This window comes from Brachycentrus maculatus, unplaced genomic scaffold (assembly GCF_059751285.1).
Source record: "Brachycentrus maculatus isolate JH-2025_06_01 unplaced genomic scaffold, ASM5975128v1 h1tg000259l, whole genome shotgun sequence".
In the NCBI taxonomy this organism is placed as follows: Eukaryota; Metazoa; Arthropoda; class Insecta; order Trichoptera; family Brachycentridae; genus Brachycentrus; species Brachycentrus maculatus.
Window position 1 is genome coordinate 1,104,737 of NW_028281010.1, and position 53,901 is coordinate 1,158,637.

General features: G+C 36.1%; 2 protein-coding genes and 1 long non-coding RNA gene across 4 annotated transcripts; 1 reads left to right on the forward strand and 2 right to left on the reverse strand.

The window, feature by feature from the left end:
• Nucleotides 1-5,342: 5,342 nt before the first annotated feature.
• Nucleotides 5,343-8,347, reverse strand: LOC148305892 (uncharacterized). Of its 2 annotated transcripts, none has more exons than XR_015838090.1 (3): nucleotides 8,320-8,347; nucleotides 7,387-7,802; nucleotides 5,343-6,371 (listed from the first exon to the last, which is right to left on the reverse strand). It is a non-coding gene; the product is annotated as an uncharacterized LOC148305892 (long non-coding RNA). The 2 variants fall into 2 exon arrangements; XR_015838091.1 differs by lacking the exon at nucleotides 8,320-8,347 and adding an exon at nucleotides 7,905-8,205.
• Nucleotides 8,348-10,712: 2,365 nt separating this feature from the next.
• LOC148305893 (uncharacterized) lies at nucleotides 10,713-30,752 on the forward strand. Its single transcript, XM_088265972.1, has 3 exons — nucleotides 10,713-10,735; nucleotides 27,273-27,681; nucleotides 27,921-30,752. The coding sequence occupies exons 2-3, from the start codon at nucleotides 27,312-27,314 to the stop codon at nucleotides 29,447-29,449; spliced, it is 1,899 nt and encodes a 632-aa protein (XP_088122098.1). The 5' UTR covers nucleotides 10,713-10,735; nucleotides 27,273-27,311; the 3' UTR covers nucleotides 29,450-30,752.
• A 5,692-nt stretch (nucleotides 30,753-36,444) lies between these two features.
• Nucleotides 36,445-50,764, reverse strand: LOC148305894 (cytochrome P450 9e2-like). The gene is made up of 10 exons (XM_088265988.1): nucleotides 50,637-50,764; nucleotides 49,042-49,286; nucleotides 46,626-46,789; nucleotides 45,031-45,174; nucleotides 43,904-44,109; nucleotides 42,342-42,573; nucleotides 41,025-41,246; nucleotides 40,047-40,147; nucleotides 38,768-38,936; nucleotides 36,445-37,341 (listed from the first exon to the last, which is right to left on the reverse strand). Exons 2-10 carry the CDS (start codon nucleotides 49,284-49,286, stop codon nucleotides 37,178-37,180), a joined length of 1,647 nt encoding a protein of 548 aa, XP_088122114.1. The 5' UTR covers nucleotides 50,637-50,764; the 3' UTR covers nucleotides 36,445-37,177.
• Between the last annotated feature and the right edge of the window lie 3,137 nt (nucleotides 50,765-53,901).

Sequence of the window (53,901 nt, forward strand, 5' to 3'; positions counted from 1 at the left end):
TTGGTTAATAAATTAATATGAAAAATCACAAGACTATCGATAGCATTCTGAAATCTGTAGAGAACTAAGGGAGCTATGAAGGTTTAAATTTAAGATATTTTTATAAAACGAAAAACGTGCGTTCGCATACGTCATCAAATTTCCGTCATCGAACGTTTTAGGACGTCATGCATAAGCCGTAGCCAGAGAGAGTCACTTGGACGTTAAGTGATTTAAAAAAAAATCGGACCAATTCGTCTACCAGGCCTCATGTTAATATTTTTTTATTATTTTAGATACAAAGATACATTTTTTTTATATTTTATTAATTTAATTTAATATTTTTATTTATTTATTTTTGGGATAGGTATACATAATTTTTTAAAACATTTTATTGATTTTATTTATATTTTTTTAGGTACATAGATACATTTTTACATTTTATTAATTATATGTATTATAGCCAGTGATGGGATTCAAAATTTACAAGAACGGGTTCGCCCTTTAGGTTCTACCCCTCCCGCCCCTATAAAAAATAGTTTTTACATTTATTCATTTATTTATTTTTTATTCTGCACATAAACAGAACATTCACATAACAGCTGAGAATGCTCCAATAATAACAGTAGGTACAGATTTTAAAGTCAATTAAAAGTTACCGATACATGATCTCAATCGGAATATTGTGCGACAACAAAGGGTTAAGGACCGGTTCGGCGAACTCTAAAATTGTTAGGCACCGGTTATATCGATCCGTTGAGAACCGGCTGAATCCCACTGCTGATTACAGCTCTTTAGGCATAGCATGTGTTGAGCAGAAATACTTACATGTACTACAATAAAGAGGTTTTTTAATTACTAAATTTTATACAATACAAGATACAATAACAATTTACAATAGAAAGGTTGTATAGTAAAGATAATCATAAATATTAAGCCTGGAGTCATAATATTAAGTCCCTACCAACGAGAAGCAACCATTGACGGACGGTAATATTTATTCAATATTACCCTGGAATGGTACCTGAAGCGGAGGGCTGATCACCTATCCCTCATGTGTAAACGATCAAGATAACACTGCGTTTATATGACGCAGTGCCCTATGCACCATTGGAGTGCGGATAAGGGTTTATTATTGTTATTATCACGCACGTGTTTCTACAGTGAAACGTACGTATATAGGTACCTTTTTTGAAAAACTACGCGCGCATGCGCAAAAGTTATTAGTTTCAAGCGCGAAATACAGAACGCTACAAATTATTTTCACTCGATTTCTTTATTATTTTTGTATGAATGGATTCCAATATAACTATCAATAGAGATTATTCAAATCAGTTTAAGTGTTTTTTTTTCGTCACGATAGTTTGTATTGAAGTGTAAAGTAATCGGCGAATTGGACAAATATGTAATTTTGAAGGACAAATTCGGTGGGACGCAAATAATGCATGGCGGGTGGGAACTCGATCATCGATTACTCATATATTACTAATCAAATAATAAGATATCATTGTTATTATTCACGAAAATAACAAAAAGGTTTACTTCAAACAATATGGTATTATCATATTTATTGTAACTGCAGACAGTTGGTAGAATTCGGTATTTAATTAATATATCATGTTGAATTATAATATCGTAGTCATACAGGAGAAAGTGACCAAGTGTTACTAACTAACTAACTAACTAACCATCACGCCGCTTCTCCGCAGGGGTAGGCAGAGAGAATCACACCACTCTGTCTTTGCAAACATTCTTCGCCTCTTCTACATTCATGCGTCTCCTCATACATACCTGACGATTATTACGACTCCTGACCCGGCCGCTTCCAAGTATTTGACATACCTGATTGTGCCAAGTTTTCCTCGGTCGTCCTCTGCTTCTTTTTCCAACTACATTCGCCTCATAAATTTGTTTAACCGTTCTTTCTTCACTCATACGCTCCACATGTCCAAACCATCTCAACACACCTTTCTTAATTTTATCGATAATGCTTATCTCAGCCTTACATTCTTTCCTTATTTCATCATTCGAACATCTATCAAACATCGTTTTGCCACACATTCGTCTGAGGGATCGCATTTCGACTGCATTCAGTCTGCTTTCATCCTTCTTTTGCCAACTCCATGCTTCGCTTCCATACATAAGGGTTGGAACCAGAACTCCATTGTGCACTGCCAGTTTAGCTTCCGCTGATAGATTTTTATTTGCTAAAACTGATTTTAGTGCACCATTCACTCTGTTCCCAGCATTCACTCTCCTTTCTATGTCTTTATCAATCTTTCCATCCCTACAAAAGCGTGATCATTGACTATTTGATATCTTACTAGCTTAATATTGCCCTGAAAACATCCCAAAGGATTTTAAACTTGGAAGTATAATATATTGACTTGGTAAAAATGACTAACTGCATTGATGTTTATTTTATTGCCAAGCAAAAGTGACTTAAATGACCCTCCTGAACATTTTACTTTTTGTTAGTTGGTCACTTTCTCCTACACGATTACGATATATCAATTTGAATAGTATATCCAAAATTCAACTCGGTTATTGGATTGAATTCTACTTTTATTTACACATATCGCTCACTCGTTTCAAGAACGTCATAAATCAAAAAGTGACAATTTTCAGTTGTGCATGTTTTCGGAATGCCCAGAAAATGTACTATATCCCAGCAAAAGAGGCATATTTTTAACTTAATATTTACCCGCTACAGGGCAGAAAGTGTTGATTTGCATTTTTAATTAAAGGTATTGTTTAATTATTTTTTTAAATTAACTAAATATTTTTTAAATGGAGAAAAAACCGTCAGGTTTTACTTAAAAAGATCTGTTGCAAAGTAAAAAGTTCAATAAGTGGCTTGATATTTATTTTTAATACAAAAACGTTCTCCTGAAAAATCAAGTTTTTTGATTTATGACGTTCTTGAAAGGAGTGAGCGATATAATATGATAATATATGACGCGTTTCGTCTTATCAAGACATAAAGAGAGTGTTTGGTAATGTCTTAATAAGGGTATTATCAGTCGGGAGGAATATCTAATTTAACATACTCAACCTATAAAGGATTGTATTGATCCATTCGGCGTAGTTATCTTTCCAAACATGTAGAGTTGTCGCTAGTTAAGAATGCAAACTTCTCATCGGGTGACCACGGTGAAAAAATATAAATATATTAAAAGTTATTTTAATTCATATTTACTCTAAGTTTTGATTTGATCATTGGCACCAGGATAATAGCGCAAAAGTGCAATAGACGTCTGATTTTTAGTCTGAGAGATAAAAACGCAGACGATATAAATACAGATTCAGGGCAAAGGAACATTTAAACAAAATATTTTAATTTATTACTTTTATTATAAATATTTCGAGAGTTTCAAGTACTTGGGATGTACGCGAAAATGGCAGCCTTCAAAAGGAACTGGGAGTGCGATTAGGACTCGCTGGGTCCGCATTTAACAGTATGAAGGCTGTCTGGAGATCGGATTTATACTCGGTGAAAACCAAATGCCGCCTATACAATGCCTGCATTGCTCCTGTTCTCTTATACGGCTGTGAAACATGGCACCTTACAAGGGCCCAGAGCAGCCGTGTACTAAGCGCCGAGAATAGGTGTTTGCGGAGAATCTTAGGCGTGCGGTGGTTTGACTTTGTGAGGAATGAAGAGATACTCCATATGCTCCAACTAGGGAGCGGATATGGTTATATATATATATATATATATATATATATATATATATATATATATATATATATATATATATATATATATATATATATATATATATATATATATATATATATATATATATATATATATATATATATATATATATATATATATATATATATATATATATATATATATATATATATACATATATATACATATATATATATATATATATATATATATATATATATATATATATATATATATATATATATATATATATATATATATATATATATATATATATATATATATATATATATATATATATATATATAAATATCGTAGTCTTTTATATAGTAATTTCTTTTCGTTCACTCGCGTTGCTGAATTGGAAGTAAACAAAGAAATCTAATCTATTGAGTAGCTCACTTCGCTCATTCCTTTCAAAAACGTCATAAATCAAAAAACTTGATTTTTCAGGAGAACGTTTTTAAAGTTGAAAAATATAATACAATGTATTAAAAATAAATATCAAGCTACTTACTGAACTTTTTACTGTGCAACAGACTTTTTAGGTAAAACCTGGAGGTTTTTTCTCCATTTGAAAAATATTTGGTATATTTAAAAAAATAATTAAACAGTACCTTTTCTTCAAAATGCAAAAACAACACTTTCTGCCCTGTAGCAGGTAAATATTAAGTTAAAAATATGCCGCTTTTGCTGGGATATAGTACATTATTTGGGCATTCCGAAAACATGCACAACTGAAAATTGTCGATTTTTGATTTATGACGTTCTTGAAAGGAGAGAGCGACTTTTGTCATTGATTCCATCTAACCAATTATCACGCACATCATCAATTTTTCACTGACCCAATTTTCAACTGGAAAATGGTCAGTATAAACCCACTGCCTAAAATACCTTCTCCCACACAACTGACAGACTTTCGACCAATATCTATAATACCAGTTCTTTAAAAAATAATCTAAAGAGTATTTTTTTTACCCACCCACCCACTCGACCCATTTCAATTTTAAAACTACTTTACGAAGGGATTCTCACCAGTGTGAGCTTTTATGCTAAATGGCTTTCCTGTGAACATTTATAATCACACTCTGAACAAGATAATACTTTCTCACATCTACGAGTGGACAGGTGACGCTTCATGGTTTGTCACCACTATGAATGGACAGGTGACGCTTTAAATGGCTTTTTCGTAAACATTTATAATCACACTCTGAACAAGAGAAGGGTTTGTCACCACTATGAGTTAAAATGTGATTCTTTAAATACTGTTTCCGGGAACATTTATAATCACATTCTAGACAAGAGAATGGTTTCTCACCTGTGTGAGTTAACACGTGTTTCTTTAATTCCACTTTCCGTGAACACTTATAATCACACTCTGAACAAGAGAAGGGTTTCTCACCTGTGTGAGTAAACATGTGTTCCTTTAAAACCACTTTCCGTGAACACTTATAATTACACTCTGAACAAGAGAAGGGTTTGTCACCACTGTGATGGGACATGTGAACCATTAAATGCACTTTCTGGCAACATTTATAATCACACTCTGGACAAGAGAATGGGTTTTCACCACTATGAGTTAAAATGTGTTTCTTTAAATTCTGTTTCTGGGAACATTTATAACCACACATTGAACAAGAGAAGGGTTTGTGACCACTGTGAGTAGACATGTGAACTTTTAAATGCCATTTCTGGTAACATTTATAATCACACACTGGACAAGAGAAGGGTTTGTTACCACTATGAGTTAAAATGTGATTCTTTAAATACTGTTTCCGGGAGCATTTATAATCACACATTGAACAAGAGAAGGGTTTGTCACCACTGTGAGTAGACATGTGAAGTTTTAAATGCCATTTCAGGCAACATTTATAATCACACACTGAACAAGAGAAGGGTTTGTCACCACTATGAGTTAAAATGTGATTCCTTAAACACCGTTTCCGGGAACATTTATAATCACATTCTAGACAAGAGAATGGTTTCTCACCTGTGTGAGTTAACATGTGTTTCTTTAATTCCACTTTCCGTGAACACTTATAATCACACTCTGAACAAGAGAAAGGTTTCTCACCTGTGTGAGTAAACATGTGTTCCTTTAAAACCACTTTCCGTGAACACTTATAATTACACTCTGAACAAGAGAAGGGTTTCTCACCTGTGTGAGCAAACATGTGTTCCTTTAAAACCACTTTCAGTGAACACTTATAATCACACTCTGAACAAGAGAATGGTTTCTCACCTGTGTGAGTTAACATGTGTTGCTTTAAAACCACTTTCCGTGAACACTTATAATTACACTCTGAACAAGAGAAGGGTTTTTCACCACTATGTATTAAAATGTGTCTCTTTAAATAACTTTTCTGGGAGGATTTATAATCACACTCTGAGCAAGAGAAGGGCTTTGCACTACTATGAGTGGACATGTGACTCTTTAAATTCCATTTCTGTGTACATTTAAAATCACACTCTGAACAAGAAAAGTGCTTCTCACCGCTATGAGTGGACAGGCTAGGCTTTAAATAGCTTTTCTCTGGATAAGATAATCGTTTCTTCTCCGAATGATCTGACATCTTGCGTAACCCTAGGTTCCGTTTCGTTGAGCACGATGATGTTATTTCTCCGAGACCGTTAGAAGGAAGGAGATTTGAATTCTCTATAAATGTAGATTTTATATCACTTGTAAGTAAATCTGAAATCAAAAAGAAAATGTTATAAAGTGTAGTGTATATCTTTAACTACAGGCACCAACATGAAATCTTACACAGCTGCTCACTCTTTCCTTGTGCAGTGCATTGGAAATTGGTCACCGATGGTAAACAATGGTGGAGAAGAACAATTTAATCGTGAATGTCGCATAAAAAAAGTTGATATAATTTTTGTTCGACAAATATTTTTTGGTTGAATGACGAAACGGTTGAAAGGGTAATTAGTTTCGAATACATAGATTTTAATTCTTAATCGAAATATAACAGATGAAAGAGGTTTGAATAACATGATTTCATGTTTTTTGTTTTATTTAGTTATACAACAACATGTCAGGCCTCCAGCAATGAAATGATTTACTAAAACAGTAAAAAGCATCCGATACATTTTCAGTTAAAAAAATATGACCATGTTTCACCTTCTCATTATTCACAACCCCAATGCACCCAAATATCTGGCAGAAAATTTTATATCTCTCTCAGATCATAGTCTTTGACTTCGTTCTTCCCAAGAAAGAACACTTTCCATTCCTCGCCATGACACATCAGTCTTCAGTAATTCCTTCTCTGTTCAAGCGGCCAGACTATGGAATGAATTACCTCTCCGCGTAAACAAATGCACCTTCTCTAATAACTTTTAAGAAACGTCTGTGACATTACTATTTATTATTAGAATCCTAACTGTCCATCAAACCTCCTCCCTTAGTTTTTCCCTCTACCTCCTTAATTTAGGTTTTTTTAATGTTCAAGTACTATCTTCCATTTGATTGCAAACAGCTATATATGTTTCGATTGCAAACGTTTTGATCAATATAACTAATGTAGTCTGTTTTTGGTTGGTTGGAATATATTGCTTTTTAGCAAAAAGCCCGCCAATGTACTTATTTGTTTTCTGTACATAATGTTTAAATAAATAAATAAATGCGCTATGCTCGGCATCTCTCTCTGAACCGCGTCATACAGGTGTAGATTATTTACTTCATACAACAAAATTCTACTTACTAGATTCAGCTTCAAGTCTCCTCAAGGAATCCGCGCATTCCTGTTTGATGTCAGGAAGATCAATGTCTATCTCAGTTACGATCGTGATATCGCTAGATATTACTTTGTAATGTAGATCAGTAGCAGTCCCCGGTACAGCTGGCTCCTCGTTCAGGTATTCCCCAGTATGGAGAATATCATCGTCACTTCCTGGTTCCTCCTTGATTATAGGACGATCTGGGTAAATAATCCTGGAGTACGACAAGTCCACATAACATTGTCGTAAATTACAGTAATCCTCGAGTAGTGCCCCTTCTCCAGCAGAGAGAAGGAGAGTATCCCCTTCTGCATCTCCCGGCTCAGCCTTGGCAGGAGCTACAGTAGGCTCCATCTATTTTTCAAACAAGACGAGTTTCGGCAGAAAAGGTTTGTGTATTCTGCAAACAAAACCGTAATGAAATTAAAAAAATGTACATGATGATAAGCATATGAGCAATGTCCTGCGTGCCACACAAGCACACAACTACTTCCTACCCTACCTTACTAGTAGTATAAATAAATACAAATTAAAGAAGAATTTGTATGTGTCGACAATCCAATAAATTTGCTTCAGTGGTCACTTTATATACTGTGTTGCATTCACTATTGATTGACGGTCACATCACTAGGGTCGCCAGATCTCAGAGAAGTAATTGTAGTTACTTATCTGAATTTAAAAAGTACCAAAAGCGGGCCATTTCGCAACGATGACGCGGCGCGTGATAGCTACTGAGAACTTGCACGGTTTCAATTTTGACAGATGCAACTGTCGTCATTATATGTCGTTATTAAGGGGAAACAATTTGGTTTTACCAAGAACACTAACTGTCATGAAAAAACGCTAGTTTCCCTCGCTGAAATATGCAATTTTGACAGAAAACTTTTGATTAAATTAATAATTATTACAATAATTACCATTAAGGATAAGCACGACGCCGCCGATAGCGATACATAGACAATAGTATTATTAATAGACAAAAGCGCGTTATTGTTTTCGAAGAGCAACAACCAAGTAGGTACTTTTAACATTCCGGCTGTCGTCTAGAGTCTAGAGTTCTTGAAGGAGGTAATATTTGTGTAGAGTACATACATTCCTGATGGGACACGAGTTTAAGTCAAGGAGTAACTGGGTATTGCCGAATATTAAATCATTTTTCGGTAGTCTGTATGTGAACCTGAAAAGGTTTTCCTCGTCGTATTATCCCAATTTGTTGATGAGTGGGTTTGTGTGTGACGGAAGCCACTCGTAGAATTTTCTAGATTGCTTCTTCTTCTTCTTTTTTTAGGACTTTGTCCTTCCACCCGGAGGTGGAAGACCAGCTATCCGTCCATTGTTTGGATAGTCTTCCTGGGGGTCTGATCCCGCTTATGCTGCTGTCCGCTGCTATCCTCACCACTCGATCCAAACTCCCTCTTTCCACATGATTTCTCCAGAAACGTCTTCTTTCTCTTCCCATCTTCCCATTATTTACGTTTTAAAAAAAAAATAATTTCTGAAGAAAATAACAGATAGATAAAGATATCTATCACCTTTTTGGGGAGAAAACAAATGATTTGCTTATTTCACATTTATTTTTAGTTTTTAAGTGCCGATAAGTCCAGAATGTCATTGGCTTGTTAAAATGACCTCAACTCGATCTGGGAAAATAAATATCCACTTTAATTTAAATTGAAATTATGTATCAATAACAAATAAATAATTATGCAATGCCGCCGACGTTTTAATCTGCGCATATTTTTTAATCTCCACATAGCAATATGATATCTACCAAAAACAATACAAAACAACTGGCAAATGAAATCAAACATAGGGGAAGACGGGGTTATATGCAACAGGGGTACGTTGCAACGACCGATTTAAATCTTTAGCCGAAAGTGCATCGTAACACTCTATATCAGATGCGTATGATATAGAGTGTTACGATGCATATTTCGGTGTAATTCCGATTTCTTCAGTCAAATATAACATAAGAAATCAGACAAAGTGTGTTTTAGACGGTACGGAGTATTTTTTTCGTATAAAGGGAAATATTTTCTGTTATTTTTTTATTATATTATTTTAAAAGTCTGTGGTATTGAATAATTTACTTGAACATTGTAAAATTAAATGATGACCTGTCAATTCAGTCAATCCTAGCCATACTGAAAAGCATATTTATACTATAGGTGTCAACTTGAAATGAAATATCTAACTTTTTTGTTATATGAAAAAAGATGGTTGATCGATTTTTTTAATGCTAATGTTCAATTGGAGTAAGCTACATATATAGTTCAAAATTTTCAAAACTGATGGTGCCACTATCAGCATACCAAATCTATTTATTAACTACCCACATGTGAAAGGAATCCATGAATATTGTAATTTTATTTTTTGACATGTTGACATGACATGACATCAAAGTTGAAGGAAAATATGGAAGTCTGGGCAATTACGTATTTTCATATTCTTCTTCATCTTTGATGAGATTTCAAAAGATAATATGAAAATAACTCGTGTAATTGGAGATAATCCAGATTTTGTGAACAAGTATTTGGACACACTCAAAGTGTTGTAAATATTGTAATTATTAATAACGTTAGTGACGCAAGTACATTTCCCCGAATATGTGTGAATGATGTTTCAAGAGAGACAAGTATGGAAGAAACTAAAAATGCCACTAAGTCCTTGAAAAATGGAAAGGCTTTAGGATTCGACAATTTTGCCGCAGAATATGTCAAAAATGGTGGCGAAATACTTCTCACATGGTTGCTTAGGCTCTTGTCCATCTAACCGTTGTCTGGAGGAGAGTTATACTCCGGTGGATTGGAGAAGGGCAGCTATAATGCCTCTCTACAAGGGTAAAGGTTCTAGGGTGGAATGTGGGAACTATAGAGCAATCAGTCTATTGAGTGCTGTTGGCAAGATGTATGGTCGAATCCTTATTGAAAGAGTGAGAACCATAACAAAGGACAAAGTGTGGGATGTCCAGAGTGGATTTATGAATGGTAGAGGATGTACGGATCAAATTTTTGCCTTGCGCAACATTACGGAAAAGTTTTTGGCCAAAAACCAAAAGCTTTTCTGTGCTTTTGTGGATTTGCGGAAAGCGTATGACCGAGTTGAGAGAACGAAGCTATGGAAGATGTTATCTGAGTATTGGGTAAGTTACTTTGTTTTCCAGTCTTGTTAACCTTAATCCCATGTCTCAAAATGAGAAATAACTCGAGTTGGGCCAAAAAGTTAAGGTAAGTACTTAGCCGTTGCTTTTCGAAACTCAATGTCCCGATATTGTCTATGAATGATATTATTGTCTACGTACCGCTGTCGGTGGCGCCGTGCTAACCCTTAAAGGTAGTTATTCTAATGCTGGTCACTCACGACGAGGAAAATAGTAGATTTTGTTACATTTTCTCTGGTTTTGTAACGTTCAAGTACGAAATTTGGAAAGACGAAAGATTTCACTGCCAACCTGGCGATATGACGCGAAATCGAATACCTACAGCGCCATCATTAGTATATAAATCTTTGTATATAAGCTTCGTTCGAGTCTGGCCGGGCGGCCGTTATGAATTCATTGCACAAACTAATTTATATAATTCATTGTAAACAATAAATGACAAGCCGGGTGATCTCGTGTTGAAAATAACTATTATATATTGGAAATGTGAGTACTTCATTATTGGTAAGGCGTTTCCTCTCATTCCGCCGTTTGCTAAACAGCTGTCAAACAAATTACGCAAGAAATTTGTCTCGACTGCTGCTCAAATAAGCGCTAATTAGAAGAAATATGTATTCTATAACCTCCGGAATGACCCCATCAACAGCATTGCAGGTAATCAACTGTTTTTGTTGTTGTTTTTCATGCCTGAAAAACTGTGCAATCTTCTTTGTGTGAAATGTCATTTTGACAGTCCGTTGACAGCGAGTCTGTTTTTATTATTGTTTTTATGTTATATTTTAGGTAAAGTACGGACAACCGGCATAGTTACAAGCACATTTATTGTCATATAATGTTATTTATTGCACTATATGCATATAAAATAAGATTCAACAAACACAAAAGATGTCATTCAAAAAATAGCTACAGCACGTGGCGTATAGATTTTGAAATGGTTTTCCAGTTTTACTTATACAGTTACAAATGTCAATTTACTAGTGGGTGCAATGCTTGCCCATGTTTTGTTCACAAAGAAATAGGTATGGATGATAATTAATAAATAATATTGGATATATGATGTAAGAAGACCAGCCCGACGAAGCTTGCAATCGCAAAACCGGACTGGACTCTTTTGCTGACAAATTTCCAGCCCCCATCTGTGCTCCACGAGTAGTTTTATGATGAGGTTGGAACTCTTCATATCAACCCCTCCGAGAAGCCTGCCACTGTATACCTTATAAGACCATCTTAGTGTATACCGGTGTCTGATATCCTCATCATCGGAGATCGCTCAGTGGGTCGTAATGCTAGCAATTATTTTTCAAACATAAAAACTAATTCTGTAACTTTGTTACCTTTTCAGACTCTTGCAACTATTGGCAAATGACTTGTCGCGGCAGAAGGGTTCCATTTCCCCCATTGTGTTGGCGCTTTGGACAGTTTCATTTCCTAGCGCTGGATCAGAATATATAAACTACAGAGGACGATTCGGCATTGTTTTATTTGGATGTGTAGCCAGTAATTACTGTTTTAGTGTTTGCAGATATGTATAGGCAGATAGATGATATAACCATGAAACGTGTGTTATTGCACAATTTTCTTGGGAGTTATTCATCGTGACTAATATATATGTATACTCTCCCCCCTGAAAATAAACATATTATGCTCTTAAATATGTTTTTATTTTGTTCATTAATGACCGAGATCCTTGAAAAGTATCATCCTATCCCGCTCTCTGTGATCTTACAACATTGACCTTAATTTTTTACAGAAATGCAATCTAAAGTAACTAACTGACCATCACGCCGCTTCCGCAGGGATAGGCAGAGAGAATAGAACACCACACCACGCTACTCTTGTCTTTGTACACATTCTTCTTTACGCATCCCCTCACACATCCTCCTCCCAACCCTTCTCCGCACCCCAAAGGTGCATAGGGCACTGCATTATATAGAAGCAGTGTTATCTTGATCGTTAAATACACGTAGGAAAGGTGATCAGCCTTTCGCTTCAGGTACCAGTCCAGGGTCATATTAAATATATATTTGACTGAAAAATCAATAATATTTATTGCGACCCTCTTGGGAATCAAACCCGGGACCTCCAGCATGGTAGCCTAGAGCGCTAACCGCTACACTATGGAGGCGGACCTCATACATACCCGCCGATTATTCGGATTCCTGAATTGACCACTTTCAATTATTTTAAATACTTGATCATGCCAAGTTTTGCCCGGTCATCCTCTGCTCATGTTCCCAACAAGATTCGCCTCATAAATTTCTTTTACAATCCTTTCTTCGCTCGTTCGTTTAGATCTTTTATAACTAACTAACTAACCATCACGCCGCTTCAGGCAGAGAGAATAGAACGCCACACCACTCTGTCTTTGCAAACATTCTTCGCCTCTTCCACGTTTATGCATCTCCTCATACATACCCGCCGATTACTACGACTCCTAACCTGACCACTTTCAAGTATTTGGCATACCTGATCGTGCCATGTTTTTCTTGGTCTTTCTCGGCATAAATTTGTTTTACCGTTCTTTCCTCACTCATTCGTTCCACATGTCCAAACCATCTCAACGCACCTTTCTTAATTTTATTGATAATGGTTATCTCCGCTTTGCATTCCTTCCTTATTTCACTATTCGAACATCTATCATACATCGTTTTGTCGCACATTCTTCTGAGAGATTGCATTTCGACTGCACTCAGTCTACTTTCATCCTTCTTTTGCCAACTCCATGTTTTACTTCCATACATTAGAGTTGGAACCAGGACTCCGTTGTGCACTGCCAGTTTAGCTTCCGCTGATAGGCTTTTATTTGCCATAACTGATATTATTAGAGGGTATTTCTTTTTCATCGAGAATTTTAATGACTTCCTTTAATCTGACTCTATCGAATGCTTTAGTAAGACCTACAAAGCAGAGGTAAGCTGTCTTATTGAACTCTATTGCTTTTTTAACTAATTTGTCTAACAACAAATGTGTTGAACTTATTTACGTCCGAGTTCACTCGGTTTCTCAGCGTCACATATTTAGCATATTCTTCTGGTGACGGTGGGCTTCTGTATTTCAGATGGCTTTTCTTCGGCGAGTTCCTTGACTTCATCAGTAAACCATTTTATCAATAATGATTATCTCAGCCTTGCATTCTTTCCTTCTTTCACCATTCGAACATCTATCATACATCTTTTTGCCTCACATACAAATAAAACTAACTAACTAACTAACCATCACGCCGCTTCCCCGCAGGGGTAGGCAGAGAGAATCGAACGCCACACCACTCTGTCTTTGCAAACATTCTTTGCCTCTTCTACATTCATGCATCTCCTCATACATACCCGACGATTATTACGACTCTTGACCCGGCCGCTTTCAAGTATTTGACATACCTGATTGTGCCAAGTTTTCCTCGGTCGTCCTCTGCTTCTTTTTCCAACTACATTCGCTCCATAAATTTGTTTAACCGTTCTTTCTTCACTCATACGCTCCACATGTCCAAACCATCTCAACACACCTTTCTTAATTAATAATGTAATAAATAATAAATAATATATATAAATAATAAATAATGTATGTAAAAATAAAAATAATAGATCAACCTGGCTGATCGGTGATAATATGCGTGAATAGCCTATAAATAAAAAAAAGACATTCATAATAACAGCAATGGGGGCGCGAGATAGAGACAGGCATGAATATAGAAAGAGGTAGAAAGACATTCGCCGGAGCTAGCGGTTGAGTTCGGCTTCGTCCACAGAACCAAAGATCAATTAACGAACATCTATTTACTTATATTTCTTCTTTTTTTATGGCTATTCACCCTTCTAGCCAATGCGAGTTATTTTTTATTTATATATTATTATTTTACACTTTTTACAATTTAAAAAAGATAAATGTTTGAGTTTTTATTATTTACAAAAAAAAAACTTTAATTTCATACTATTTCTGTGAGCCTGAGCGGCTCATTATTAGAAAGTGGTATGAAATTGTGGTAAAGTGGTTCGAACCGAAAAACTTTGATTAAAAAATCCGAGACACTAGCCACGGGACCACAACCCGATACGATTTGAATTATTTGTTTTTTTTTATTATCTTATTATGTTTTTTGTGAAGTTTATCTGTATGTATTTATATATTGAGCCTTCCTACATGTACTATTGTAACCCACAAATGTATAATTTATATTTTTTATTTTTTAAATGTATTTCATGATATCTTTAATGATTCTTCTCCACGCGTGCTTTCAATCGTCTTCTGTCCCCTGCATCAATCACCCTTCTCCAGAATCAGAATGTCAATTTGTCACTGACTCACAAAGCCGGCAATTCGCCGCGCCGCACATAGGGGCAAGATGACTCGAAAACAACAAAAGCGCGGTCGTGCGGAACAGCTTTTGAAGATAGTTCTGAACGATGCAATCGCCGCAGAATTGAAAATCTAGGGAACTCCACTCTACTTTCACAACTAGGTCATGCAACGACAATGAATCTGAAAGCTTCTGGATAGCCAGTTGCATCCAAATTATTAGCAGAAATAAAAATTATTACAAACAAGTTTGGGAGGTTAATAAGGTTGAGAGGTTAGTGGAAAACGGAATGCTAATGCTGGAAAGGTCTGAAAGGAAGCCGTCATTAAACGGGCACCCAATGAAATAAGATCTAGGTCTTTAATTAATGCCCTGCAAGTGCAGGCCTCTGACGCCCCCTCGGAATTATTAACTATCATTTTTTTAAATCAGAATATTATATTTTTTAGTCGAAAATTTTAAGATAAATTTACATGTCAAGTATTGTCTTCTCAATCCAATTCCATTTTCCACTAACATCTCAATCTCATCGACCTCCCCTAACAAACAAAATTAATTGAAAATCATTTGTAAATGTGTATGAAATATATAAAATAACTAACTAAACAAACCAACTTAATAATGAAGCTAACCCCAATTACAGGAAAACAAACGATTTCAATTCAAATCGTATCGGGTTGTGGTCCCGTGGCTAGTGTCTCGGATTTTTTAATCAAAGTTTTTCGGTTCGAACCACTTTACCACAATTTCATACCACTTTCTAATAATGAGCCGCTCAGGCTCACAGAAATAGTATGAAATTGAAGTTTTTTTTTTGTAAATAATAAAAACTCAAACATTTATCTTTTTTAAATTGTAAAAAGTGTAAAATAATAATATATAAATAAAAAATAACTCGCATTGGCTAGAAGGGTGAATAGCCATAAAAAAAAGAAGAAATATAAGTAAATAGATGTTCGTTAATTGATCTTTGGTTCTGTGGACGAAGCCGAACTCAACCGCTAGCTCCGGCGAATGTCTTTCTACCTCTTTCTATATTCATGCCTGTCTCTATCTCGCGCCCCCATTGCTGTTATTATGAATGTCTTTTTTTATTTATAGGCTATTCACGCATATTATCACCGATCAGCCAGGTTGATCTATTATTTTTATTTTTACATACATTATTTATTATTTATATATATTATTTATTATTTATTACATTATTAATTAAGAAAGGTGTGTTGAGATGGTTTGGACATGTGGAGCGTATGAGTGAAGAAAGAACGGTTAAACAAATTTATGGAGCGAATGTAGTTGGAAAAAGAAGCAGAGGACGACCGAGGAAAACTTGGCACAATCAGGTATGTCAAATACTTGAAAGCGGCCGGGTCAAGAGTCGTAATAATCGTCGGGTATGTATGAGGAGATGCATGAATGTAGAAGAGGCAAAGAATGTTTGCAAAGACAGAGTGGTGTGGCGTTCGATTCTCTCTGCCTACCCCTGCGGGGAAGCGGCGTGATGGTTAGTTAGTTAGTTAGTTTTATTTGTATGTGAGGCAAAAAGATGTATGATAGATGTTCGAATGGTGAAAGAAGGAAAGAATGCAAGGCTGAGATAATCATTATTGATAAAATGGTTTACTGATAAGTTAAGGAACTCGCCGAAGAAAAGCCATCTGAAATACAGAAGCTCACCGTCACCAGAAGAATATGCTAAATATGTGACGCTGAGAAACCGAGTGAACTCGGACGTAAATAAGTTCAACACATTTGTTGTTAGACAAATTAGTTAAAAAAGCAATAGAGTTCAATAAGACAGCTTACCTCTGCTTTGTAGGTCTTACTAAAGCATTCGATAGAGTCAGATTAAAGGAAGTCATTAAAATTCTCGATGAAAAAGAAATACCCTCTAATAATATCAGTTATGGCAAATAAAAGCCTATCAGCGGAAGCTAAACTGGCAGTGCACAACGGAGTCCTGGTTCCAACTCTAATGTATGGAAGTAAAACATGGAGTTGGCAAAAGAAGGATGAAAGTAGACTGAGTGCAGTCGAAATGCAATCTCTCAGAAGAATGTGCGACAAAACGATGTATGATAGATGTTCGAATAGTGAAATAAGGAAGGAATGCAAAGCGGAGATAACCATTATCAATAAAATTAAGAAAGGTGCGTTGAGATGGTTTGGACATGTGGAACGAATGAGTGAGGAAAGAACGGTAAAACAAATTTATGCCGAGAAAGACCAAGAAAAACATGGCACGATCAGGTATGCTAAATACTTGAAAGTGGTCAGGTTAGGAGTCGTAGTAATCGGCGGGTATGTATGAGGAGATGCATGAACGTGGAAGAGGCGAAGAATGTTTGCAAAGACAGAGTGGTGTGGCGTTCTATTCTCCCTGCCTGAAGCGGCGTGATGGTTAGTTAGTTAGTTATAAAAGATCTAAACGAACCAGCGAAGAAAGGACTGTAAAAGAAATTTATGAGGCGAATCTTGTTGGGAACATGAGCAGAGGATGACCGGGCAAAACTTGGCATGATCAAGTATTTAAAATAATTGAAAGTGGTCAATTCAGGAATCCGAATAATCGGCGGGTATGTATGAGGTCCGCCTCCATATTGTAGCGGTTAGCGCTCTAGGCTACCATGCTGGAGGTCCCGGGTTTGATTCCCAAGAGGGTCGCAATAAATATTATTGATTTTTCAGTCAAATATATATTTAATATGACCCTGGACTGGTACCTGAAGCGAAAGGCTGATCACCTTTCCTTCGTGTATTTAACGATCAAGATAACACTGCTTCTATATAATGCAGTGCCCTATGCACCTTTGGGGTGCGGATAAGGGTTGGGAGGAGGATGTGTGAGGGGATGCGTAAAGAAGAATGTGTACAAAGACAAGAGTAGCGTGGTGTGGTGTTCTATTCTCTCTGCCTATCCCTGCGGAAGCGGCGTGATGGTCAGTTAGTTACTTTAGATTGCATTTCTGTAAAAAATTAAGGCCAATGTTGTAAGATCACAGAGAGCGGGATAGGATGATATTTTTCAAGGATCTCGGTCATTAATGAACAAAATAAAAACATATTTAAGAGCATAATATGTTTATTTTCAGGGGGGAGAGTATACATATATTAGTCACGATGAATAACTCCCAAGAAAATTGTGCAATAACACACGTTTCATGGTTATATCATCTATCTGCCTATACATATCTGCAAACACTAAAACAGTAATTACTGGCTACACATCCAAATAAAACAATGCCGAATCGTCCTCTGTAGTTTATATATTCTGATCCAGCGCTAGGAAATGAAACTGTCCAAAGCGCCAACACAATGGGGGAAATGGAATCCTTCTGCCGCGACAAGTCATTTGCCAATAGTTGCAAGAGTCTGAAAAGGTAACAAAGTTACAGAATTAGTTTTTATGTTTGAAAAATAATTGCGAGCATTACGACCCACTGAGCGATCTCCGATGTGAGGATATCAGACACCGGTATACACTAAGATGGTCTTATAAGGTATACAGTGGCAGGCTTCTCGGAGGGGTTGATATGAAGAGTTCCAACCTCATCATAAAACTACTCGTGGAGCACAGATGGGGGCTGGAAATTTGTCAGCAAAAGAGTCCAGTCCGGTTTTGCGATTGCAAGCTTCGTCGGGCTGGTCTTCTTACATCATATATCCAATATTATTTATTAATTATCATCCATACCTATTTCTTTGTGAACAAAACATGGGCAAGCATTGCACCCACTAGTAAATTGACATTTGTAACTGTATAAGTAAAACTGGAAAACCATTTCAAAATCTATACGCCACGTGCTGTAGCTATTTTTTGAATGACATCTTTTGTGTTTGTTGAATCTTATTTTATATGCATATAGTGCAATAAATAACATTATATGACAATAAATGTGCTTGTAACTATGCCGGTTGTCCGTACTTTACCTAAAATATAACATAAAAACAATAATAAAAACAGACTCGCTGTCAACGGACTGTCAAAATGACATTTCACACAAAGAAGATTGCACAGTTTTTCAGGCATGAAAAACAACAACAAAAACAGTTGATTACCTGCAATGCTGTTGATGGGGTCATTCCGGAGGTTATAGAATACATATTTCTTCTAATAAGCGCTTATTTGAGCAGCAGTCGAGACAAATTTCTTGCGTAATTTGTTTGACAGCTGTTTGGCAAACGGCGGAATGAGAGGAAACGCCTTACCAATAATGAAGTACTCACATTTCCAATATATAATGGTTATTTTCAACACGAGATCACCCGGCTTGTCATTTATTGTTTACAATGAATTATATAAATTAGTTTGTGCAATGAATTCATAACGGCCGCCCGGCCAGACTCGAACGAAGCTTATATGCAAACATTATATACTAATGATTTCGCGTCATATCGCCAGGTTGGCAGTGAAATCTTTCGTCTTTCCAAATTTCGTACTTGAACGTTACAAAACCAGAGAAAATGTAACAAAATCTACTATTTTCCTCGTCGTGAGTGACCAGCATAATAATTATTAATTTATTGAAATTAATACGTTATGATTATAATATTTCACTGCAGTAAACTAGCGTTTTGTCATGACAATAAGCGTTCTCGGTAATACTTAATGTTTCCCCCTTAAAAACGACAATCAATGAAGAAAGTTGAACTGTCAAAATTAAAACCGTGCAATTTCTCACATTTCAACGTGCAAATATTTATAAAGCATATCGGGAGATGATTTGTGATAACTGAGGTGAGAAAGGTTGTGTGTGGTCACTTGCAACATGCATGGATTAAAAAATTTCAATAACTGGTTCGCCTTTTAGGTACTATTCCTAACCCCCCCCTATAAAAATAAGTTTTTTTATGCATTGAATGTTTCTATCTCCTTCTGGCCCTGTCAGAGACCGGCATGTCATAGAAAGGAAAACATTGTTTACTTGTACATTTTTTGAAGCGTATATCTTTCACGATGTTCTTTTCACTAAGTGCAATAACTTAACTGAAATTTTCCACTACTTGTGGTTTACATCTTTCTAATATTTTTTATCTTCACGAAGTTTAAATATTTTAACAACGTGGCGGATCAAGTAAACCGAACGTGTTCCGTACGTACCCATACATGATCTCAATCGGAATATTGTGTGACAGCAAAGGGTTAAGGACCGGTTCGGCGAACTCTAAAAAGTTTAGGCACCCGTTCTAGCGAACCGGCTAAATCCCACCACTGAGTATATGAAAGATCACTAATAGCCTTTGTAGATCGTCATTCTTAAAAACGCCCACACTTCCACGTTCTCATATTCTTACACTTTTCAGGCTATGCTGAAAAATCGACGTTTTTTGTATTTCCTTGAATAATCTCTTTAAATGGCCTTAAATACTTTTCATAATTAATTGTTGTTAAATAAATTATTGGATTGACGATAAAAACATTTTGACGTTATTTTATTTTATATATTTACACTACCGTAAAGTGGGTATACATTGCACCAAAATACTGCATTTTTTCAAAAAATTGTCTATTCAGATCAGGTTTTTTACTTTTTCTGAGGTTTCAACTATTGCAATGTAATAACACATATACCTGTAACATGTCTGATACGTTTTTAAATTTTTATCTATTTTGCCTGTATTTTTTTTTATATTTATATTTTGGTGCAAAATATCCCGGGGTAAAGTACAACTTTGCACCATGATATTTTCTCTACACTTTTCGTACTAGAATCCAAATTTATGCAAAGTAAAGGCTATCCTACAAGTTTTGTTGCACCTTATGAAGGGTTTTGGCTCACAGTTCACTAAATGCAGATTATAATATTGTATAATTATGGAAAAATAAGACACTTGATAGAATTTTTTTTTTGAAAATTTTAAAAAATCTAGCAAAAATGTTTTTTTTTTCAATACTGAAGGTTTAAAATTATATAAAATAAAAGGTGGATATTAAAACATTATCGTACTACATAGGTAATAGGAATTAAAATTAAATTAGGTCTAAATATGGTCAAGTTCCGGGACGGTAAAGAAACCTCTTTTGGATTGCATTTTCGGTTCTTTTATGGAACCCACTACATCCTTCCAAGAATATTGAAGAAAGTCTTCCTTTATCGGCTACTTCCACGATTTGAGACTCTCCTGCATGGATTTAACAGCTCTGTCTTTCTTTATTTCCAAAATCTGTCCCGGAAATTTTTCTCCTTCATAATGAAATATGACATATTTTCCCACCTTCTTTTTTACTGGTCCTAATGAAACGGAAGAACAAATACGATAACTGGTTTCAGTCATCGTTTTTGTTCTTCTCCCTCTTCCTCAAATCTTCCGTGTGAACTATAATCAGTTAATGTTAGATATGCTAGAAGTTTCGATGCGGAAGGTGGGATCATTGATGTAATTGGTTCAGGTAGCATTTGTGTCTCGTCAACGTTCATTCCGACATTTGGATCGTGAGCAATGCTCTTACCTGGTTCTATCGTTATCGTTTTCCTGCGTTTTAAGACTGAATTCTTTGGGTTGAATCTGTTTTCTTCCAAAAACTGTTGAAAACTCTGGCGCACGTCATCGTCATACGCCTTTAATGGCAACCGATTAAGCAACTGACTAGTTTTTGCAACAGTCAAGGTTTTATGTCTTTGCAAAAATGATCTTATCCATTCAGAGCCTGGTACGTTGTTCTTTAATATTCGTACTCTTCTGCCAAATCTATCCAAATAGGCTTTTAGAATGTAGCGAATGTTAAAAAAACTCACTGGGAAACCGTACTCACTCATGTCTGCTATGCAGTTTACGAAAGATTGCTCTTCGCCTTTGTCACATATCAGAGGTTTTCCCACAGGTTTTGTGTGCTGACCTTTGAGCTTATAGTTAATCGTCATTCTGGGGATTTTGAAAATTTTTTAGGCCTTTCTTTGACTGATTGTACCATTTCGAATGGCCTCCAAACACTGCTCCACTCTTTTCGGTGTAAAATCGCAGTATCGTCTGGCATAAGGCCGCTGTTTGTGTGTTCTTGACATTTTTGAAAAAAATATACCATCAGGAATTAAGTAAGTACACAAAACCAATAGATATTTAGCAAACATGTCAAGTTGTATTAGCCGTTTTAAGACTTTTCATCAAATTTATTAACCATGGCCTTTTGTGGATACTTTGCACTTGGTGCAATGTTACCCCAAATGTGGTCAATACAAGTCAGTTCTTAAAAAAATATTATTTTTACATAAACTTGACAACGTAACTAAAAAATACAGCATTTGAGAAAAGCAGGGCCTATCTACCTACGATTTAGAGACCACTCACTTGTTGTAACTAGTTTCAGTATACTGATTCCACTGGATTTTTTCGGACACAATTTTCAGACAGAAAACTTTCTTTACGTTCGGACAGGAAAAACGCATTGAAGCAATAGCGACCGACTGTTACTTCTGTAAACTAAAAAGTAGATTGAAGTGCCATCTATCAGAAACAATAGAAAGTAGAATGAAAAATGACATGTATCAGAGATGACCAGCTCTACAATTTCTTTACAGAAGGTGGTGCAAAGTATCACCCATGGTGCAAAGTATACCCACTTTACGGTACTAGTTATGTAGGGTAGGCACTACTCTTATTATTTTTTGTCATCTCATCAAAGATGAAGAAGAATATGGAAGTCTGGGCATTTACGGGGCTGACGACCGTCATAGACTGGTTTAAGTGATCACTTTACCCACGTGTAACATTATATATATATATATATATATATATATATATATATATATATATATATATATATATATATATATATATATATATATATATATATATACATATACATATACATATACACATACATATACATATACATATACATATACATATACATATACATATACATATACATATACATATACATATACATATACATATACATATACATATACATATACATATATATATATATATATATATATATATATATATATATATATATATATATATATATATATATATATATATATATATATATATATATATATATATATATATATATATATATATATATATATATATATATATATATATATATATATATATATATATATATATATATATATATATATATATATACTAGCGGACCCGACAGACTTCGTCCTGTCAAAAAGATTTGTAAAGTGGCAGTTTTTTGTTCCTACGTATTTTATAGTCGGGGCAAAAAATTCTCCTGAACAGAACAGTCACCCTGGTGATATGGCGTTGTGAATAAAAAATAATGAAATAAAACATATTATTTAAGGATTTAAAAGTAATCACTTTATTGTTAATCATGTGAATCATAATTATTAACAAAAAATAGTTTTATTATCATTGTAGTGCTTTATGATATACGATATTTTTTGTTTGATTACCTGGCGCATAGACAAACAAATCTGATGGTTTTCCAACACGGGAACAGGCAACATACAATTGACCATGTGAGAAATATGGGTTTTCCAGATTAATACCACAAACACTTGACACACCCGCCTCAGCAGCAGTGAGATTTTTATAGGAAAAACGGAGAAAAAGGTGCTGGAGGCAGGGGTCAAGTAGGCCGGGATTAATTGAAACTCTATGACACTTCTATCTTCATCGATTTATTAATTGAAACAAAACAAAAAAAAAACCACCAGTATAACCTTAAAACTAGACACTCTTAAAAACTAATTGTCCTTTATATATAACTTAACCTACACTAAACATAATTATAACTGACTTAATTAACGCTTAAAAATTACCTTATATCTAAACCACTTAATGTCTTATCGACGACACTAACACTCGCGGGGCGGCGTCGGCAGGACGACGCAGCCAAGGTTTCCTGGAGACAGGCCCGCGGAAGGGGGGCGCAAGGGGCCGTGTGCGAGGCCGCGAAAGTTGCCCAACACGAAGGGCGCAAGGGGCCGTGTGCGAGGCCGCGAAAGTGGCCCAACGCGGGGGCGGTGTGACATCCCTTGTGCTGATGAGGCGGCCGGCGGGAGAGAGAAGAGCGGCGATCACGTCGAGGCGCTGGGCGTAATCCGCGTATCGAAGAGGAAATACCGGATGACTCGCCCCAGGTCACCTACGTGATGCGCTGCGGAGCGTCCTCCTGACGGTCCGCAAGAGGCCGGCAATCAGCCACAATGATGCACCGCCCCGTCGTCACTTCACAACATTCACTTACACTTGACAACTTAGTTTAGTTTAGTTTGAACAACAACAACAATTTAATTTTATTTGAACTTTACCTCCCCGGTTTCAAACCGGGGAGCTCACGAAGCAACACGTCCAGCCGCAAGGGGCCAAGGACGCCGACGTTTTATTTAAACTTAGCCTCCCCGGTTTAAAACCGGGGAGCTCGCGAAACAATACGTCCAGCCGCAAGGGGCTTCGGACGCCGACTTTTTTTTATTTAACTTAGCCTCCCCGGTTTAAAACCGGGGAGCTCGCGAAGCAATACGTCCAGCCGCAAGGGGCTCCGGACGCCGACTTTTTTCAATCGGGCCCGAGGATCGTCTCTGGGCTGAGGGCCATAAAAACGCCTAGAGGAAGGGGAAGATAGTTGCCAGGTCGACCCCTGGCATGGAAATTTCCATCCGTCTGGCTCGACCCCGTGGGTCCTTTCCAGACAATGGCCCGATACCTGAGCTGACCGTGACTTCAAGCTTCAGGTATATTCGTTGCAATTTGATAAACAATATTTATTTAAAAAAATAATAATTTACTTTTATCTGTATCGCAACTGAATTTTCGGCCAGACTAAAAATGCCACACATCACACTTAATGATTGCCCTGGGACTTGTTTATGGTCATAGCAAAAGCAAGCCGTACTGGAAACTGTAGTCGTTTAAACTGAAATGGCACATCAGTCGGAATCATTGGGATGCGCGGTATGAGAACATCTTCTCCTTTATACTTTCCTTTGAGTATAGTTGCTTCTATCACGTTGTTTAGTCATTTTTTTATCGCTAACCGTGTTCCGTTGCAAAGACGCGGTTGGTTGATATTTCGCAACATCATAACAACCGATCCAACCTTTAATTGAAGATTGTGAGGTGGCAATCCTGGCAAGTCCAGCGAGTTTAAAAACTCCGGTGGATAGTTGACTACATCATCTTGGTTAGTAGCCGAATCAACTGATTTATATATCCTCGATTCGCCTGTAATTTGTTCTTGAATTTTGAAATTTAATTCATTTACATCAATGTTTTTTGCAGCCAATATAGCTCGTTCGCTCAACCAATCATGGTTTCTGTAATTTTGAGAAACATTTGGAAACACCTTCTGAATGAGTTCATCTTTTGATCGAGTTAACTGACAAAAACTTTGAGGAAAGTTAATGCAGCCAGTCAACGTGTCTAAAGGGAATTGCCATTACCAATGTCAATGAATTGTTTAGAGAATATGTTTCCAGATTGGTCATTTTGCAACTCGACACGCATATTCTTGCTTAAATGAAGTACTTTGACATGTTTCCACAAATTGGAGGACTTTAGACATGCATTGAGTTCATCTGCTGGCATTGATCGTGGAATCACTGGCAATGTTTGACGAAAATCTACTGCTAATAAAATCAATGCACCATCAAATCGGTTATAATTGCTCCGTAGATCTTTTAAAGTTCTGTCTAAAGCCTCCAAAGATTTTTTATGTGACATCGTGCATTCATCCCAAACAATAATTTTACATTGCTGCAAAACCTTTGCCATTGCAGAGTTCTTCGAAATGTTGCAGGTTGGAGTTTCATTGCTTTGCATATTTAATGCCAATTTTAGTGCTGAATGGGCTGTTCGACCACCTTCAAGCAAAGTTGCTGCAATTCCCGACGAAGCGAGTGCAAGTGCAATTTTATTTTGTGAGCGAATTGTTGCTAATATTAAAGAAATCAAAAAAGTTTTTCCTGTACCACCAGGTGCATCTAAAAAGTAAATCCCGCCAGTTTCATCATTTGTTACTTTCATAAGAGTATCAAATACATACTTCTGTTGTTCATTCAACAGTGGAAGATTTGTTTGAATTGATTCTTTCAAACTGTTGAGATCATACAGTTTTTCTCGATGCAACTCTTGGTTAAAAGCATCATGCATTGGACGATTAGGCGCAGCCAGACCTAATTGAATTAATAGTTTGTTTGATATCATCAAGCACATGTCCTCAATTGAAATCAATGCTTCATTGTAAATTTCTTCACTGATTTGTATATTTGGATTTCCCATTCTATTCCGTATTTGATATAAAATATCATCACACATATAATTCTTGTACTTGATCCACAAATCAATTAGGTTTGATGGGAAGCATGTAGATATGATAATTGAAAACAATGTTCGTATTTGATGAGCGTGTGATGATATTACAGCATCATTGAGAGTTTGATCCCAATGAGCGTCATTTTCTAGCAATTGCAAACGTTGACAGGCTTCTCTGTAGGATCCACACAATTCACCATCAACAGTTCGTAAATGTTGGAATGATGTTGGGCCACGTACATTGACTAATAGCAGCCGTAAATAAAAACATTCATCATTGCTTGGATGTACTGAATAAATTCGACCAATCGCATCGGTGGAATATACATCTGGGTATACTGCAACTGGGTTTCCTTGTTTCCGTCGTATAAATCTCCTTGAGGATTGATTCCAGGTATAATATTTTGGCATTTCAGAATATAACAATGTTTGTGCAAAATCATCGTTTTGGCATGTGTCAAAAAAACTGGTTAATGTCGTAGATGGTGGCTGAGCAGCTCTTTGTACTGCATTCTGTGCTGTAAAATACACTCTTTGTCCATTTTCTAAATGCACAGCTAAGTGAACAACAACAGGGTGTCTTTCATGAATAGGAAAAGAAAATATTCGCCAAACTGCTTCATTACTACTAACATAGCGGCCCATTTGGTTTTGGGTAACTTCATCATTGGAATTCTCTGCCCCAATTCCAATCACAGCCATATCACTCCCTTTGGTTACATATTTGCAAATGTATTTAATAGATTTCACTGAATGGCAAGATTCAACGTTGATGTGTGCTTTGAATGTCTTTGATAAAATGGGTGAATATGGAACAATCCAGCGATTATCTATTTCAATATCTTGTTGATTTAATTTGACAATTGTTGATACTTTATTGGATTTTTAATACAATAGCAATAAAGCTCAAATTGACAACGTTTTAGTTAGAAAACGTTTGTATGGGAAAAAGAAAAGGGCTGTTTTAAGGGTTTTTCCGGCAATTCAGGTTCAGGCGTTGTTGAGTTATGCGCTTACCAACACATTTTGCGATTCATTTCTATATATATATATATATATATATATATATATATATATATATATATATATATATATATATATATATATATATATATATATATATATATATATATATATATTATGTCTTTTTCCTAATTTAATTATTTTTTTTCTATTTGCAGAATCTTTTCTACCGAAACTCGACTCGCTTAAAAAAACAGATGGAGCCTACTTTAGCTCCTGCCAAGGCTGAACCGGGAGATGCAGAAGGAGATACTCTCCTTCTCCCTGCTGGAGAAGGGGCACTACTCGAGGGATACTATAATCTACGACAATGTTATGTTGACTTGTCGTACTCTAGGTTTATTATCCCGGGTGATCTTATAATCAAGGAGGAACCAGGAAGTGATGATGATACTCTCCATACTAGGGAATACCTGAACGAGGAGCCAGCTGTACCGGGGACTGCTTATGGTCTACATAACAATGTAATATCTAGCGATATCATGATCCTAACCGAGATAGACATTGATCTTCCTGACATCAAACAAGAATGCGCGAAATCCTTGAGCAGATATGATGCTGAATCTAGTAAGTAATATTTTTTGGTATGAAGTAAATATTCACACATTTATGACGCGGTTTCAGAGAGAGATGCCGAGCATAGCGCATCTCATTCCAGAAGGCCCGACTTGTTTTATAACCAAAAATTTTATGTCTTTCAACCGTTTTCACATTCAACCAAAGAAATATTTTTTAATGACCAAAATTATATTAACGGTGTTGCTGCTTTATTACAGTTTTTGAATTAATTGTCTTTTTGTTTTCAGATTTAATAAGAACTGATAAAAAAATCACCAATTATGAGAATTCTAAGCCCTTTTCATCTTACGGTCTCAGGAAAATTACATCATCTTGCTCGATGAAACGGTCAAATAACAAAAAACAGGAAAATCAAGGGTCAGTTAATAACTCATTACGTACAGGAAAGAAACGATTATCTTGTTCAGAGTGTGATTACAAATGTTCATGGAAAGGAAATTTAAAGCGTCACATGTTAATTCACACCGGTGAGAAACCCTTCTCTTGTTCAGAGTGTGTTTATAAATGTCCTGTAAAAAGTGATTTAAAGCGTCACATGTTAATTCACACTGGTGAGAAACCCTTCTCTTGTTCAGAGTGTGATTGTAAATGTCCTTTGAAAAGTGATTTAAAGCGCCACATGTCAATTCACACTGGTGCGAAACGCTTCTCTTGTTCAGAGTGTGATTACAAATGTTCATGGAAAGGGAATTTAAAGCGTCACATGTTAATTCACACTGGTGAGAAACCCTTCTCTTGTTCAGAGTGTGATTATAAATGTCCTGTGAAAAGTGATTTAAAGGTTCACATGTCAATTCACACTGGCGAGAAACCCTTCTCTTGTTCAGAGTGTGATTATAAATGTTCTGTGAAAAGACATTTAAAGCGTCACATGTTAATTCACACTGGTGAGAAACCCTTCTCTTGTTCAGAGTGTGATTATAAATGTCCTGTGAAAAATGATTTAAAGCGTCACATGTTAATTCACACTGGTGAGAAACCCTTCTCTTGTTCAGAGTGTGATTATAAATGTTCACAAAGAGCTTATTTAAAGCGTCACATGTTAAATCACACTGGTGAGAAACCCTTCTCTTGTTCAGAGTGTGATTATAATTGTAATAGGAAACATGATTTAAAGCGTCACGTGTCAATTCACACTGGTGAGAAACCCTTCTCTTGTTCAGAGTGTGATTATAAATGTAATATGAAACATGATTTAAAGCGTCACGTGTCAATTCACACTGGTGAGAAACCCTTCTTTTGTTCAGAGTGTGATTATAAATGTCCTGTGAAAAGTGATTTAAAGCGTCACATGTTAATTCACACTGGTGAGAAACCCTTCTCTTGTTCAGAGTGTGATTATAAATGTTCACAAAGAGCTTATTTAAAGCGTCACATGTTAATTCACACTGGTGAGAAACCCTTCTCTTGTTCAGAGTGTGATTATAAATGTTCACGGAAAGCTCATTTAATGTGTCACATGTCAATTCACACTGGTGAGAAACCTTTCTTTTGTTCAGAGTGTGATTATAAATGTTCTGTGAAAAGTGATTTAAACCGTCACATGTTAATTCACACTGGTGAGAAACCCTTCTCTTGTTCAGAGTGTGATTATATATGTGCTTGGAAAAGTGCTTTAAAGTCTCACATGTTAATTCACACTGATGAGAAATCCTTCTCTTGTTCAGAGTGTGATTATAAATGTTCACGGAAAGCTCATTTAAAGACGCACATTTCAATTCACACTGGTGAGAAACCCTTCTCTCTGTGTGAATAATGGAAAATCAAAATTGGTCTATTAAATATCAAACATACTTTTCATGGTTAAGATAAAAAGTTTTTTTTTCTCGTAATTAGCCAACAATTAAATTATAAACATTAAATTTGATACCAAACGAAACTACTACTATTACTACCGTTATCCATTCGCTCTACATGCCCATACCACCGTAAAGAACTCTTCCTCATCTTTTCAATTATTCCTTGTTCAGCCTTACATTCCTTTCTTATATCTTCGCTTTTAATTCAGACCTACAATGATTTTCCACACAGTCTGAGGGAGCGCATTTCAACAGCGTTCACTCTGCTTTCGCCCTTCCTTTGCGAGTACCATGTTTCGCTTCCATACATTAACGTCAGTACCAGCACGCCGATGTGAACCGCTAGCTCGGCTTCCATGGACATATTTTTATTTGTAATCACTCTGTTTAAAGCACCATTTATTCCATTTCCTGCATTCACTCGTCTCTCAATATCCTTATCCATTTTTCCATCCCTTTTGAACATGCTTCCTAGATATAAAAATTCTTTCAGTTGTTCCAGGGATTCATTGTGTACGATAATCTTGTGTTCTGTCAAATCTTTCTCTTTTTCACACACCATGACCTTTGACTTACTTTCATTCATTGCCAGATCATTTTCCATACATACATCATACATTCTTGACACTACTATTAGTTGCAAATCTTCGCGCTGCTCGCTAGCAGTACGGCGTCATCCGCATACAGCAAGCAACTAACAGATTTATTCATCATTTTCGCTCCGATTCCCATACTTTCAATCTCTTTCATACAATGTTCCATATACAGATTAAACAACCATGGTGACATTACACATCTCTGCTATACGCCTTTGGATATTGAAAAACCATGATTGCAAAAATTACAACAATTATACAAAGAATGCACTTGAAGGACCAGCGTAAAGATGTGTGGCGGTTAGCGGCGAAACAATTAGGGGTCGAAAATTCATCTCTACTGTTTGAACTGGATGATTAATACTCTTCTCCAATCACTCATAATTAACCATTTCCCTGTAATTGGGTTTTTCACCTTAAGTAGCTCGTAATATCGCATTCTGAAACACTGCGAGGGCGTCCTCTGGCGTTTATTCCCTCGATCGTCCCCTCTATCATTTGGTGCAGGAAACCCTCTTGTCTTAGCACGTGGCCGATCCAGGTCTTAGCAGGTTAGATTAAGCGTTTAATTAAGCTAGTTACATGTATTGTAGGGTTATTAAATGAATATTTATAATTAGTGTGTATGTATTTCAATTAAATAAAGAAATGTTGTTTGCATTACTGTGACAGAGTTTCAATCAAATCCCATCTTCTTGACCACTACCTGTCCCCTACACGTGTCAACTTAGTCTTACTTGCATGGTACCCATGTGGCTACCGTATGAGTCTCGTACGTCATCAGTAGACACCCGATGGAGCTATTGATGCACACGAGTAATAAATCAATAATAGCTCCCAACTCGCAGTCGAGTATGTTGTCTGCAGTATGTGGGGCTATCTATGAGTACCTATGTGGCTGATGCCATACAATTTTGGAAAAAAACTGCTTACTCAAAAAGCTTCTTCATCTCACCAATACTCGTAGATGTCTCTAGTGAAAATTCTTGTGATTCAAGTACAATATTTCGAAATTAAATCACACATATATATATATATATATATATATATATATATATATATATATATATATATATATATATATATATATATATATATATATATATATATATATATATATATATATATATATATATATATATATATATATATATTTATATAATATATACATACATACATATATATATATATATATATATATATATATATATATATATATATATATATATATATATATATATATATGTGTATGTATGTATAATAAATAATAATAAATCCCTTACCGCACCCCAATGGTGCATAGGGCACTGCTTCATATAAACGCAGTGTTATCTCGATCGATTACACATGAAGGAAAGGTGATCAGCCCTCCACTTCAGGTACCAGTCCAGTGTAATATTAAATAAATATTAGAGTAAAAAAATCACTTATATTTATTAAACCCCCCTGGGAATCGAACCCGGGACCTCCAGAACGGTAGCCGAGCATGCTGACCATTACACTACGGAGGCGGACAAAAATGTATGTATGTATATATTATATAAATATAATAGCAGGGAGTTCGTTTTTTGATTCCATGTAAACGTTCGATAAAATTTTCTAATCACAAATGTAAAATACATGAAGAATTTTCTTGGCACTAAAAATATAAGTTACTGATGATTGCAAATCGTCAACGGCAAACTGACAGTTCACAACGGAGTGCTGGTGCCCGTTAAAATGCGATTATGTACTTAGACGTCCTTGAGAATATTTCATCTTTTTGATCACACTAAGAGAATATGTAAATACCACTGTGAGAGGAAATATAAGATAGATAATTTTTTACAGTGCCAAAGGTAGTTTATTTTTAAAAATGTAAGTTGAAGTGGGCGATATTTGATCGAAATTACACAAGCGAAAGTATGGCAGTAAAATATATCCTTCAAACTATAGGGCTTGAATCGATAAACAAAAATTGTTTACATCAATATAATATTATATATTCAACTTCAAACCTTCATCCGCACCCCAATGGTACATAGTGTACTGTATCATATAAACTCAGTGTTATCTTGATCCGGTAACACATAAAGCAAAGGTGACCAGCCCTCCGCTTCAGGTACCAATCCAGGGTAATATTGAATAAATATTAGAGTGTAACTTTAATATTTAGTATAAGTAACCGGAGAGCATGTATGACAAGATGTATGGATGTGAAGGAAGCCAGGAGTGTATGTCAGAATAGATGGGTGCGGCGTTCCACCCTCTCTGCCTATCCATACAAACGGCGTGATGATAGTAGTAGTAATATCATTGATCGTTTCGTTGATATTTTGTAAAAACAAAACATAGCTCTTTGGCAAGTGATCCAGTTTTACGAAATTATCTCTAGTGGACCAAGCGCAGAAAAGTTGATTACAGTACATAAAATATTTAATTTTAAAATACAAATCATTTTAACCTTTTTACGATTTTATCAAAACTTCATTGTTCAGCTAAAAAATTCGTGGCTAAAACTAGATCGACTTCATCGCATTGATAGGATACGTGTTGAATTCCTGTCACACAAAAAGGGATGCGTCTTGAACCGCTGCTTTATATTACATGCGTAGAATTAATATATACATTTTGAAGCGCATTTTACATTACTTATTTTTCGTTAAATCCGGTGGGGCGTATAGACAATTCGATAGTAGAGACTGGAAACGAGTATAATAAGTAGAAAAACTACAGAATGATGACATAACGCTCACTCCTTTCAAGAACGTCAAAAATCAAAATACTTGATTTTTCAGGAGAACGTTTTTAAAGTTTAAGAATATAATAAAATGTATTGAAAATAAATATCAAGCCACTTATTGAACTTTTTACTGTGCAACAGATCTTTTTAGGTAAAACCTGAAGTTTTTTTTTCCGTTTGAAAAATATTTAGTATTTAAAAAAAAAAATAATTAAGCAATACCTTTTCTTCAAAATGCAAAAACAACATTTTATGCCCTGTAGCGAGTAAATATTAAGTTTAAAATATGCCACTTTTGCTGGGATATAGTACATTTTCTGGGCATTCCGAAAACATGCACAACTGAAAATTGTCGATTTTTGATTTATGACGTTCTTGAAAGGAGTGAGCGATAAGAGTTAAGTTTGAAACAGACGTATGCAACAGGTTGATTGCGGAAGATGTAAATGAACTTAGTATAAATGAAATGTGGGAACATCTGAAAGGTAGTGTGTGTGAATCCGCAAAGGAAGTGTGTGGTACAGCGGTACAAGGAAGGAAAAAAGGCGATGCGTGGTGGGATGATGATGTTAAGGATTTAGTGAAAGAGAAGAAGAATGCGTGGTTAAAATGTTCGGCAGTGAGGAATAAAAGCTCCGCTGAGTATGAATCGGTTAAAAAAGTGTACAAGGAATGTAAAATGAAAGTTAAGCAAGGGTGAGTGAACGAAAACGTTTGTTGAGGAAGGATGAAGGAGTAAAATGACAATTTTTTTTTTAGAAAATAAAAAAAATTTCTGGACAGAAGTCAAAAACTCCCGAAGTCTAAGCTTGAATGGATGTACGAAATCGATTGCATCGAAAGACGGAAAAATGGTGACGAATGAAAAAGATATAAAAGAGAGATGGAAAGGGTATTTCGAGGAGGTGTACGATACACATACGATTCATGAGGTCCAGATCTTTTATCATTATTACTGGAGTATTGAAGTGGAGAGGTCCGACGTATCTGTAAAAGTATAGTGTGTTGAGCTGAAGCATTCCAACATACCTGTGAAAGAGCTCGTCATAATGAATGTTGTATAACCGACACAACACTGGGTTACAATGTTATTTTATTCACATTTTATATCACTGGCCAACAATTTACAACTTTTATTTTGTAACTGGCATGAAAATACTTGATCTTTATGCACTTTGCATAGCTGAATTCAAAAACGAAATGTAGCACGTCAGATTTTTTAGTTATGGATATTTTTAATTCTGATATCAACTAAAGTTTATCTAATAATTTATGTATAAATATATCGTAGTCGTACAGGAGAAAGTGACCAACTAAAACATCGTAAAATGTTCCGGAGGGCCATTTTAGGCACTTTTGGTTGGCAAAAATATAAATATCAATGCAGTTAGTCATTTTTAGCAAGTCAATATATTATACTTACAAGTATGAAATCCCTTTGGGATTTTTTCAGGGCAATATTAAGCTAGTAAGATTATAAAATGGTCAATGATTACATTTTTGTAAAAAATGCACTTGATCACTTTCTCCTGTATGACTACGAAATATAAACATATAATGCTATCGTATTCAATATTAATAAGTTAATATATTTCCACTGTTACTCCATAATGCCGCCTATACAATGCCTGCATTGCTCCTGTTCTCTTATACGGCTGTGAAACATGGCACCTTACAAGGGCCCAAAGCAGCCGTGTACTAAGCTTTGAGAACAGGTGTTTGCGGAGAATCTTAGGCGTGCGGTGGTTTGACTTTGTGAGGAATGAAGAGATAAGGCGTAGGACGCAGCAAATCTTGGTCACAACTGTCGTCAAAAAAAGGCGATTCAGTTGGCTTGGCCACGTACTCCGCATGCCTCCTGAGAGCCTTAATCAAGCTTGCCTCTTTTACAAGGCATCAGGTTCGCGCCGCCCAGGACGACCATTGCTGACAATTCGTCGGCAGTTCTCGTCAGAACTTCGCGACGCGGATCTGACTTGGGAGGATGCAAGGGAGCTGGCAGCCGACAGAAAAGCCTGGAGACAGTTTGTGGACTCCATATGCTCCACCTAGGGAGCGGATATGGTTATTATTATTATTACTCCATAATTATCAATACTTTTTTTGAATCCAGCACGTCAGATTTTTTAATTATGGATATTTTTAATAGATTTATATTATCCACTGACACTTCGTGATGGAATTGCATTTTTAATTTATTATTGGATTAAAATGTGGTGCTGGAGGAGGATGCTGCGCATTCCTTGGACTGCAAGACGCACAAACGTCTCCATTCTCCGCGAACTGTCAGTGACAGAAAGACTCTCCACGACTTGCAGGAAAAGGATTCTGTCCTACTTTGGGCATATCGCCAGAAAGAACGAGAAGAGTCTTGAAAAACTGGTAGTAACAGGTACAGTTGAAGGCAAGCGGGCAAGAGGACGGTCTCCAACAAGATGGACAGACCAAATAAAGGAATTAACCGGATCCTCGCTAAACGCTGCCATCAAGTTGGCCCAGGACCGGGAAGAATGGAGAGGACTTGTGCACCAAGTGCCTGACATTCCAGAAGACCACGACGCTCAGCATTGAGCAAGAAGATGAAGAAGAAGATTAGATTAAAACCAATATTTTTAGTTTTTCCACTTTTTCATTTGACCAGCGACCGGGTTTCGTCGTTACCGACATCATCAGACCAGTCTGATGATGTCGGTAACGACAAAACCCGGTCGCTGGTCAAATAAAAAAGTGGAAAAGCTAAAAATATTGGTTTTAATCTAATAATAAAATGGATATTTTTAATTCTGATATTAACTAAAGTTTATCTTTTGGTGAGATGTAAAGAAGCTTTTTACTAAGCAGAAATTCTTATATTAGTATGTGAGGTCCAAATCCTGGATTATAATCACACACATGAGAAACGCCAGAAAATACCATTTTCATTTTTATTATTAAGCTTATAATTTGATCAGATAATTTATTTACAACATTTTGAGTGTGTCCAAATACTTGTTCACAAAATCTGGATTATCTCCAATTACAGGAGTTATTTTCATATTATTTTCTAACATCTCATCAAAGATGAAGAAGAATATGGAAGTCTGGGCATTTACGGGGCTGACGACCGTCATAGGCTGGTTTAAGTGATTTTACACACTTTACACACGTGTAACATTCACAAATTCTACCCATTACCCTGATTTTGTGAACAAGTATTTGGACACACTCAAAACGTTGTCAGTAAATTATCTGGTCAAATTAAAAGTTTATCTTATTAATAATAATAATAAAACCCTTATCCGCACCCCAATGGTGCATAGGGCACTGCGTCATATAAACGCAGTGTTATCTTGATCGTTTACACATGAAGGAAAGGTGATCAGCCCTCCGCTTCAGGTACCAGTCCATGGTAATTTTGAACAAATATTACAGTGAAAAAATCACTTATATTTATTTTACCCCCCTTGGGAATCGAACCCGGGACCTCCAGAACGGTAGCCGAGCGTGCTGACCATTACACTACGGAGGCGGAGGCTACCCAACAATTCAGTATGGAATTCTACCAACTGTCTGCAGTTACAATAAATAAATTATTTTGTTTGTAAATTACGATGATAATATTAGGGGGTCGGGTATAGATTATAATAACTCGTAATTAGGATGCAATCGGTTCATTCACCAGGTCGCTATGACAGTACAAGAACAAGCGCGTGCAGTCTCCTTTGTGCCAGGAGACTAAAGGATTTATTAAAATGTACAATTTAATTTTATATTTATTTCTTTATTTAAATTACATGTACAGAAAAGAAATAAGTACATTGGGGGGCTATTTGCTAAATGGTAATATCTTGATACCAACCAAAAACACACTAGTGATATTGGTCAAAACGCTTGATACCATATATAGCTGTTTGCAATCAGAGGGTAGATAGTACTTGAACATTTAAAAAAAAACATAAATTACAAATTGATGATAATAAGGAAGGCAAAGGAAGAAGGGAGTTTAGGGAAGGAGGTAGAGGGAGGAGGTTTGATGGACAGTTAGGATTCTAATGACAGATAGTAATGTCTCAGACGTTTCTTAAAAGTTATTAGAGAAGGTGCATTTGTTTACGCGGAGAGGTAATTCATTCCATAGTCTGGCCGCTTGGATAGAGAAGGAATTACTGAAGACTGATGTGTCATGGCGAGGAACGGAAAGTGTTCTTTCTTGGGAAGAACCAAGTCAAAGACTATGATCTGAGAGGTATATAAAATTTTCGGCCAGATATTTGGGTGCATTGGGGTTGTGAATAATGAGAAGGTGAAACGCGGTCATATTTTATTTTTGGCCGCTTGGACAGAGAAGGATTTGCTGAAATCTCGAAAATTATGCTTGTAGAACACAATTATCTTTTCTTGACGCCAACCCAGAAGCCATTTTTCGGAATGAAGTTGAATGCGTTCTTTTTTAGAGTGACGGGTATTCCAGTCTTGGGTGAGGGCACCAAGTTGAAGTGCTGGAGGATCTGGAACATGATGGCCTTGCACTCCATCAGGGCAAATCTGGAACCTAGAATTGAGAAAACAAATAATATATATATATATATATATATATATATATATATATATATATATATATATATATATATATATATATATATATATATATATATATATATATATATATATATATATATATATATATATATATATATATATATATATATATATATATATATATATATATATATATATATATATATATATATATATATATATATATATATATATATATATATATATATATATATATATATATATATATATATATATATATATATATATATATATATATATATATATATATATATATATATATATATATATATATATATATATATATATATATATATATATATATATATATATATATATATATATATATATATATATATATATATATATATATATATATATATATATATATATATATATATATATATATATATATATATATATATATATATATATATATATATATATATATATATATATATATATATATATATATATATATATATATATATATATATATATATATATATATATATATATATATATATATATATATATATATATATATATATATATATATATATATATATATATATATATATATATATATATATATATATATATATATATATATATATATATATACTTACCAACCATTTTCTTAAGAACCGTATAAGGCAGCGGTCGGGGATATTTTTTTAACCATTACCCCAGAATATTTTTGCGTATGTCATTTTGTAAGTAACTAACTAACGAAAAGAACGCCACACCACTCTGTCCTTGCAAACATTCTTCGCCTCTTCCACGTTCATGCATCTCCTCATACATACTCGCCGATTGTTTCGACTCCTAACCTGACCACTTTCAAGTATTTGGCATACTTGATCGTGTCAAGTTTTTCTGTCTTCCTCTGCTCCTTTTTTCAATTACATTTGCCTCATAAATTTGTTTTACCGTTCTTTCCTCTCTCATTCGTTCTACATGCCCAAACCATCTCAACACACCTTTCTTAATTTGATCGATAATGCTTGTCTCAGCTTTGCATTCCTTCCTTATTTCACTATTCGAACATCTATCGATAATGCTTGTCTCGTTCCTTCCTTATTTCACTATTCGAACATCTATCATACATCGTTTTGTCGCTCATTCTTCTGAGAGATCGCATTTCGGCTGCATTCAGTATACTTTCGTCAATTTGTGATCTACCCATTTTTTATTAAAATTATACTTGGAAAATACCACTATTTCATAATATATTTTGTGACTCGTGTTTCTATAGGTTCCGCATCTTTTTGATTATTTCATTTCATTGTCCATGTATACATCTAACAGCCACGACGACATTACACATCCCTGTTTAACACATGTTACGATGTTTGACCTCAATAAGAATGGGTGCATTTTAAGGCTTTTCGACTCACCTATACAGTTTCTCGGACCAACTCCAAAAGGCAAATATACCAGAGGGTTGATCGAACCCTTGTTTTCGTCAGAAAAGCGTTCCGGGTCAAACTTTTTTGGGTTTTCGTAGTACTTAGGGTCCATGTGGATGTCGTAAAGCGGGATCCATATATTATCGTTGACGCTTAACTGGAAAAGATAAATAATAATAAAACCCTTATCCGCACCCCAATGGTGCATAGGGCACTGCGTCATATAACGCAGTGTTATCTTGATCGTTTACACATGAAGGAAAGGAGATCAGCCCTCCGCTTCAGGTACCAGTCCATGGTAATATTGAATAAATATTACAGTGAAAAAATTACTTATATTTATTTTACCCCCCTTGGGAATCGAATCCGGGACCTCCAGAACGGTAGCCGAGCGTGCTGACCATTACACTACGGAGGCGGACTTATACAAATAATAAAACTCAATTTCAAATTATGTATGTTTTAATTTTTGTGCCTATCCACCCAACTACTATTATTGTAGGTACCTATTTCTCTCAACCGTAATACATTCAGGATCTTTCATGATGTGCTTTCTATCTTTAAATTTTAATAAAACAAAGTGTGCCTCAGAGATGCAGCATCAACAACATGGTCGCTATGAACTGTGAAAGTTTTAAAATCTTTATTGAAAGACCTGTAAATATAGTCACTGTATCTATTCCAAATAGCTTACTAATGTAAATATAGTAACTGTATCTATTCCAAATAGCTTACTAATGTAAATATAGTAACTGTATCTATTCCAAATAGCTTACTAATGTAAATATAGTAACTGTATCTATTCCAAATAGCTTACTAATGTAAATATAGTAACTGTATCTATTCCAAATAGCTTACTAATGTAAATAGAGTAACTGTATCTATTCCAAATAGCTCACTAATGTAAATATAGTAACTGTATCTATTCCAAATAGCTTACTAATGTAGGGCGCCGTGACAAAATACTAAGCCTGTAAGTGCGCCGCGGGCTGAAAAAGATTGGCAGCCCCTGCCTTAAAGTATATTTGGCAAATGCGAACAGGAAAACAGAACGAAGACGATAAAAAAAGAGTTGGCGTGACCAATTCCATCAGAACATAATATCTGGTAACGTCAAAAGTCCACGTAATCGTAGGGCATATATGACTTGTGTGAATGTGAATGAAGCTAGGAGCATATGCCAGTACAGAAGAGTGTGGCTTTCCATCCTCTCTGCCTGCCCCTGCAGCGAAACAGCGTGATGATAGTAGTAGTAGCATATATTTACCTTGATTCCCTCTTTTGTAGAGTTGTTTGGTGGCGGTAAGGTATAGGGCTTCACACACTTTCTATCCAACGCAACACCGGGAGGCCAATATCTTAAGGTTTCTAAAAAGATATATTGTATTTACATCTCCCACTTATGGTATTAGAGTTAAAATATAAGGCGTATACTTAATAGTGTGATGTACAGAATTGATGAACACTGCCTTCCACACCAGCAGCTCCAGAAATAACGTCATAAAACTGCAGTAACCATAAACGCGTTAAGAGTGTCAGAAATGAAGACTTTTAGCAGCGTATCTGGCAAGAGTCTACGGGGTCTACCTCGATAACAAGGATAAGAGAAATATGAGAGATGGAAGGTATCGTTAGGTGGCGAAGGCATCAAAGGAGTAAAGTATGGGCGTGTGAGGAGAATGGAACCATCCAGACTCCCCCGCATCGGCCAACCCCATGGTAGACGATTCCCGGGCAGACCACCAAAGAGATAGCTACAACAGGCCTACAACAAGATGAAGAAGAAGAAGATCGAGTCAAAATTTATATTTTCGAGTTAACGTTTTTCGCCAGAAAGGAACCATCCAACCCCCCCACATTGCATTTCACGGTAGACGACTCCCGGGCAGACCATCAAAGAGATGGATTGACAGTTGAGAATCGACATGAGGCTAATCCCTCTTAATAACAGGCCACAATGCCTGGACCAAGAAGAACAAGAAGAACAAGGAGAAGAAACTGGTCTTAAGGTGGAGACTCAACGGAGCATTTTGTCGTAACATAACGTCGAAACATCGCTCGCGGCGAGCATCACCGAGCATCTGAAACTATGGATGGAGCGCTCGGCTCGCTGTGCTGACTGCCTGAATGCTCGTATTGTAACGTGTTACGTTACGACGAAATGCTCCAGTCAGTCTCCACCTTTAGACATCGCCTATGAGACGTTTTGTGAATTTTGACAGCTTCTTCACGCGTTTTCTTTTACCTGTGACGACCATGTCCATGTACTTCATGGCGTGCAGGTCGGTGTAGGTGACCTTCCCATTGGTCTTCTTGGCCACCTGGTCCACTTCATCCTGCAGCTTCTGCTGGATGTCCGGGTTGGCCGCCAGCTCGTGGGCCATGAAGCACAGCAGGCCGGAAGACGTCTCGAAGCCCGCGAGGAAGAATATGACCGCCTGGGCCGTGATCTCGTCATCCGTCCATTCTGAAAGAGAGAAAAATGAGAATATAAACCCGACGTGCTTTATACACTACTATATAAACCCACTTTGTCTTTGGACACGTCGCGCGTGGCAACGAGGATAGCCTGGATCGACTAGTTGTGATCGGTAGCCTGGAGGGAAAGAGAGGGAGAGGAAGATCCCACACACGATGGACCGATCAAATTAAGGCAGCAGCAGGCACCTCGGTGGTTGGAGCGCTACGTGCAGCGCAGTCAAGGGATAACTGGAGAAGAGTCATCGCTTCTGCAAGGGTCACAACCCTCAGCAATGAGAAATAAGACGGAGAAGAAGAAGAATATAAACCCAACGTACTTTGACTAACATCCCTAGTGCATGTCAGACCTGGGCTCTTAATGCATGTTTGTGCTGCAACCCCTAGTGCATGTTGGACTTCGGGTCGACCAAAATCGCATGTGATAAATATTTTGTGTAGTTTTAAGTGTGTGAATAGTACTATGGTGGTGACGGGTAGTATTGTTTGCATGCTGTGGTAGTGATTGTCCTGACGAAGAGACGGGTACGTCTATTTTATACGTGTATTAAGATACACCCAAAATATTGTGAACTTATAACTCACAACTATTAGTTAAATATTTTTTTATAAGATGTGACGTCGGCACGGGAAAACCCAGTGAGAAGAATTATTGCAAATTTTAAATTAGATTGAATGCAGTCGAAATGCGATCTCTCAGAAGAATGTGCGACAAAACGATGTATGATAGATGTGCGAATAGTGAAATAAGGAAGGAATGCAAAGCTGAGATAAGCATTATCGATAAAATTAAGAAAGGTGTTTTGAGATGGTTTGGACATGTAGAACGAATGAGTGAAGAAAGAACGGTAAAACAAATTTATGAGGCGAATGTAAGTGGAAAAAGGAGCAGAGGAAGACCGAGAAAAACATGGCACGATCAGGTATGCCAAATACTTGAAAGTGGTCAGGTTGGGAGTCGTAACAGTGGTGTGGTGTTCTATTCTCTCTGCCTACCCCTGTGGGGAAGCTGCGTGATGGTTAGTTAGTTTAAATTAGATTCTTCGTCTCTGCTGAGACACGTATAGTATGTGTCTATGTTTACTTCTTTTGACGGCTTCTTTTCCGAGGGAAGATTCTTCAACCGTCGCGAAGCCAGTTTCGATGGTTTCGTCTTTTCCGTCGGTGTGCCGCAGGGAACCTTTCTTGGCCTCCATCAGCAGCTGTATCATGTCCGGCCTCACTATGTTCTGCTCTTCCCGCGCCTTCATAGTGTCTTCCACAAGACTCCTGAAGAACTTGCTGGATTCGTCAGAGACGATTCGAAGCCCTAGAAACTGAAATATCGATTATTTAAAAAGGCAATGAAAAAGTGAAAGTCAAGTGAAAAAGACTTGGCACGATCAGATCAATCAGAACCTAAAATCTGGCGGTGTCAAAAGTCTGCGTAATCAGAGGGCATGTGTGACTAGATGTATGAATGTGAAGGAGGCGAAGAGTGTAAATCAGGACAGAAGAGTGTGGCGTTCCATCCTCTCTGCCTACCCCTGCGGAGAAACGGCATGGTGGTAGTAGTAGTAGTAGTAAAAAGTCAATGTTTTCTTCGTGGGTTACATTCTGTGTGATGGTTGTCTTGCTTCTTTCGTGGTCAGTCTTCAGTCTTCACCCATGTTTACATAACCTCCACTCTTTCACCCACTAGATCGCATGTTGGAGATAATTTGGTCCATGTAGGTCCATTTTAAGATGGAAACCTTGGGAGACCAAAAAAAGCGTCTGAAGACCTAAAAAATATGGTTTGCCGCTCTGGGGGGTAAAAATTGGCTGCAAGCAGCAACAAAAAATTCGAAAAAAAGCAGTAGGATACGGAAGAGAGAATACTATATCCAGCAGTGGACAAAAGGCTAAAGAAGAAGAAGATTATATAGGGTCGTCCTCTGTAGTTTGTGCCTTTGCACATGTCCTACGCAATCGTAAGGCGCAGGCCTAGGTATTTTATATCCTTAATTTATTTAGTAAGCATCTAGAATCCCCAGGACTACTTTGCACCTCGTTGTTCCTTACATGTTCCGACGATGAATCCCCAGCATGCATCTGTAGCACCACATGTCAAACGCCTCAAACCGTTAATATTCTACCTGCTCGATATATATTTGAGATATCAATGCGAATTTTAGTGCAATTCTTGGTCAAGCTAGCAAAGAAATACCAAGGATGTTAAAAAATATTTACCATTGTACAAAAAATGATTCAGACGTTACAAAAGTTGAAATATGAGACGATGAATAACGGAGAGACAAATTTCCATCTTGCTACTATTCCACATTTATCAAGATCACAACTAACATACGAAAGGAATCCAATAACTATGTTATACATACATATATAATAATAATAATAAAACCCTTATCCGCACCCCAATGGTGCATAGGGCACTGCGTCATATAAACGCAGTGTTATCTTGATCGTTTATACATGAAGGAAAGGTGATCAGCCCTCCGCTTCAGGTACCAGTCCAGGGTAGTATTAAATAAAAATGACAGTGAAAAAATCACTTATATTTATTTTAGCCCCCTTGGGAATCGAACCCGGGACCTCCAGAACGGTAGCCGAGCGTGCTGACCATTACACTACAGAGGCGGACAAAATAAAAATAAAAATAAAGACCTTCGTTATTGTTGGAAAAAGCATGATGAAGAAGAATTTGATGAGCACCAGACCGGTGAAGTTTGTAGCCTTTCTTCCCATGGCATAGAACCGGTTGTCCCGTTCCTTCAGGGAGTTGACCTTTATGCCGAAGGCTGATGTGGCGATGACGTCATTGGTGTACCTCGTAAATATGTCTTTCAAGTCGATTTCCACGAACCCTTTTTCTGAAAAATGAGCGGGAGACAATTTTACCAGCGAGACCAGCTCTCGACCTAGTCAGAATCTAATGCTCTAGTAAAAATGCTATATGCCTACTAACAAGGATGACCTTTGGACTAAAAATACCAGAGCTTTTGGGTGTTTACATAATAATTCGGTATCGACGCCACATGCATACTAGCAAAGCCAGCCCTCGGGTTTCGAACCTAAGGTTATCTAACTGTCTGTCGGCTTTTTGTAATTTGGATTTGTCTGTTTTTGTAATTTGGATCATGGATTTGTTAATTTTGTCCCGAAGGTGCTCCCTGGCTTGTTCCCAGGTCTCCCAATCCACGCCTAACTCAACTTTTGATGACAAGAAAACCAATTTAAAAATTATGATTCTGTAGGATTCAAAATTGGATTCGGAGTTCATCCTTCTTTAGTCTTGTTAGATAGTACCTACGTCATATGGTGAAGACTCAAAGACCATGTTTTAGTAACCAGTTCTGGAATGTCATGGCATCCACGTGGATTCAAAGCTAATTCCCTGAATTAATTATAAATGAAGTAAAAAAATTATAATAATGTAGATTTATTTGTTGAAAACATTAAAAAACCATCTGACAACGCTCACGAAACAAGCAAAGGTCCGCTCAAGAGCTACTTACCGCTAGCTAGAGAATATTGAGCTTTGAGCTCCTCACGTTTGCACAGTGCAAGTGTGCAAGAGTGAGATGCGAATATAGTGTCGCTGTTCCCGCATACTTTTCACGCACTGTTTATATATATAATACCTCCGATGTACCCGATAAATTCTGATTATTATACATATTATACACCTGCGTCATATGGTGTACGACTCGAAGCACCATGTTTCAGTGATGCGTGGTTCTAGAATGCCATGGCATCCACGTGGACCGATGCTAAAATGAGATCAAACTTACGTTGGTTTACTGGTTTTTCTAGTTCAATTTTGAAGTAGTCGACCATTTCTTCGCCACATTCTGCCACAAATTGGAACATTCCCTTCATCTTGGAGCTGGTGAAGGCTGGACTCAGCGTGGCCCTCATGTCACGCCATTTCTGGCCTGGAAACAACACATGCGTCATCTCCTTAATTCTGGATAACAATTTGTATGGTAACATATCGCTCACTCCTTTCAACAACGTCATACATATATAAAAAAACTTGATTTTTCAGGAGATCGTTATTAAAGTTTAAGAATAAAATAAAATGTATTAAAAACTAATATCAACACATGCGTCATCTCCTTAATTCTGGATAACAATTTGTATGGTAACATATCGCTCACTCCTTTCAACAACGTCATACATATATAAAAAAACTTGATTTTTCAGGAGATCGTTATTAAAGTTTAAGAATAAAATAAAATGTATTAAAAACTAATATCAAGCCACTTATTAAACTTTTTACTGTGCAACAGATATTTTTAGGTAAAACCTGAAGGTTTTTTCTCGATTTGAAAAATATTTAGTTTATTTAAAAAAATAATTGAATACATTTTCTTCAAAATGCAAAAACAACATTATCTGCCCTGTAGTATATTAAGTAAAAATATGCCGCTTTTGATGGCATATAGTATATTTTCTGGGCATTCTGAAAACATGCACAACTGAAAATTGTCGATTTTTGATATATGACGTTGTTGAAAGGAGTGTGCGATATCGCTAACTCCTTTCAAGAACGTCATAAATCTAAAAACTTGATTTTTCACAAGATCGTTTTTAAAGTTTAAGAATATAATAAAATGTATTAAAAATAAATATCAAGACACTTATTGAACTGTTAACTGTGCAACAAATATTTTAAGGTAAAACCTGAAGGTTTTTTCTCCATTTGAAAAATATTTAGTTTATTTAAAAAAAAATACTAAACAATACCTTTTCTTCAAAATGCAAAAACAAAACTTTCTGCCCTGTAGCGGGTAAATATTAAGTTAATGATATGCCGCTTTTGCTGGGATATAGTGCATTTATTGGGCATTCCGAAAACATGCACAACTGAAAATTTACTATTTTTGATATGTGACTCATCTTATATATGATTTTTGATTTTTGACATATGTTGAAAGGAGTGGGCGATATGTAGCTTTAAAAAAATTTTCTATTTATTCGTTGTAAATTATTATTAATTGCCTTTTTACAACTAATAATAGTTTATAACTAATAAATACACAAGTAAATGATTTTGCTAAAAGTCCGTTATTAAATGTTTCCACTCACTCAACATCCCTGATCCCTTTTGCCTGTGACTGCCAATCAACACAAGAAAATAAAGCCACTTGAGATCTACCCAAGCTTCTTTCCCTAACCGTCAAAATATTTTGAATATTGTTCAGTAGATAGTGTTTTAGTATTAATCAGTCTCGATAAAGAAGCGGTTAGCTTGGAAACCGGTAGACATTATAATTAAGTTATATTAAAATATTTATAGTGATTTTAAAACAAAGTTACATTTTAATTATAAGATGGAAAATCACAAAGTTAGTGCTTAAAATATAAATTATAAAAACCATACCTTTTAGTGCAACCAAATTATTTCCGAACAGAGGATCAGCTTCTACATCGATAACGTTAATGTGATCTTGAAAGTAATCAAAATCCTTGATGGCCACTTGCTTGATCAGATCTAAATCTCTGATCATTATAATAGGCGTTTGAAACTGGCGAAATCCGATATATCTAAAAGTCAATACAACCAAGTATAAATCTGAAGCAGGTATAATTGAGAAGTATTATTTTTTAACATCTCATCAAAGATGAAGAAGATCATCTTCATTTTTGATGAGATATCGAAAAATAATATGAAAATATCTCCTGTAATTGGAGAAAATCCAGATTTTGTGATCAAGTATTTGGACACACTCAAAATATTGTAAATAATTGAGAAGATTGAGAAAGGTCATCAAAGATGGTTAAGCCACGTGGAGAGAATGGTTAAACCAACTAACTAACTAACCATCACGCCGCTACTCCACAGGAATAGGCAGAGAGAATAGAACGCCACACCACTCTGTCTTTGCAAAAATTCTTCGCCTCTTCTACGTTCATGCATCTCCTCATACCCGCCGATTATTTCGACTCCTAACCTGACCACTTTCAAGTATTTGGCATACATGATCGTGCCACGTTTTCCTCGGTCTTCCTCTGCTCCTTTTTCCAATCACATTCACCTCGTAAATTTATTTTACCGTTCTTTCCTCACTCGTTCGTTCTACTTGTCCAAACCATCTCAACACACCTTTCTTAATTTTATCGATAATGCTTGTCTCAGCTTTGCATTCCTTCCTTATTTCACTATTCGAACATCTATCATACATCGTTTTATCGCACATTCTTCTGAGAGATGGCATTTCGACTGCATTCAGTCTACTTTCATCCTTCTCCTGCCAACTCCATGTTTCACTTCTATACATTGGAGTTAGAACCAGGACTCCGTTGTGCACTGCCAGTGAATGCTTAGAGCAGTATATATAGGAGAGTAGAACCGAGAGCCTACATAGCATGTGTGACTAGAAGCTAGGACCGTATGCCGGGGGCAGGAATGGAGATATCAGAACAGTTTAGATGAAAAGGGTCTCTACGATGGTTTGGCCATGTAGAGAGAGTGGTTAGAGCAGTATTTATAGAAGAGTAGGACTTAAAGAAGCTAGAACTATATGCCAAATTGCTTATGATGTAGCACAATGATGTACATGAATTGCTTATGATGTACCACAATGATGTAAATGAATTGCTTATGATATACCACAATTATGTAGATGAATTGCTTATGATGTAGATTAATTGCTTGTGATGTACCACAATATTGTAGATGCATTGCTTATAATGTAAATGAATTGCTTATGATTTACCACAATTATGTAGATTAATTGCTCATGACGTAATATAATGATGTAGATGAATTGCTTATGATGTACCACAATGATGTAGATGAATTGCTTATGATGTACCACAATAATGTAGATGCATTGATTATAATGTAAATGAATTGCTTATGATTTACCACAATTATGTAGATTAATTGCTTATGATGTAATATAATGATGTAGATGAATTGCTTATGATGTACCACAATGATGAAGATGAATTGCTTATGATGTTATACAATGATGTAGATGAATCGCTTATGATGTAGATGAATTGCTTAAGATGTACCATTATGATGTAGATAAATTGCTTATGATGTACCACAATGATGTAGATGAATTGCTTATGATGTACCACAATGATGCAGATGAAACGCTTATGATGTAGATGAATTGCTAACGATGTACCACAATGATGTAAATGAATTGCTTATGATGTACCTCAATGATGTAGATGAATTGCTTATGATGTACCTCAATGATGTAGATAAATTGCTTATGATGTACCACAATGATGCAGATGAATCGCTTATGATGTAGATGAATTGCTTACGATGTACCACAATGATGTAAATGAATTGCTTATGATGTACCACAATGATGTAGATGAATTGCTTATGATGTACCACAATGATGTAGATGAATTGCTTATGATGTACCACAATGATGCAGATGAATCGCTTATGATGTAGATGAATTGCTTACGATGTACCACAATGATGTAAATGAATTGCTTATGATGTACCACAATGATGTAGATGAATTGCTTATGATGTACCACAATGATGCAGATGAATCGCTTATGATGTAGATGAATTGCTTACGATGTACCACAATGATGTAAATGAATTGCTTATGATGTACCACAATGATGTAGATGAATTGCTTATGATGTACCACAATGATGCAGATGAATCGCTTATGATGTAGATGAATTGCTTACGATGTACCACAATGATGTAAATGAATTGCTTATGATGTAACACAATGATGTAGATGAATTGTTTATGATGTGCCACAATGATGTAGATGAATTGCTTATGATGTACCACATTCCCATCTTACTTTTCATCAGGGAATGCCGTGTACAGCCTTTTAGACAATTCGGTTATATGCTCTCTTTGTAGAAACACTTTGGACATGTTACCCATGAGCGGGATTCTGCTGGGAACGTATTTGATCCCCTTACTGGGGAAGTAGCTGTTCTCCCACCGGTTGTATAGGAACAGGGCGACGCAGACTGCCGCGAATATGGCGGTCCATACTGCGCCGAGGAAGTTGTAAATGAAGATCGCCACGAAGGACAACATCTGGAAACACCAGAGCATATATCACTCACTCCTTTCAAGAACGACAAATATCAATAAAACTTGATTTTACAGGAGATCATTTTTAAAGATTAAAAATGTAATAAAATTTATTTAAAATAAATGTGAAGCCACTTACAATGATTAAAGAAAACACTTGTGGTCTTCAATAAAACTCAAGTGGTATAAAACATGTGTTTTCTTTCATCATTGTAACATGTCTTACCTCAAAGTTAATGCCGAAACAATAAATACAATATGAAGCCACTAAATGAACTTTTTACTGTGCAACAGATCTTTTTAGGTAAAACCTGAACGTTTTTTCTCAATTTGAAAAATATTTAGTATACTTAAAAAAATACTTAAGCAATACCTTTTCTTCAAAATGCAAAAACAATACTTTCTGCCCCGTAGCGGGAAAATATTAAGTTAAAAATACGCCACTTTTGCTGGGATATAGTACATTTTCTGGGTATTCGGAAAACATGCACAACTGAAAATTGTCGATTTTTGGTATTTGACGTTGTTGAAAGGAGTGAGCGATATATACAGTATCTAATATAAAAATACATTTATGAATACACTAATAGAGAAACAAAAATTCGAAAACTAACTACTTTTCGAATGGCTACACTGGAAAATATTATGTTGTCGTGTGCGCCCGGTCGGTATTTTAAAATTGATGAGCGATAGTAAATTACGGTATTAATTAAAAATATGTTTTTGTGCGTCAACATTTATTTCCTAAAAATATTAATAAAATTGTTCTATAAATGAGGAGAGGGGAAAGTTGAGGGCAGGGGGTAAGTCAAGGGGCGGAGTTTGAAAATAAAGGAAAAATGGAAAGCAAAGGTGAAGAATTTTGAAATAATAAATTATTTAATAAATTACAGAACAATTATTTGTAGAACAATTTTATATTTTATATTCAGATCTGACGATGGAAGTTTAGCTTCCGAAACATGTAGTCTTCAATAAAACTCAAGTGGTATAAAACAAGTGTTTTCTTTAATCATTGTAATAAATAATAATAATAAAACCCTTATCCGCACCCCAATGGTGCATAGGGCACTGCGTCATATAAACGCAGTGTTATCTTGATGGTTTACACATGAAGGAAAGGTGATCAGCTCTCCGCTTCAGGTACCAGTCCAGGGTAATATTGAATAAATATGACAGTGAAAAAATCACTTATATTTATTTTACCCCCCTTGGGAATCGAACCCTGGACCTCCAGAACGGTAGCCGAGCGTGCTGACCATTACAATACGGAGGCGGACGAAATAAATTGTAATAAATTGTGAAATTAAAAGAATTTAAAATAAGAAAACAAAAAAAACAAAAAAAACAAACCTCTGATAATGCTTATCGGATTCTCGTATCTAGCCTTCACTCAGGGCAGGCAAGATCTCTTATCTCAGTGGCTTATTCAGACTGTACAGGCGTCAACATGTCACCCACACACGATCATCACCGCGACTGCTGTGCACTGGATGGTGGATGGTCACGGTCAAATTAGCTCAATCATGGTTATCAGCAAATTACTGCCGGGTCAGTGGTTCTCAATCATGGGCAGAGTGGTGAATTGATCACCAAAACAGGCTATGAGAGATCAAAAGTCCTGCAAAAATATATATATAAAAAAAGCTATAAAAAATTTCAGTCAAACTTTTTTTCAACATTTTGAGTGTGTCCAAATACTTGTTCACAAAATCTGGATTATCTCCAATTACAGGAGTTATTTTCATATTATTTTTTGACATCTCATCAAAGATGAAGAAGAATATGGAAGTCTGGGCATTTACGGGGCTGACGACCGTCATAGGCTGGTTTAAGTGATCACTTTACACACGTGTAACATTCACCAATTCTATTGTCTCTAGTGAAGTTCTAGTGATTCAAGAACAAGGTTTCTAAATTGGTTCATATATATAGAACTTCCAAGAATTTGAGTAGTGTGGTTGTCAATAATGGGTAGAATTGGTGAATGTTACACGTGTGTAAAGTGATCACTTAAACCAGCCTATGACGGTCGTCAGCCCCGTAAATGCCCAGACTTCCATATTCTTCTTCATCTTTGATGAGATGTCAAAAAATAATACAAACTTTTTTTCAATGAATAAAGAATACACTTGTTTTATACCACTTGACTTTTTATTAAAGACTTCATGTTTCAGAAGTTAAACTTCCATCATTCATGTCTGTATAATAACTAAAATATAAAATATAAAATTGTTCTATAAATAAGGAGAGGGGAAAGTTAGGGGGAGGGTGTTAGTCAAAGGGCGGAGTTTGAAAACAAAGGAAAAATGGAAAGCAAAGGTGAAGAATTTTGAAACATTATATTATTTTATAAATTTATTATTATTATTTAAGTTTTCAGTAATTTAGTAACAGTGGAAATGTATTAACTTATTAATATTGAATACGATAGCAGTATATGTTTATATACAAAAATAATAAGATAAACTTTAGTCAATGTCAGAATTTAAAAAAATATTATGTTTTAGTTTACATTAAGTCCTGAAGATGGAAGCCTAGCCTCAGGAACTAGTTGTCTTAAATAAACTCGAATGGTAAAAAACAAGTGGTTTCTTTAATAATTTCAACATGTCGCTCACTCCTTTCAAGAACGTCATAAATCAAAATTCGTCAATTTTCAGTTGTGCATGTTTTCGGAATGCCCAGAAAATGTACTTTATCCCAGTAAAAGCGGCATATTTTTAACTTAATATTTACTCGCTACAGGGCTGAAACTGTTGTTTTTGCATTTTGAAGAAAGGGTTTTGTTTAATTATTTCTTTAAATAAACTAAATATTTTTCAAATTGAGAAAAAACCTTCAGGTCTTACCTAAAAACATTTGTTGCACAGTAAAAAGTTCAAGAAGTGGCTTGATATTTATTTTTAATACATTGTATTATATTTTTAAACTTTAAAAACGCTCTCCTGAGAAATCAAGTTTTTTGATTTATGACGTTCTTGAAAAGAGTGAGCGATGTCTTACTTCAAGGTAAATGCCGAAACAATAAATAATATATCAGAATGTTTAAGAGACTGTGCTTTACTGCTATTTTTGGTAAATATTATTTATTTTTCGCCATATTTGGTGTTTACACGAGAGATTTGACATCTTATCTCTGTTTCTATGTAAAGTAATTTTATGTCGATAGTTATCATTCAAATCACTGCTTTGAACACCTGATTTATTTTATCTCCGTCGTAAATTTTGACTTGTATCGACTTGTACGTCAGAAATTATTACAAAACATTGTGCAATCGATCGGTTTTTTGTGTGTTTATTTTTTTCCCTTTGTAATGGCCCTGCCATGTCTCATTCGCACTTTTATTGTCCCTTTTAGAAAGTCGAGGGACTCGTCATTTATACTTGCAATATGTTGTCCGGCCTTGGTTCGAGATGCGTTCCCATGGCCATAAATCGGTACCGCATTTTATGATTCTCTACCCTAAAGCAAGAGGGTTTTTAACTTAGTCTAATTTGGTATTTCGTGAGAGTCGGGTGTAACATACCTTAACAGATCTGTTTGAAAGCACATGAGTATTGACTGTCGTATTGTTGTTTTAAAATAAACAAATATATAACAAAAAGAAGGATGAAAGCAGACTGAATGCAGTCGAAATGCGATCTCTCAGAAGAATGTACGACAAAACGATGTATGATAGATGTGCGAATAGTGAAATAAGGAAGGAATGCAAAGCTGAGATAAGCATTATCGATAAAATTAAGAAAGGTGTGTTGAGATGGTTTGGATGACATGTGGAACGAATGAGTGAGGAAAGAACGGTAAAACGGATTCATGAGGCGAATGTTAGTGAGAAAAGAAGCAGAGGAAGACCGAGAAAAACATGGCACGATCAGGTATGCCAAATACTTGAAAGTGGTCAGGTTAGGAGTCGTAACAATCGACGGGTATATATGAGGAGATGCATGGACGTGGAAGAGGCGAAGAATGTTTGCAAGGACAGAGTGGCGTGGCGCTCTATTCTCTCTGCCTACCCCTGCGGAGTAGTTGATACCGTGTTATTATTTAATACTCGCTTCAGTCCAACCTGCCTCCTGACAAAAAGGGGACTAGTGTCCTGTTTAATATAGGACGTCATCAAGTGCACGCGTACGCTAATCACGCGTCATCCTATTAAACCTTGGATTAACTCACTAAATCCATTTATTAATATTTTTACATTTTTAATTGTCTTTTTTTGTCATACATCTTTTTTTTCATCATCATCATATCAGCCCGTTGAGGTCCACTGCTGGACAAAGGCCTCCCCCTTCCGCCTCCACTCCTCCCGATCCTGCGCCGTCCCCATCCACTGTCTTCCAGCAAACTTCCTGATGTCGTCCACCTATCTCATCGGTGGACGTCCTTGAGGCCTCTGGTTCCTCGGTCTCCACACCAGAACACGTTTCGTCCATCTATCGTCGGTCATTCTGGCTATGTGACCGGCCCATTTCCACTTCAGCCAAGCAATTCGCTCTACCACGTCACAGACCTGTGTCTGGCGTCGTTTTTTTCATACTTGAGATATAAAAGAGAGATGGAAAGAGTATTTCGAGGAGGTGTATGAATAAACTGACCATTTATTTTTGTCCCTAA

What these genes read in the sequence shown, in the direction of transcription:
- LOC148305894 (XM_088265988.1), bottom strand. Translation starts at nt 49,286, where the DNA reads ATGTTGTCCTTCGTGGCGATCTTCATTTACAACTTCCTCGGCGCAGTA. An exon ending in AGAAAAACCAGTAAACCAAC is followed by an intron (nt 44,110 to 45,030) that starts GTAAGTTTGATC and finishes CTCATTTTTCAG; the next exon opens with AAAAAGGGTTCGTGGAAATC. An exon ending in TGGTCCGAGAAACTGTATAG is followed by an intron (nt 37,342 to 38,767) that starts GTGAGTCGAAAA and finishes TCTCAATTCTAG; the next exon opens with GTTCCAGATTTGCCCTGATG.
- LOC148305893 (XM_088265972.1), top strand. Translation starts at nt 27,312, where the DNA reads ATGGAGCCTACTTTAGCTCCTGCCAAGGCTGAACCGGGAGATGCAGAA. An exon ending in CAGATATGATGCTGAATCTA is followed by an intron (nt 27,682 to 27,920) that starts GTAAGTAATATT and finishes TTTTGTTTTCAG; the next exon opens with ATTTAATAAGAACTGATAAA.